Consider the following 72,089-nt stretch of genomic DNA (forward strand, 5'->3'; position numbering starts at 1 on the left):
TAATTTGATGTAAGATATGATATTTAATATATGCCTCATGAGAGAATTAGACTTATGTAATGGTAGATTGAAATAATATTATGATTAAACTTAAGGCTAGTATCAATTGTGTATTTTTCTCTTTTGGGGGTTTTGATTGAGAATATTGTGTATAATAGATTAGAAACCAATATTAGATTATAAATAAAAAAGAAATGCTTATATGTTAAAGAATAGAGATATTTTTATAGTAGATTCCTACTTAAAATTATGATCCTTAGTGAATCATGATAATGTCATTGTGTTTTCTCAATGTTTGAGATGAAATTGTGTTATGCCAATCACTTTGAATATTTGTGATTAGGGTGAAACTCAAATCTTTGGAATGATATCCAATAGATAAGTAAAGATTATTACTCATGATTTCCTATATATGCAAAGTGTATCTTGTGTATTCATTGATTATTCTATGTGTGATATGGAAAATGCTACATATGGAGGGACATAGAGGGATATATTATCACCCTATGTCTGTATGCCAACAAATGACTTAAAAGATGCTTTGGCCAAAGCTTGTTTGATCATTTATATTTTTAGTCAATGCTACTAATTTTGATTGTTGTCTCATATTCTCTATCATATCATGATATTGTTGCATTAGCAAATTAGACAGTAGATATATCATGCTACATAGATTTCATTACTCATACTAGTTTCAAATTTCAAGGCATCCTCGTATAGGGTTGGGTATTCCTCATTTTAAGAATAATTTAAATGAAGTGTTGTTGGGTGAAAAATCACTCCAACAATATTCTCACTCGTGGTGTGCTTGAGAAAGATAAATGTTGGGAGTTCCTGTCAAGGTTGTCTTTACAATTTCTACTTTATGTATTCGATCTTGTGGTCTAATGTAAAGGAATTTGTTATCTCATTTTTTTCTTATTGTTTTCTTATGTACTCAAACCTTATGTCAAAACATAATTTAATGTCTCTATTGATTTTTGTATATTTGAGTAAGTTTCTTTAATTAATAATTAATTATGTGTATTTTATGGATTATGTAATTTAATAGTATGAAGGTCAGGACTTACATATGGTATCAAAGCTTTGGGTTACATAGTAGGGCCTTGATTTCACTATGCTATGTTGTGACACTTTATTGCATTACCCTCTAGTAAAATGGTTGTTAGCTCATGTCTGCATAAGTATATATACATTGAATCAAAATTTGAATTAATGTGGATCAACTTGAGTAATGAGGAAGAGATTCTCCTATGTATTTTTACACTTGATAGGAAAAGAATGATGTCCCTTTAGAATTTTTAGAAGCTAAAGTAATTGCTCTTAGGGAAACTCCTCTAGTTTATAAGTCCTTATTTGGACTTTCATGCATTTATGTATGTATAATGTGTTTTCTTGGTTGCCCTCATTTGAGTTTATTTGTAAAATATAGTTACTATAACTTTGAAGTGTTTGGTTATTCTTGTGCACTCTATTGACTTGTGTGATTTTACAACGTTTTCTTAAAAGTAAATATCCATAAATTCTAGTTGAAAAATGTGAACTATATTGTTAGTAATGCAATTGAAGTAAAGGTTGACGATTGTTATTTCTATAAATGGAAATTCATAGCTCTATCAAGTTTTATGTTGCATGATCAATTGTGGATTTAATCTTGAATGACAATATTATCGTAATGCACTAAAGTTATAAGTAGTTGGAAATTTAACTTTAGATTGTTGGTTAAGGATGATTGATGTTTATCTTTGCATAGTATTGAAGTATTCAAGATTAGTGTTATGATATGTTTGGGCATGTTCTCTTGAACACTTTAGATGCAAGGTGTCGTATAGATTTTACTCTCTAAATCTGACTAGTGTTAGTCACTCGGCTTATGTGAAACTACTTTTCAAGTTTGATGATTCTTTTCATTTATTGATAAAGCTTTGAAATCTTATAAGGGCTTTCTTTGAAATTTTAAATTCTTATGATAAACTAGTCACTTGATCTTTTTTAGTTATATATCTTATGATTCTTGGACATGCTTTATTTATTGTTTACATTGTGCACATTTTGTGACTTCGAGTTAAAATTCATGATTTTCCATTAAGTCTTCCTTTTAAGTTATGTGGTGGCTAGAGTGTGTGATTTATGTTGCTAGTCATGTGATTTATTATTATGTCCTCTATCATGCTTATGATGAACACTGGTAAAATGTTTAAGGCAATATATTGTGGAGAATGTACCAATCCTAGGATTGTAGTAATATCATAATTGAACTATGTCTTAAAATATTGAAATGAACGATGTAGAGTAGCGTGAATGTTGCTACAAATGTTTGATGTTATGATATGCATTGCATGGATAATCATGAGATGATGTAAATTATCTATGTGATTGATATTTAATGAACTATATATTTTGACTCTAGTATGTTGGTGTTTCTAGATTGCATTTGATTATCTACATGAATATAATAATACTAATACTTATATGCTATAACAATGATGTGGTGATATGGGAATAACGCCTAGGTCACATGAATAAATAGTGATGGCATAGGCATGATGCCTAGGTCACATGAGTTAGCTGGGCGGATCTAGTAACTTTTCAAGTTAATGAGAGTATGCAAGGATGGTCTATGAAAATCTATAGTACCACACATGAAGAGGAAAATGGATGAGAACTACCATACAACTTGCCAATTCAATCAAATATGAGAGTATGGTAAGCATAGGTATGCATGACATGTATAATTTAATATTTATGTGATGTTATGTAGGGTAGTTGGATTATTATTTAATAAATATTATGTAGACAAATGAAAAGATAAAATTATAAATAATAAATCAAAAGGATGAGTCTTTACTCATAGATGATAGGCTAGAGATATGTATCAAGAAATGATGTGATCATATAATGATTTTGTCATAGGAGTCAATTTGATTATTATTGGACTAGGAGATATGTTTTGAGCAATCTAGGATTTTGATTTCGATTATAGGTGTAGTCACATAAATTTGTCCATTTTAATTAAATGAATATTTACTATTTATTTGATTAATAAACCCACTAGCCAACAGTTAATTAAATTAACATTTAATTAATTCATCCTCAACTATTCTCCTATTAATTAAATAAATTATTCAATTTATTTAAATTAATTCATTAAACCAAATTCACAATCATTTAAATGAATAAATCCTATTTATTTTATTTAATCCCCTTTCCTCTTTTAAATAAATAAATAAAACATTTATTTCAATCATTAAATCCCCTCCCCTCCCCCCCCCCCACTTGCATTCTCCTACAAATGCAAGTTGCAACCACAAGTTGAAATAATTAATTTTATTTTTAAAATATAAATCTCATTTTCCCTCACCCATCAAATCCACTTGCAATCCTAAATCCCCTTCTAGACTCTTCTAACCACTTTCTAACCATTCCTAATTAGCCTAATCCATCCCCTAAATATTGTCACATTCCTAAGCAACTTGGAGTCACTTCTCAAATACTCCAAAGTCTTTGAAAAGCATTTAATGCTTTATGTGTTCAACAAGCTAACCTCTAAAATCTTTCAAACCACTAATGGCTCTTACATGACCATTAATGGCTCTTACATAACCATTTATGGTTAAATCCACTTGCTCCCATGGTTAGAGACTTTACCTCTAAACTCAACCCTCATTTGACCCATGTGTCTTCTCAAGCATTTATTGCTTTGGCCATGGTTATCCTCACTAGCTATTGCACAAGAGTTTATCCATTGAATAAAAACATTATTTATTGGATAATGGCGTTATTCACTCAACTCAACATTACCCTACCTCCCAAGTTAACCCTCAAGTCATGTCAAGCATTTAATGCTTATTCCCTCTCCTCTCAACCCATCTCATGTTGACATTTGTCATCCTGGGATTGGATTGAAAGTCCTCACATGGATCTTAAGCCCTTCAATCCTGACCCTTGTTGAGATTACTCAATCTTAGCTATCCTAATAAGTTTCCACCATTAACTCCACATAATTATGCATCATGGAAAATTAAAGTATGGAGTAAACTAATGGAAAAGGGTCTCACACACTACATAGATGGAACAATAACAGCACCACCTGATCCTAAGGCTGATCCAAATGCTCAATTAGAATGGCTCACAAAGAATTGCATGGCTCTTGGAACCTTACGCAAGTATGTATCAGATGACCTCATTTTCCACATTGAGAAGTGTAAAACAATTAAAGAGGCTTGGGATATGTTTCAAAAATTGTATGGACAAGTTGATGAAATCAGAGGCTATCAAATTGAATGAGCTCACCAACTTAGATCCCAAGAGTTTTGATACAATCCAAGATTATGTAACCAAAGCAAATGAGCTAAGAGCAAAGCTAAAGGATTGTGGAATTGACAAAAAGGATGCTCAGTTGATCTTCAACTTGTTGGATAAGCTTGCACCAGAATATGCAGCATTTGTGTCTAGCTTCCAAACTCATCGTTTGACAGTGGGGAGTTCTTATGTTATGCCTTCATTTGATGCTTTCACAGAAATGTTAATATTGGAACAATCTAAGTTGTTGAACATGGGGTTTCTCAAGTCTTCAAAGTCCAAGGCTTTGGTAGCAAATCAAGGAAATCAAGGAAGTCAAGGCAAAAATTCCAACAAGAAGAAGAAGCAATCCAAGTCTAAACCACACCAGGAAAAAGGACAATCATCCTCTCCATCACAAGGCTATTTTTCATCCTCTTCCAAGAAGGGGACACCACCTAAGAAGGATAAACCAACTTGTGCATATTGCAAAAAGTATGGTCATGATGAGCATCGATGCCACGCAAAGCAAGTTGATGAGTTAACCAATCTTCTCAAGAAAAACAACATCAACTTGCCATCCGCCTACATAAAGAAGGATTCAACTCCTTCCTCTTCCTCACAGTCTAAGGGAAAAGGGCAAGCATTTGTGGCTACAACAGGTTCTTCACAGCAATGGATACTTGACTCAGGTGCCTCATATCACATGGGTTCTACAAAGGAGTAGTTTTCTTCATTGGAGCCATCTAAGGTACCTCACATTTACATAGGTGATGACACACAAGTAGAGGTTGAAGGGAAAGGTTCAGTTGACATGGATGATGGAACATTTGAGAATGTTCTCTATGTTCCTAACTTGTCTACCAACCTTCTCTCCATCTACTGAATCACTCACTATGGAAATGGGAAAAAGGTTGAGTTTACCCCAGATTCAGTTGTGGTAAAGGAACTTGATGATGATGCCTTGGTAGCAGTGGGACAAGTCAATGACAACTCTAGACTTTATTCATTCTCCCACTTTGAGCCAAGTTCACCTTCTAGGGCCTTGCTTACTCATTCAAATTCAGAAAGTAAGATATGGCATGAGCGGTTTGGTCACCTCAACTACCGCTATCTTCAGCAGCTAAGCACTAAAGACATGGTCACAGGTCTTCCTCGAATCAGTTTTTCAAAGGGTGTATGTTTAGGTTGTTCCATGGGCAAGCATCCCGAAGAGAAGTTTGATAAAGAGAAAACTTGGAGAGCTTTGGAAGTTCTTCAACTTGTTCACAGTGATGTAGCAGGTCCATTTCCAGCACCTTCATTCAGTAAGGCCCGCTATGTTCTTACCTTCATTGATGACTACTCCCACTTCACTTGGGTCTACTTTCTCATTCATAAGAGTGAAGTATTTGACAGATTTCAGGACTTCAAGACTCGTGTGGAGAAGCAATCAGGGAAAGTGGTCAAGATTCTTCGCACAGATAATGGAAGGGAATATGTGAACAAAAGACTTGAGGATTTTTGTACATTTGAGGGGATTGATCTTCAGCATTCTGTTGCATACACTCCATAGCAGAACGGAGTTGCAGAACGCAAGAATAGAACTCTCAAAGAAATGGCTAGCTGTATGATACATGCACGTTCTCTTGATCCTACCTTTTGGGCAAAGGCTATTAGTTGTGCCACACACATCCAGAATCGGGTTCCTCACAAAGCTTTGCAAGGTATTACTCCTTTTGAAGTTTGGGCTGGTAGGAAACCGATTGTGAGACATTTCAGAGTCTTTGGGTGTCCAGCATGGGCTCACATACCTCCACAGAAATGCAAGGCATTGGAACCTCAGAGTCGACCTTGCATATTTGTTGGATATCCTGAGGGTGTTAAGGCATACAGATTGATGGATCCAGAGACACATGAGGTATTCATTGAGAGGAGTGTTCACTTTGAGGAAAGCTCTCCTAGCTTAGCCTCTCTACCTCCTCCACCTTCCTCCATTGTGGATAGTGATGTTAGTGATTCAGATGATGAGACTCCCTCAACTCCGACTCGCAGGGTTACACCTCTGCAGGGTCCACTTGCAGTTGAGGAGCCTCATTCTCCACTTCCACCTAGACCTCGTTGGGCTCGATAGACACTTGAGTCCACGGGTTCTCTTGTTGGGGATCCTTCGGATACACGGAGAACTCGATCACAACATCAGGATCTTCCACATGCATTCATTGCTACCGCTTCCGATCCACAGACATTTAGGGAAGCATCAGGGGTTCCTGAGTGGGACCAAGCTATGGAGGAAGAGTATAGTTCCTTGATGAGGAACAACACATGGGATCTAGTCTATCTCCCTAAGGGGAGAAAGATGGTTCGATGTAAGTGGATCTATCGGACCAAGTTTGCAGCGGATGGTAGTGTGGATAAGTATAAGGCTCGGCTTGTTGTAAAAGGTTTCTCGCAGGTTGCAGGTGTTGACTATACTGAGACCTTTGCACCCGTAGCCAAGATGAACTCCATTCGTTTGACACTTGCTATTGCTGCAGCTCATGGTTGGGTTGTACATCAGATGGATGTGAAGAGTGCTTTTCTTCATGGTGATCTTGATGAGGAGATTTATATGGAGCAGCCACAGGGTTTCATCCAGGATACTTCCTTGGTTTGCAGACTAAGGAAATCTCTCTATGGCCTTAAGCAGGCCCCCAGGGCTTGGTATGCCAAGATGGATTCCTTTCTTCTCTCCGCAGGGTTCACCAGGTGTCATTCTGATCCGAATGTCTACATTTTGCGACAGGATGACTCTCACTTGATACTTGTGCTCTATGTTGATGACTTGATCATTACAGGGAGTACTTCATCCATCATTAGCAGGGTCAAATCTGCTTTGCATGACAGATTTGCTATGACTGACTTGGGTCTTTTGCACTACTTTCTCGGGATAGAGATTTCACAGTCACCTTCTGGGATCACACTATCGCAGCCCAAGTATGCTCTTGATCTACTTGCACGCTTTCATATGGCTGATTGTAAGCCTGCCCTGACTCCCTTTCTTTCAGGAGTCAAGCTTGAGGCTCAGTGTTCTTCTCCACCAGTTGATGCCACTTTGTATCGTCAGCTTGTGGGTAGTCTCATCTACTTGACTCATACACGCCCTGATATTTCATTTGCAGTTGGCATGGTTTCCCGCTTCATGCAGGAACCACATGAGCTTCATTGGAAAGCCGCCAAACGCATTCTACATTACATCCAGGGTACACATCACTATGGGATTCACTATGCAGCAGGCACAGGACTTCGCTTGGTTGGTTACACAGACTTCGATTGGGCTGGCGATCTAGTTGATCGTAAGTCTACTTCTGGTTACAGTTTTCACCTTGGTTCGGGCCCCATTTGTTGGCAGAGCAAGAAGCAACATGCTATTGCTCTCTCTTCGACTGAGGCTGAGTATCGAGGCGTTGTTAACGCAGCGACTGAGACCATTTGGCTCCAGCAGATTCTCACAGAGTTTGGTTTCACCACTCCACGGCCGACAGTTCTACATTGTGACAATCAGAGTGCCATTGCGATCTCGAAGAACCCGGTCTAGCACCAACGGACCAAACACATCGAGATTCATATGCACTATATCCGAGAGCTCATCCAGGAGCAGGTCATTGATTTGCAGTATTGTCCTATAGCAGAGCAGGTTGCTGACATATTCACCAAACCTCTCACCGAGAGTAAGTTCCAGCAGTTGCGAGCTCTCTTGGGGGTGCGGGATGTGTCATTAGGGGGGGTCAGCTGACTTCTCCTTCCTCTCTTATGGGGGGGACTTTTTCCTCTTTGAGGTTTTGTCCTTCTTCTTTGAGAGTCTTTTGTACATTCATCTCTCTTTTGGGGGGGAGTTTTTTTCCCACTGGGTTTTCTCCCTTTCTCCGTTTGTGAGAGATTGCATTGCATTGTTTTGCTTGCATTTGCATGTTGTACATGGGTACCTATCATGGCCTAGTAGCCGAGACCCATCTTGCATTGTTGACTTGAATCTTCATTCCCCTAAGTTGCACTTAAGGGGGGGTGTTGGTGTAAATAAATATTCATTTTGGATATTATTACACTTACTTAAGTTAACTTAGGATAATGCATCTCATTGTAATTTGGAATTGAGATACTTAGGGAAGTGTGCACTTAGGGATAGAGCTTGTAGGAAAAATTCCACCTTTTGTGGTCTTATTTTGCTGTTACACTCCACATTCGATGGGTCATCCACCTCTTGTGGAATATTATATTATTTCTCCTACCTACCCTTAGTATTTCTTACCTACCCTTGTTTCTTATTGAGCCACATGTCATATTTGTGTGCTCATACATTCATATGGCCTTGCCTATATAAGCAGGCCTCTATTCATTTTATTGGTTAATCCAGTTGATCATTTTTATATTAATGAGAATACAGTTTGTTCTTGTCATTCTATTGTCTCTTTTATGCTTTTCATTGTGCCCTTGATCTTGGCAAAATCCAACAATCTTGTTAACCTTGTTTTGGGTATGATGATAAACTCTAATTGATGTATTCGGACAATGCATGTTTTGAAAGGGGAAGCATGTCATAAACCAAATACTCCTCCTTATTTATTTTAAACTACTAATTTCTTTTAAAATAAAATTAGTAAATAACCATTATTTCTTGATTTAGTTATAATTTAGAGAAAAAGTGGCAATTGAAAGGTTGATAGAATTGATGCAAGTGCATTGGACCCTTATTCCGAATTGGTAAAATTTGGCTTGGAACTAGTTTTGGGGACAGTTATGGAAACGATGCCCAATGGTTGGAAAAAAGGGAGAGGAAGCCAACTGAATAAAGATAATAAAAGATGCAAGGACATCAATTGAAATGAGAGGAAGAGAGTGTGGTGATGGGATTGAAAGAAGAAAACAAAATGCAAGGTGGAGAGACTGGATGTGGAGAGACTGGATGGGAGAAAATGTGAGAAAATTTTGGTAAATATTGGAGAGGGCCCTTTGTCGCCATGTTGAAGCATAGGGGATAGATTGGTATAGTAATGACAATATTAAGCGAGGCGCTATGAAGGGCAAAAAATACCATACTCTCTATCTTGGATCCTACATGCAATGATTTTTTTGTCAAGGAAGACGCGATAATTCTTTCTCCTCAGCGAGTCATGTAGAATGCTAGCAATACCAGCCTTGATGTCAGGTCCTCTGTGATTAATGAAAACATCATATGGTTCCCAATCGCCAGCCATGATACAATCGCTTCTTCACACGGAGAGTAATGAAGATTTTGAAGTCTAACTACTTCATCTGTGCCTTGGTATAAAAAGCCTCGAATAGCAGGTGAGATGGTTTGTTTCCGCGTGGCACTGTAGATCTCTCCTAAGTGCGGACTGAGCTGGCTTTTGAAAACGAAAAATAATTGGGTATTTAAAAATACTTCTTTGTCGGCCACCTATTCTCATTAGACGAATTAATTACTAATCAGGGAACTTCATGTAAGACGACGAACAAGCCAGTGAAACGATTGGGCAGTCGTCTCAAATTAATATTTTTCTGGGTAGGGATCCATGACGCGAAGTTTCGAATGTTTGTGACTTCCTAAAATAGATATATTAGTATGAAACATGATTAAATTAATAGACGTGGGATGCGAAAAACCAGAGGGTAGAAGTATCCGCTAAAGGACAGTTGTGGGGATGCGCATATGTGAGAGCATGTTTTATTGTTTAGTACGGAACGCATATTTTCCATGAAAAATGGGCGGTGTTGTAGTGTGCTTTAAGTTTGTCCGCCATATTTGTTAGATATGTTGGGTTAGACGCGTAAGATGGACCCAATTGGGTGGCGATGTAGGCCACAAAGCAAATTCCAAGCGAAACCCACTTTATCCATGAGTTTTCTCTTCCCCCCCTACTAGAAAGAGGGGGTTTTAAGACAATTTTCAAGTAAATTGTTTTAATTTGAGATTAAAAAAAAAATTTGTTTATCGTCTTAAATATTATCTTTAAGCGAGTATCTCAAATTATTGTCTCAAAAAGTGGTCTCTATAAAGACAATATGAAACAAAAATATTTCTCTTTAAAGACATTTTCACTTTTCTTTAGAGAGAATAGTTGGGATTTAAAAACATGTCTCTCTAGAGACAATAGTTGAGATTAAAAACATATTGTCTCTCTATATTGTCTCTAGAGACAATATGTCTTTAAGTCCCAACTATTGTCTCTCTAGAGACAATATGAAAAAATGTATTAAAAAAATAATCAATTTATTTTAAATATTTTTTTAGTGTGGCTCTCCAACATTCATTGTTTCCAAATAACAATAATACAATATTCACTGTAATTATTTCCAATAATCTGTTTTTTACAAAACATTCAATGAAGTAGCATAACAAAATAATTTGACTAAAAATACAATATTAATTGTAATTATTTCCAATATTTTGTATCTTACAAAATAATCCACAACCAGAAAAACATACCATAGATACAACATAATCATTATTAAATATTGACACTAATTTCCCAAACACTACAACCTCATAGTCAAGTACTTAAATTGGCCCAAACTCCTCAATACTATACATGTTCACCAAGTATAATGGTGTAGCACAAAAGCTCCTTGATTTAACTACATATTTTTATGAGGACAACTAGAAGGAAATATTTAATTCTTAACATGTTGGAACTGTAGTGTTTTTAGCATGCCATATCTACAATGACCACTTGTAGATGCAATTTCCTAGCATTGTTTTTCAACCGAACAAGAAGCATCCCATATTCTTCATATTTTCTCCTGTAACCTGAAAGATAGAAAAGATCATCTCATATTCTTTATGTTTCTGCTTTAGCCTGAAAGATAGAAAAACAGTGTAAGGATATACTTGTTATTGGGGGAAAAATGAGAGCCAATGAACGCTTCTAAAAAAGAATTGAGTTTGCATCTTTCCAAATACTAAATAGAATCAATTCAATTGTTGATGTAATAGCATTGTGTTTCCATGTTTCCAAATACTAAATAGAATCAATTCAAAATGAGGTAGATTATTAGTAATAGCATGCTTGGTAAGTAAATAGCAGTCCTTGCTAGTGGGGCAAAAATAAGCCAATATAGCATGAGCTTTTCTCAAGATCACATTTCTTGATCAAGAGTTTTCAACAAAAGAAATATTTTTGCTATAGAAAGTTACAGTATATAAACAAGATCTGCCACAGATTAAGGATAGTGAGACGGCAGATTTAAAGTCATTAAAACAATCATAAAAGCCTGAGACAGAATACATGTGCCATCATAGCAGCAAACTTCATTATGAGACCACTGTTAATACATAAAGATTATGAGCACCCAAGAACAGTGAGATTACACTCGAACAGGGCAGAGAACAAGACTGAAATAGCATCTTCAAAGGTCCACAAAAGCTATTGGACAAAAGCTTACATTCAAGCATTAATTAGTGACAGATTTAAACAAAGGGTCGCTATATAATAGCAAAGGTCTGAAAGCATCCTGGAGCAGCAATAGGGCCATCTTCAAGGATAGAGAATAGTCCATATGAAGATAATAGTATGATCAAAAGGGCTTGCAACCAAAATATAATCAAGAGAAAGGACTGCCATAAAGGAAAATACAGTTCACAAAGCATGAATGGCAATGTCTAGCATCTATCAAGAGCAATCAGCAATGTGAATCAGACCTAAAACAGTCATAGCAGATCATCACAGTGTTAGAGAAAAGCATGAATATGAGATTTAAATCTCTTCCAAGCAATCCAAAGCATGAAAAGTCATAATAGAGTGCATAAAGGCATAAGAGTTTTCTCACTATTGCATAAAGGCATAATAGACAATCCACTCAGCTAGAAGGTAACACGTCAAACAGTTTTCTCACTATTGTGTTTAATGACATTTGCTTGTTTTGATTGCAAGATTTAGTTTGCAAGTTGATATTGACCACATAAAATTAAGGACATAACAGTGCACAAAAAGAATCCACAAGAAGATAAGCACCGTTAATCATAAAGTGCAGATTACAAATGGATTGATTGTCTGACCTTTATTGCAAGTTGAAAATGTATAAATGTGGTGCTCAAAATTACACAATCAGTCTGCAAATGAAAAGTGCAGCATACAGAAAAAAGAACAACAGCATGCTTCTTCATTCCTTCATAACTCCAATCATTGTCACTTGATTGCAGACAACAATCTTTTACATTTACTGTCAATAATAGTCTTCCAACCTTCCAAAAGATGATTAATAATCAACAATAATGTTCCTTAGAACTATATCTAGCACCCTCCAATACATAGCTAGAAGTGTGACAGTGAAAGAGGAGTATTCCCACATGGAAAAGAAGTGATTAAAACCTCAATCAACTGCACAGATCTACTTCAAACTAATATACTTCAGACTGAGTAAAGCTAATACGAATAAGACCCCTTCATAAATTACCATGCTGTAAGCTGCAACTGCAACCTACTATCAACAGCATGATACTGGGTGGCTCTAAAAGGATCCATTGACAGTAAGAAACTTCACCAAAGTTGCAATTTGCCATGTACTGTGAATAAGCCAGATACTTTCATATCATCTGCAAGATATTCTACTTGACTGAGTTAGAGTTTTCTCACCAATCACAGAGTTCTTTTCCAAAGCATCAAACAACAAGCTATACACAGCTACACAAAGTCCGCGATTTGTTAATATCTCTAAAGACCAGATGCATATGGGAATGTCACTAATTACTAGTTAAATTCCCATTGCCAAGCAGATACCCCATCATGTCCAGCATGTATATACGCCCAGTAACAACAATCTTCATACATAGAAGTAAGGGGAAACTCCCACGGTGGTGTATACAAGTGGTGCAACTCAATCACACCCATGAAATAGAATCACGCCATGACCAAGGGAAGTCAAAGACCAGGCCAAATATGAAGGAATCCATTCATGGCTAGGAGGAGATGGCCCACGATTTACACATCAAATATTAATGCGTTGACATTAGATCGCTAGATGACTTGATTACATATAATATCACCCAGCCTTTTTGTTTAACTCCCGACATATATAGAATGAATAGAATAATTCCCAAAGTGTATGTACACCTTCTCTTAATGAATTGGGAAGCCTGTGGGATCCACTAATTGCTCACACAACACTGAACTTCAGATGTTTGATTCCTTTATTTTACTCAATAATATTGATTTCATTTTCTAACAATAGAGTAGTCTCGAAACAATAGAGGCGAAGCCCTAGCTAGAGTTTGGAGACAAATCAACTCAATTCGCTATTGGTTTGACTGATGGGGGGGTATATTTGATTGAGCTTATGGAATCACAAGGGAAGGAGACCATGGCCTCACTGGAGAATGAAGTGTTTAGTTCAAATTCCTCGATGAGTAACCATGACTCAGAATTATCAAGCTAGCATGGAAAGGTCACATGACAAATACCAAACAACAAATGCCAAATTTTGTATTCTAATTTGTATATGAGATCAATAATTGTAGCACTTTTTCCACGGGTATGCATACTGTTAACCAATTTATTTTTTTAGAAGAGGTTCTTTTATTTTCTATGTATCATAAGTTATTGTAATGGTTGAAATAATTTTTTTGTTTTGACTGAATAGTTGAGGTTGGCCTAACCAACTGCGTGTGTAAATGGTTCTCTTACAATGCTCTGTTATTCATTTCAAAGATATATAATGCAAGGGAGAAAACTTTGAAGTGTCCCTATTAGAAGGGCTAGTTCAGTGGAGAGGGTTAGCAATTTGGTAACCTAACTTGAAATGGGATTATTCATAGCACCCCACCTAGCTTCAAACAAGAATGGTGCCCTCAAATCTATATCATGTCATACTATTAATGGCTTCTACCGGCAGTCACAAAGCAGAGGAGAAAAGAGATTATGGATAGTCCAACAGTTACAAGAAGAGCATAGCATAATACCGTTATTTAAAAGATATGTTAACAAAGCATAAAGTTTTAATAACAACAGATAAATAATTATTTTACTTATCAACTTGACATACCTTCTCTTGCACAAGTTGCCCATACTATTTTTCCTTCATGTAATCATCTCGTTCATGCCCATAATTTTCTACTAATAAAATCAGACAAATCCTCTTTTTTAACTAAAACAAACATCACTAGCAACACAATTCTTAAGCTTGCTAAAGAGATGCGATCTTTAGGAGATGATACATAAGTCGATAACAACATCTGTATTAATATTGAGAGAAATCCATTAAATATTATTGCTCTTGCCAAGGATAGTAATGTTATATCGATTGTTCTAAATATTAATAGAGATATTGTTATCCACTTAATCATATGTGGCATCTCTTAGCAAGCTTAATAACCGTATTGTTAGTGATGTTTGTTTTAGTTAAAAAAAAATACAATGCCTACTAGGGTGAGTGCAATTACAACATCTACTCGAGTTCCTTTTCCATTATGTATTACTGGATGTCCCAGCATTTACCCAATACTCTCATTTTGGCATAGAGCAGGGAAGGAAGTTGGCAAACGTTGTGTTCATAGCTACCAGTAAAGCCTTTTAAACTAATCCATATTGTGCATAATCTTTCTCTCGGCATTTAATGAGATGACATCTCATTGAGTCATTGTGTCAAATGGTTCAAGTACCTTGTCTATGCTTGTACATTTTCCATAAATGTTTGTAACTGCAACTTATGGCAAAAATCTTATACCCTTAATACTTTTAATACCTGCCCATACGTCTACTCAAAGGCTCCCATTTGCTGCGTAGGTAAGAGAGTGCTGGTAAAGGTTATTGAGTTAGGCTTTATAGCTGCAAACCACATTTGCTCAAAAGCTTCAAATCCTAGTCAACAAATCCATTTTGTGTCTATCCCACGTCAATCTATGCATTCCATGAGATGAAATCTCATTGAGGCATTATTTCAAACAGTTCACGTGTTGTGTCTATGCCTCTACATTCTGTATGCATTTGTCCATAACCCCATTCCAAAGCTCTCATTTTGGTCTAGGAAGGGGGGATGGTTGGAACAAGAAAAAAAAATTGGTGGTAGTGACAAGTTTGGTATGATATTATTGACATTGGAAGTGCCTGCAACATGTGTACGTGTTACATAAGATGTAGACGCTTGTGTTTGCTACTCTTTTCGGATCGTTGTATAAAAATGTAATGTCCCCAATTTAGGAACTAAAAGATATACAATTTAATGGCGAACATGAACACGAAAGCCAAAAGAAGCATATCAATGTAATCCAGGAAGCAGCAATTAAGGATAATAAACAGCGATATCAATGGTGAATAATGCTAACGGAGGAAGAACAATAATCAGGAGTTAAATAACCTTGTGCACATTAATGCCGAACATCATAGTGTCTCTGAAAAGGGACATTACATTATGATGCAAACAACAATTATACTCATCATTACAAGTAGTGAATTAGAATGGATAGCATTAATAAACAGCATTCAAGAAAGGATGTGATTAAGCAGTAATCACCCATCACAAGGAGATACAGTTAAGGGAAGATATGACCCTTCCTTTCCAAAAGATATGATTTATCCTAGAAACCGAACTGATTATGCTCACGAAGAGCCACGATTAAGGGGAAAGATATGTCTCTTAGTCATTCAAAAGATGCATCCCATCAACCTTGCAAGCAATATAATGGTAATTGATCTCACTTTCCAAGCATAGGGGAGTTCTTAGGATTGGAATTCCTTATCCCTTGGATCTTTAAGGCTGAGCAGATTGACCAAGTGTCAATAAAGTTGCATAGAGAACAAAATCGAAATCAAGAAGAGTACCATTAAGCTTGGTTGCAAGCACACAACTTCAGAGTGGAGCAGGGACATATCACTATAGGTGATCCCAGCAAATATAACTCCGCATTCATACAGATACATCAAACATCACAACATACTCCTCATTATATAATTATTTTGACTCACCAAACGTAATAGCAGAAATACAATTGCACAATAGACCGATACATCAAACACAGTATTATATAGTTTTATTGTTATCTTCAGAAAGAGATTCGTTGCATATTTTATTACAACATCAGGTAGAGAAGAGATCCTTAATTATCTGCAGATTGGAATATCTTACATATGACCCTTCCTTTCCAAAAGATATGATTTATCCTACAAACCGAACTGATTATGCTCACAAAGAGCCACGATTAAGGGGAAAGATATGTCTCTTAGTCATTCAAAAGATGCATCCCATCAACCTTGCAAGCAATATAATGGTAATCGATCTCACTTTCCAAGCATAGGGGAGTTCTTGGGATTGGAATTCCTTATCCCTTGGATCTTTAAGGCTGAGCAGATTGACCAAGTGTCAATAAAGTTGCATAGAGAACAAAATCGAAATCAAGAAGAGTACCATTAAGCTTGGTTGCAAGCACACAACTTCAGTGTGGAGCAGGGACATTTCACTATAGGTGATCCCAGCAAATATAACTCTGCATTCATACAGATACATCAAACATCACAACATACTCCTCATTATATAATTATTTTGACACACCAAACGTAACAGCAGAATTACAATTGCACAATAGACCGATACATCAAACACAGTATTATATAGTTTTATTGTTATCTTCAGAAAGAGATTCGTTGCATATCTTATTACAACATCAGGTAGAGAAGAGATCCTTAATTATCTGCAGATTGGAATATCTTACTTGGCATAATCCCTAAGACATATCAGATACAGCAGCACTCTGATATCTAGTCTTCGTATTAAATACAGACTGCTCATATCATCTATATGTGTATAGAGACTTATTTCCACTTTACTTATCAGAGGTAGCAGTAATCTAGTCATCAATTATATACACAAGCATTCATAAATAGTGTCATAGTCCATCATTCTCGCTGTAAAGAGAGACTTCAAGGGTAGAAGACCCTCAAAATTGATTGGTTGAGTAATTGTTCCCTAAATTCATAAAGAATAACACAAGGGGACTTTACAAAAAATCACAAGGTAACTTAGCTCCGTTTTGTGCGAGTAGCAGAAAGTATCTATTAGGATCTACTGTAAGTATCTGGTCAATGCTGCACATGTTTCCAAGACCTTGTTGGAATTCCTCTAGTGTAGGATCATGTAAATGATTATGGTTAGCATTGTTAAACAACTATGTGTATTTGAGAAAACCGCATCCCATAGTTGAATTCTGTTTGGTCAATGTCAAAACTTTTGTTACTTCCAGGTTTTTATCCATTAATTTTTGTGCTTGATATCTAGTAAAGACATGCAAATTATTTCATACCTCTGATATCATATGTTGTGAGGATGGTATTTTACTTTTAACTGATTCGTTTTGAAGATTTGTGTGATGTCCCCACTTTGAAATAGAATTTAATAATAAACGATAATAATAAAATTAAAACATTAAAAATTAAATTAAAATATAAAATAATAAAATTTTAAATGAGATTAATTAAGTTAATGAAAAGTCAAAAGGCATGAAAGGAAAAGTTGTGACTCCCTCAACAATGAGATATAAAAGGGAGAAGAGAACCTCATTTGAGAGGGGGGATAATTTGGAAATGAGAAGTGCAGATCTGATTTAACTAATAAGTGCAGATCTGATTATGAAAGGTTGTGTCCCTTTCAAAGGGTAGAAATAATGAAAAGTTGCACTCTTTCAAAGGGTGCTAATGGTGAAAGGGTATGTCTCTTGCCAAAGGGCAAACATGATGAAGAGGTGTGATCTCTCCCTCAAATTGAGAGATATAAAGGGAAGAAATCAAAAGCATCTAGTGACATCACCATGCATTGGATCAGATCAAAACTAGTATTAAGTTACAGGCAGTAGCATCTTTGTTCTTGGTGGTATGCATGGGGATGTGTTGAATATGTATGCTTAATATACGAAGCCTGATAATGTTGTTATGCCGAATTTAATAGAATACTAATATAGACTGCAATATGTATGACAGTCATACTTAATTTCATATATATTTATTATACATGAGAAGTTAGTATACTTATAGTTTCATTCATGTTATTACTATCAGTATTTAAGAAGACGGGAATGAGATGTTCCAAAGAGGAGCAGTCTAAATCCAAGCAATAGGTTAAGTCCCAAGATAGGGTGGGGATCAACGACCCATAAGCCTTGAGGGTATAGACCCAAGATAGGTAAGGACTTGGATCTGTGAACTTTGAGGGAACCTACTGTATTTGGTCTCTAAGCGCTTTGGTAACATACATAGACCCTTCTCCCTTAAAACTGAAGTAGTAGCAGGGTCCGATATCTATACTAAGAACCATGAATAATGAAATTAATCATTTAATGAGGAAAATAAATAAGAACTTGTTAATAACTAATTGAAGAATATCAATCAATTTTACTATATTGAAATAGATCAAGTAGGGGACATTACAATTTGGGACGTTTGTTTGATTGTTGAGTGTTTCAACAGATATGTGATGTGATCCAAAATGAACATTTGGTAATTCATAGCTCTCACAAGTGAGATCAAAGATAGATGATTATCTTGCTTGGTCAACAATAACGAGCACAAGACAAGACTAGATTTGCCTCATACGAGGTGTAAAATCTGAAAGCACTAATTGCAAAGTAAGTTGGATATTGAAAATGAGTAACCCATATTGCTGCACTCCAAGGAGGAGGAGGGTACTAAGTCCTATTAGGAGGACCAAACCCATATAGGCATCTGAAATAGAAAATTCAGTGCTAAAGATGTTTCAATAATTGAAGAAAACATAGAAATTAGTTACTAATAAAAATTTAAAAAAATTAAAACAACATCTATCTACAACATCCCATGTAAAAATAACTTTCAAAAATCCCCAAGGGGATATTTTATTTCAAGAGACTGATTCAGCTAATAAATCTAACAATTTCTGGTTTAAAATGAAAAGATATAAATGTGGTGCAGACAGCTATAATACTATTCTTAATACTTATTGACTCTATCAAAATAGATGTAGAATATGAACATGTAGAGTCAAACATTCAGGAATGTCGAATGCAATTACAACCACTTCTGCCAGCAGACACAATATGTAATTTACCTTATTAGGGTGCTTTGTTCATGCTCTTCAAGGTACTTTCCTACAAAATAAGTGAGGGAAATCAGCTCCTGACTTAATTGTTTACGAAAAGTAATAGGTATTAGCCTAAGTAGTATGTGCAACCAACCTGTAGCGACTCCCAAATTGGCTGCTCAAGACTGAAGAACCGAGGCAAAAGTGTAGCCAAGGAGAATGACCCAAAACAGTGATCCGAATTATGGATTCGGATGACAACACCTGAGTGAGAACCTGCAGTATTGTGGATTTGTTTACACGAACAAGGTAAACACAAAACTGAAGCAAGCCAAAAAGCAATCTATTCAATTCGAAAATCCAACATATATCAGTTCATAAGATTCCAAGGGTCACCAAAACCCCTTGAGAATCGAAACCCAACAGTCATATTTGTTTATTTACATAATAAATCCAAAACTACGAAATTTTCAAAAAAACTATATAAAATTTTGTCCTAACTTTAACTAGACATAACTTTCTACTCGGGACTCGAAATCGCGAGCCATTTAACTCGTTGGAAAGGTCTCCAAGAGTTGAAGGCGAAGTCCTAAAAAAAGTGCCTATGGCAACATTCTAAAGGGCAGGCCAAAGTTTCAAGGGCTAAAAATGCCCCGAAGGCCTTCAAAAACGTCAATTACTAACATATAGAAAAATATGAAAAAATAAGAAAAAAAAAATTCAATATTTCAAATTTGCTTCTGATCATTACTTCCCCCTTGAAAAGCAATGGGCCCCATTGCATCAACACTCTGAATAAGATGAGGAAAAGGGAGCTGAAGCTGCTCCTTGGAAAACCACTTTCCTTGTTGAGCAATCTGCCCTACTCGAACAACTTTGTACAGATAGATTTGTTGCCGTTTGAGTGTTTTCACCATGGTGTCCACAATCTGATCACATTGGAATGGAGAAGCTGCATCTGGATTCAATTCTGTAGTGGAAATTGTTTCTGCCACATCTGCAACATCTAATAGTGGAGGAAAATATGGCTTTAAGAGTTCCACATTGAAGACTGGATGAAGACCCAGAAATGGGGGTAAATTAAGCTCAAAAGCATTATCACCAACTTGCTTGATGATTGTGTATGGCCCATAATGCAGAGGATGAAGCTTCCTATTGGCACCCTCCAATCGTTCCTTCTGGATATGCAACCACACCTTGTCCCCGACTTGAAAATTATGAGGAATACGATGCTCATCATGTCTCTCCTTATATTTCTTATTGGTATGCTCCAAGATTTCATGAACTTGTTGCAGATGATAAATTCTATCAATAAACAGGGCTGCCTTATCTTCCTCCTTACCAATACATGGAACTAGATCGAGTTGAATAAGTGGTATGGCAACATCCATGGGTGCAAGTGGTTGATAACCAAGACAAACCTCAAATGGGTTGTGACTAGTCGAACTATGAATTGCCTTGTTGTAGCTATGCTGAACATATGGAAGACTTTCATCCCATGTGCGGGGATGTTTTGAGTGATACATGCGTAGGATGTGAATGATCATCCGATTCACTACCTCTGTTTGGCCATTTGTTTGAGGATGGAAAGCAGTAGTCTTTGTTAATTTTGTGTCCATCTTTTCCCATAATGTAGACCAGAACTTATTAAGAAACCTGTTGTCCCTATCTGAGATAATGGGATTCGACAGACCAAAATTAACCCAAATGTGTTCAAAGAAAAGCTTTGCAGTGTCCTCTGCAAAAATTGTTTTTTTACAAGCTACTATTACTGCCATTTTTGAGAACCTATCTACCACAACATACACACAATCATGGCCTCTTTTGGTGGCAGGAAGACCAGACATAAAGTCCATAGAAACCAAATGCCAAGGTTTTTTAGGAACAGGAAGTGGTGAATACAATCCAAGTTTACAATTGGCAGGCTTAGCAATAGCACATGCGATACAAGCTTGAATATATGAAATGACATCAATTCTCAACTTTGGCCAATAAAAATACCTCTGAAGTATAGCAGTAGTCTTACCTATGCCAAAATGACCAGCAACCTTACTATAGTGAGCTTCCCATATCAGCTTTTTGCATTTTGCATTGGGCACACAGATTTGGCCAAGGTGACAAAGCATTCCATCCTACAAATAGAAGTCATTCACTTGATTTCCCTTCACCAATTGATTATAAACATCTGCAAATTCAACATCATTCTCATACAAGCGAGCCCAGGCTTCAATTTGATGACCACATGAGTCCAAGACCATACTTATAGCTGCAATCGGAGGCTTGCTCAAACAGTCTGCTACTTTGTTAGTGCTTCCCTTCTTGTGGTGAATATTGAGATGAAATTGTTGAAGATAGGCTGACCATCGTTGATGTTGATCATTCTGCAACTTCCTTTGTGTTTGCAAAAATTGAAGAGGTTTGTGGTCTGTGTGGATGACAGTCTCCTTACCCAAAATATAATGTTTCCACTACTTACAGGCTTGAACAATAGCATACAGTTCGTTGTCATAAGTGGCATATCGACGTACTGTATCAGAAAAAGTCTCACTATGATATTCATCTGGGTGACCATGTTGCATGAGGACTACTCCTAGGGCATATTCTAATGCATCAATTTGTATTTCAAATGATTGTTGTAGGTCAGGAAGAGATAAAACTGGTGCAGAACATAACCTTAGTTTTAACTCCTCGAATGCTTCTTGTTGAGCACCTGTCCATTTGAACTTTGCTTGTGTCCCCCCCCGCAATGACTGATTTAGAGGCCAAGAAAAATGGGAAAACCCCAACACAAATCTGTGATAAAAGTTTGCCAACCCGAGGAAACTTCATAACTCTGTGAGATTTCTAGGAGATGGCCAGTTCTTAATCACTTGTATCTTCTCAGGATCAACATGGACACCCTCACTGTCAATAACATACCCTAAGTATCTAATACTCTGCATACCAAAGGAGCACTTTTCTTTGTTTGCATAAAGCCCATGATCTTGTAAAGTTGAGAGAATTTTTTCCACATGTTGCAAATGTTCCTCCCAAGTTTTGTTGAAGATGAGTATGTCATCCAGATATACCACCACAAAGGAATCAGTGAACGGTATGAGTAAATCATTCATCATTCTAATGAATGTCGATGGGGCATTTGTTAGACCAAAAGGCATCACTAGCCATTCAAACAATCCCTCTTTAGATTTGAAAGTTGTCTTCCACACATCAGCTGAGTCAATTGGTACTTGATGGTATCTCAATTTCAAATCAATTTTTGTGAAGAATCGGGCCCCTCTAAGCTGGTCCAAGAGGTCATCTATCTGGGGAAGTGGATACCTATTTTTGACTGAAATTTTGTTCAAGGCCCTATAGTCAATACAAAGTCTCCAAGTTCCATCCTTATTCTTTGCCAGAACAATGGGACTGCCACAGGGTGATGCACTTGGACGAATATGTCCCTTCTCAATCAATTCTTGTATTTGCCTTTTAATTTCATTATTTTCTAATACTGATCTACAGTAGACTGGTTCATTAAGAAATGGAGTTCTTGGTATCAAACCAATAGTGTGTCTCACTTGGCAGTGTGTAGGTACCCCTGTTGGTAACTTAAACAGATTCTCATATTTTATCAAAATTTGATCCATTGATCTTTTCTGCAGTGTTGTGGTGTTTGTGATGGCATGGGAATTATATACTGATTTATTTTCTTCTTTAGAATCATCAATAACATGTGATGCCATGAAAACGAGATTAGTGGACAATAAAGAAATCATGTTAGTAAACTTTCAACCATAAGCATAACATGAAAATGAATCCATTTCAAAGCATATCAAGAAAGATTAATAACAAAGCAAAGAGGAAAATAAAGAACTAAACAACTCTAATACTCCCTCCATGTGCTTGATGATGTTGGCTCTTCCTTGTTCCTCTCCTCTCCAAGCCCCAAATGAGTGTAGCTCTCAGCTTTTAGCACTATCCATGGATGCCATATGAAGATTCAAGATGGTTGTAAATGAAAACAAATGCTTATGCAAATGTAAAAGATTTGCTATGAGAAAGCTCCTAATTAATGTCTATGTGAATTTTACTATAATAACAATGCTCAAATGCTTTCCTCTTTTTTTTGTTTAGGGAATGAGGTCCTTTTATAAGGAAAAATGCTGATTGAATGGCCAAGATTGAGTAGACTTGTGAAGGGTCAAGATTGATGGGTTTGGGATCCATGTGATGGCTTTCAACCCAATCCCATGATGGCAAGTGTCAACATGAGATGGCTTGAGAGGAGAGGGAAGAAGCATTAAATGCTTGAGATGACATGAGGGTTACCTTAGGAGAGTTTGGTTAGGCTTGAGTTGGTGGATAAAGCTTTTATCCAATGAATAAACTCTTGTGCAAGAGTTAATGGAGATAACCATGGTCAAAGCAATAAATGCTTGAAGAGATTCATGAGTTAAATGAGGGTTGAGTTAGAGAGAAAGTCTCTAACCATGTGGGGAAGTTGAGTTAACCATTAATGGTTATGTAAGAGCCATAAAGGCTTTGAAAGACTTTGGGGGTTAACTTGTTGAAAAATAAAAGCCTTTAATGCATTTCAAAGACTTTTGAGGCATTTTTGAAAAGTGACCTTTGTTTGGGAACGTGCAAATGATTAGAAAGGGGGATTAGGCTAATTAGAAAGGGTTAGAAGAGTCTAGAAGAAAGTTAGTGAGCAAGTGGGTGAGGATAAAAGAGGATTTTAATTAAAATAAAATTCATTTATTTCAACTAAAATTGTGCAACTTGCATTTGTAGGAGAATGCAAGTGGGAGGGTTTTAGAGATTTAAATAAATATTTATTTATTTAAATGTGGAGAGGGGTTAATTAAACAAATATGTTTTATTCATTTAATTAATTGTTAGAATATGGTTTAATGAATTAAATTAAATAAATTGAATAATTTATTTGATTAATAGGAGAAGAGGTTTAAGATGAGTTAATTAAATATCAATTTAATTAACTGTTGATCGATGGTTAAATAATCAAATAAATACTAAATATTCATTCAATTAAGTGGACAAATTTGGGTGTCTACAATATGAATGTACCTGTTTTGGCAACCAACCTCCTACATTGCTTAGCACTAATCAAAGAGGTAGAGTATGCAGGGCTTACCTCTGGTATTCGGTATTTCTACTCACCTAATTTGATTGTCACACTGCGAAGTCTAGACTCATAAACACCATGGCGCTAGTACATATATGGTTGTCCCAACAGAACATCACAAACATCTAAAAGAGCTACATCACAAATTACCTCATCTTTGAAAGGCTTTAGAGTATGAAAGGCGACACTGCTGGTGCACTTGAATATCTCTCCCTTGACTTACCCATCCCATTGAATAGGGTTGTGGGTGTGTTGTTGTTTTCAGATTCACTCTCTTCACAGACTCTGCTGATATTAGGTTCTTTTGACTTCCACTATCAACAATAAAGTGTGGGGCTTTTCCTCCGACCCATATCTGTGAGTGCAACAATCTTTCCTCATCGTCCCGGGGCAATATCTTTGTAGTAGCTACCGTTGCATATGGATCAGCCTCAATGATCTGTTCATGACTTTCTTTTGTGCAAGATTCTGCCACCTTAGGTTCTGCCTTGTCCTCATGCGTCTCCATCATTAAACTTTTTATGGTTCTGCAATCTTTTGTGTTATGAGAGGGACTCTTACGATATTCACACCACATATCGTTCTCTTGTGCCTTCTTCATACCCCATGCCTTTTTCGTTGTTGAATAGAGAGAAGATTCCTTGGAGTTTTGTTTCCATGCAGTTTTGCCACCTTCACCCTTCCATTTGTTGTTTGCGAAGTTATCCCTCCTTCCTTTCTGTTTGAATTTCTCCTCAATTTTTGTAGCAAATTTATATGCACTAGGTAAAGTCTCTATGTTCAGGAATTCCATTTCGGTTTGGATATACCTATGGAGTCCACTCTAATATTTCAAAACTCGGTACTTCTCACAATCTTTGATGCCAAGCTTTGCTGCTAAAGAATGAAACATATTAGTATATTCCTGAACAATTTGGTCCTTTTTCTGTCGAAGCAATTGCCACTGCATATATTTTTGTTCAAATGTATCTATAGGAAAATATTTTTCCTTTATGTGCTCCATGAATTCTCCCCATGTGGGTTTTTGATCAAAATTAAAATAATTGCCAATTTCCGCTGCCTTGGATGCTAACTTTACTTCCCATGAATCTTTCACATGATTTTCAACTTTGAGAAGAACAAAAGTTATTTTCTCTTCATCTGAGAACTGGTTGATAGAGAAATACCTTTCTAGTTTTGAAACCCAATCATCAACAGCATCCGCATCCGCATCAATCTTTCCTTGAAACGTGGGTATATCGAAATTCACTTGCACCTTGAATGGTGTATACCCTGTGAATGGTGGGTTTGCTTGTGACCCATGACTTTCCAGCATTTGCTTGAACTGCTCCATCATTTCTTCGCATTGTTTTGTTAATGCATCTGCAACCAACGCTTTAATGTCATCGTCGGTTTGCAACTTAGCCATCTATGATCGTGTCCGTCTCAAAGGTAGTCTGAAGGATTTCTTCTTTCCAACCCCAATCTTTGATATGTTGATCGCGTGTGATATGACATACAGGAGCGAACTTGCTCTGATACCACTGATCTGAATTATGGATTCGGATGACAACACCTGAGTGAGAACCTGCAGTATTGTGGATTTGTTTACATGAACAAGGTAAACACAAAATTGAAGCAAGCCAAAAAGTAATCTATTCAATTCGAAAATCCAACATATATTAGTTCATGAGATTCCAAGGGTCACCAAAACCCCTTGAGAATCGAAACCCAAGAATCATATTTGTTTATTTACATAATAAAATCCAAAACTACGAAATTTTCAATAAAACTATATGAAATTTTGTCCTAACTTTAGCTAGACATAACTTTCTACTCAAGACTAGAAATCGCGAGCCGTTTAACTCGTTGGAAAGGTCTCCAAGAGTTGAAGGCAAAGTCCTAAAAGAACGTGCCTACGACAACTTTCTAAAGGACAGGCCAAAGTTTCAAGGGCTGAAAATGCCTCGAAGGCCTTCAAAAACGCCAATTACTAACATATAGAAAAACTAGAAAAAATATTTTCCAAATTTGCTTCTAATCAAGCAGCTACAAAAAAATACACAATTTACTTAATTACAAGAATGTACTTAATTGGGTTTTAACTTATATATCAAATCTCAATGGGCCTTTACATCTGAGAATTTAACATTAAGATGATTGCATACCTCGTACTTGTACTTTGCACCTCCCACTAAGTCCAATTCCACTAAGAGCTATAATTGAGAGACACAAGGCAAGCAATTGAACAACCTCTCAACATAGTCATTTGTAAACATTAAAGGAGGAAAAGAAAACTTACAGTTACCAAGATCCAATTAGGCTATGGACAAAAGAAAACTAGGCCGAATATATGACATGAACTTCTTTCATTTGTTTTCTGTAATTATTTCAAACAATGTTAGATGACAAAACAATAAACACTAGAAAAGGAAAATTTATGTTGTTGAATGGCTCTACTAAAACATTAAAGTAAATTGTTAATCATAATCTTAAAATAAGTAAAATGATATTTGATTATGGAATGTCTTGTTGGAAAAAAATACCTTTTAACCATTAAACTATTTGATGTTTGAAAAACACTTCAAAGCACAAAGCCAAATCTATCAATCATATTCTAAATATTTAATTTCTATAATCAATTCAAGAGAACCATTTGGAGTGTATAAAGTTTTACATGTGAGAGCAATTAGCCAGAGACTTATGTTCTCTCAGTTTAATCGTTCTAAACTTTTCAATCAGCAAAGATATGGCTGTGTCTTATACTCCAACATAAGTTTGATGAGAAATGGAGGTAGGGTATTAACCTCATCTAGAGGTTTCTACCCTTTCATAGAACCATTCGCTGTGATGCACATTAGTCTACAAAGAATGCATTTTCAGATATTGCAGACTCAAAGACATGTGCCTCAAGTCCGTATACCATTTCATGGTGTCCCTAGATACAGTGCAAGATTTTGAAATTGGGTACAAGTAGATTCCAATCAAAGAGATCACCAGCAAAGACAGTGTGAAGTTTGTTATGATTTTTAAAGAAGAAACATTAAGCCCACTCCTTTTCATTGATGTGTTGAAGATAAGGTTACTTTGGGTTTTAGAGGGCCATCTCCTATAGGACCGATAGAAAAGCCAAGGAAGAGTAGTGTTCAAGTTACATGTTAATGAATGCCATGAATGTACGGGTAGTTGTGTGTTGTCCCCGATATAATTAAATAATAAATCTAGTTATTTTGTTGTAAGGCCCCAAATTTAATAACAAATCTTTCGGGCCCTTTTATTTAATTAGATTAGACAAGTTTTGGTTGGTCGTGTCAGCCTGTTTGTAACCCTTCGGGAAGTTTCCCGAAGCCCATATATATGGCCGTGTTAGTCATTGTTGTAGGTATGCGAATTTTTGGTATCTTTTCTCTATTGTGCGAATTCCTGTTGGAGTTTTGCTATCCGCCATTTCGGAGGTGAAAGACCCTCCCTATTTGGTATTTACAGTTTCGGTGAGGTTCACCTCTCACCCTATTCTGTCATTGTACTCGTTCTGGATTTGGCAAATCTTGAATTTTATCATTGTTTACTTTCTTTGCGTCTCTGTTAATCTGGTTTACATGCATAAGGAGGACTCCTAATAATCAGAATCCATTACTCCGGAAGGTCACCACACAACCGTTGAAGCTCATTGTACCTCTGCATCTTCACAGCCACACACCGTACTACCACCCCTCTCCTTCTCACCACCGTACAGCAGCCAGCCTTCTTTGGCCCCACCGTACACCTCCCTCACCACCGTACGGCCTCCTGTGGCCACACCGTACACCCTCCTCACCACCGTACAACCCTTTGGGCTCCACCGTATGGCCGCTTGACATCACCGTACGCCTCCCCTCACTCCATTGTACGGCATTTACACCGTACGGTTGATCTGCACCATACAGGTCCGAAACATTACAGTGGTATCAGAGCTTGTGATCTTGCCACTTGTCGTGTCGTGGATGCAAGTGTACACCAGGAGGAGGCACCTTTCAGCCGATCGAATGGGGGAACCATAGGATCCTACAAGAGAAGTCATGGCACTATTAAGGGAGCTAACCAAAAGCCAAGCTCAACTCAACGACACCCTAACCAGAGGAGAGCAGCGACAACAAATCATGGAGGAAACCTTACGATAATTGGCTTTGGGAAAAACGAATGGAGAACAAAATGGACAGGGCGATGATTCGGTCACAAGAAGGTCAAACATCCAACACTCACATTCACGGCCACTGATGCCGACTTTTCCTCAAAAATCAGAAGCACCACGGGGGGAGCAAGAACCCACCTTTCAGGAGATGCCAGCATCGTTGAGTCGAGATTGGAGGGATGCAAATCTCGAGGGGGACATATCCTTCAAGGATTATGTGGAGCTCCGAATGAAATACTCAGGCGGCAGAAGTCGGGGCCATTATGGACACTATAATAATGACATCAAGCGAAAGGTCGATAAGATCAACCTGTCATCCTTTGATGGGGCCGGAGCGACCTCGACAAGTGCCTGGGTTCAAAAAGCAGATACTTACTTCCAACTTAACCCGATGCCTGAAGATGAAGCTATCAAGTTTGCAGCACTCCACCTGGAAGGGGTCGCGCATGAATGGTGGCATCATGGAATGATCACTCTTGGCCATGACCAGATAACTTCCTATGTCGAATTCACAGAGAAGCTAATAGATCGATTTGACGGGAAGGATCCAGAACTCAATTTCAAGGAGTTGGCACAACTAAAGCAGTCGAGATCTGTGGACAGTTACATCACAGAATTCCAGAGTATCTGTGTTGGTGACTGACATCTCAAAGCGAAGATTGGTGGTCTTGTTCATAGACGGATTGATGGAGCCACTAAAAGGTTGGGTGAAAGGGTTCAACCCCAGCACGCTCATGGAAGCAATAAAAAAGGCCCGTAACATGGCAACATCTTCCTTTTCCAGAAGTTTTGCACATACCAAACCACCTTTCGTTCCAAGGGAAAAGGATAATAAACCCTATCCGAAGGGGTCATCGCTAGATGAAGCCACAAGACAGGAACTCAGAAGGAAGAAGTTGTGTTTCACCTGCAAGGAACCATGGGAACCAAGACACCGATGTTTGAGCAAAGGAAAGATTCACTATATTGAAGTGATGTCCGATGGAGAAGAGGAGCATTAAGAAAGCGAAACCCCAAGGGAAGAATCGGCTGAAGAAACCAATCTGGCAAAGAGAATCTCCACATTGGTACGGAGGGGGGCGTCATTGCCACACTGGCGGGTACCCCAAGGTGCAGTGTATTTAGAGTACGTGGTACACTCCAAGGGCAACGAGTTCTTGTTATACTTGACAGTGAAGCCTCGCTCAACTTCATAAACTTGTCACTCGTCAACCGTAGGGGCTTGTGTACAAAGGAACATGAAGGGTTCGATGTCAAGGTGGCAGGAGGCAATCTCCTATCATGCACTCACCTGGTTCCACAACTGAGTATCGCCATGGGAAATTACATGGTGACCCATGATTTCTTTGTTGTGGATCTGGATGACATGGATGTCATATTGGGCATTCAATGGATGGAGACCCTCGACCAATACACACAGAGCTTCAAAAGGATGGAGATCTCATTCGAGGTGGATGGCAGGAAGGTAGTTCTCAGGGGAATGTCGAATGGCGGCTCGAGGAGATTTCCGCCAAAAGGATGGAAGCCATCTTCAGACATGATGAAGTAGTTTGGGCAACACATTGCTTGATCTCAACAAAACCTGTGAAAGGGCAACCAATGTACTATCAGGATGGGGAACTTCAGTCGGTTCTAGATGAGCATAGTTTGGTCTTCGCTGATATTCCACCTGGTATACCCCCACACCAAGGGTTTGAGCACACCATTGAGTTGAAGGAGGGAGCAAAACTGGTTATCACCACACCCTATTGCCACCCGAAGAAGTTCAAAGATGAGATAGAGAAAACGATCCAGGAACTCCTCGATAAGGGATGGATCCGACCCAGTTCTAGCCCCTTTGCGTCCTCGGTGGTTCTGGTGAAGAAGGACGGGACTCTCAGAATGTGTGTCGATTGTTGTGCACTAAACAAGAAGACTATCAAAAATAGATACCCCATTCCCAAGATTGATGAGCTATTGGACGAACTACATGGCGCAATCTATTTCTCCAAGATTGATCTCCGTTCCGGCTACCATCAGATCCGAATGAGGGAGCAAGATGTGGAAAAGACGGCCTTTCATTGCCATTACGGACACTATGAGTTCTTGGTCATGCCGTTTGGATTAACCAATGCTCCGGCCACTTTTCAGTCCTGCATGAACCACATCTTCAACAAGCAACTGTGTAAGTTCCTATTGGTATTCTTCGAGGACATACTCATCTACAACAAGACCTGGAAGGAACATATGGGGCGTTTGGATGAAGTATTGGGGATTCTGGAATCACAATCATTGCATGCCAAAAGGTCCAAATGTGAATTTGGAATAACTGAGGTCTTGTACTTGGGTCACGTCATCAGCACCCAGGGGGTACAAGTTCACCAAGAGAAGATTCAGGCCATTTTGGATTGGCCTCCACCCAAGACTCTCTCGGAGCTACGCATATTTTTTGGTTTGTGCAGTTATTATAGAAGGTTTGTGAAAGGATTTTCACAGCTTGGGGCACCACTGACAGATCTGACAAAGAAAAGATCCTTCCATTGGAATGCACAGGCACAACAAACCTTCAACAAATTAAAGAAGTTATGAGTACGTGTCCGGTTCTGGCACTACCAGACTTCACTCGCCCTTAACTACCAGACTTCACTCGCCCTTTCATCCTCGACTGTGATGCCTCGAGTGAAGGCATTCGAGCGGTGTTGATGCAAGACCGTCACCCCATTGCGTTCGAGAGTCGAAAGCTCTCGAGAGTTGAGCGGTTATATTCCATCTAAGACAAGGAGATGCTTGCCATCATACACGCACTGACGAAGTTTCGGCAATACCTCGTCGGAGCAAAGTTTGTTGTGCGAACAGACCACAACAGCTTGCGATACTTCTTGGAGTAGAGGGATTTGAATGAACGACAACAAAAATGGGTGAGCAAAGTCCAGGCATTTGATTTCGACATTGAATATGTGAAGGGAAAGAATAACATGGTCGTTGATGTTAATTTTAGTACTTTCAAATTGAATAAAACTCAGAAAATTAGATTTAGATTAATTAATTTATTGTTTTCAAACTTTAAGCATAATAAAGGAAATGAAATGCTAAAGACAATGCACAGTTACCCTGGGAAAACCTCCTAGGAGGAAAAACCCAACCAAAGGATCCTCAGATCTGATTTATGATTTAGAATTCAACAGGAAATTACACACTTATCTGGTTTTACAGCCACCATGAGGGAGGAATAATTAGGTTACAGTCCTCCTTATCTGATTACAGCCCTTTAATGGAGTCTTCAATATTGGATGATGATCTGCTGTCTCTAAGGGAGTTCGCTGCCTTTAATGTAAGGTCTACTGCTGGTTGATCAAGTTCGCACCCTCCTATTTTGGGTCTACTACAACATGTGAGGTTCGCTGTTTGCTGGTTGAAGTCTAATGCAACCCTTATGAAGTTCGCTGCCACTATATGGAGGTTCATTGTTTGCTGGTTGAAGTCGCTGCCACTATATGGAAGACTTTGATCTTGCATAAGTATAAATTTTGCTTTTCACCGAAGATTATTTTGTCAACATAAAACTTGATTGTGTTAATGAGAGGAAAGTGTTGCATTTATAGGTGACATATAGTTTCCTAATCATGTCGGCCTCCTTTATACTTTAAACCATTTTATTGCTTTCCTTTTAATTTACCTTGATGGGGTCGGCCCTATCAAGGAGGCATGTTTATCTGAGTGTGTGGCAAGCAAACCTTAGTGCCGTGTGGTGATGAGCCTAGCCCTATATGAAGGGGGTGGATTCCAATGTTGCCTAAGGCAATAGGAATCCGTTGGCCCTAATTACAACCAACACTCCCTCTTAATTAGGGAATAGAATCATAATCATAATCTTCCAGCTTGCACACAAGGATAGACTGGATCCACCTTGCATTGCTCACAGAGGGTGGAGAGGATCCTTTGCTTACCATCTTACATTGCCCGCAGAGGATGGTCATAGGTTACAATACCATCTTACATTGCCCGCAGAGGATGGTTTAATAATTTCAATACCATCTTACATTGCCCGCAGAGGATGGTTAAAGTTTATACTTCTCCCTGAGAAGTTTACAATACCACCTTGCATTGCCCGCAGAGGGTGGTTAACATTTACAATACCATCTTACATTGCCCGCAGAGGATGGTTAATAATCACACTTCTCCCTGAGAAGTTTACAATACCACCTTACATTGCCCGCAGAGGGTGGTTAACATTTACAACACCATCTTACATTGCCCGCAGAGGATGGTTTAAGAATTATGCTTCTCCCTGAGAAGTTTACATTACCACCTTACATTGCCCGCAGAGGATGGATTTATACAATACAAAGTATCACTGCACTAGAGACTCCCTCTCAATTGGAGATTCATTTTCCACAATACCAAGTCTATCCCTGAAGTACACAAACTTCACTTTTGCTAGAGGCTTGGTAAGAATATCTGCAACCTGCTCATCAGTGCTGACATACTTCAGTTGAATAGCACCTCTTTGCACCATATCCCGAACATAATGAAAATGAGTTTCCACATGTTTTGACCTGTCATGAAACACTGGATTGTTAGACATTTTAATACAACTCTGGTTATCACAGTGAATGACTATAGGATCCCATGGCTGACCAAACAGTCCAGCAAGAAGCTTACGAAGCCATACTGCTTCTCTGGAAGCTACACTTGCAGCAATATACTCAGCTTCAACAGTGCTCAATGCCACTGAGGATTGTTTTCTGCAAGCCCAAGAGATCACTGCAGAACCCAAGCTAAAGCAAATACCAGAGGTACTTTTCCTGTCTTTGACGCTTCCAACCCAGTCTACATCAGAATAACCTTCCAAGGTTATTGGAGTGTTAAGTGGATACTTCAGCCCAAAACCAATAGTGCCTCACAAATATCTTAGGATATGCTTGGCAGCAACCAGGTGAACATGCTTGAGTAGGCTCATGAACTGGCTGAGAGCATTCACAGCAAAACATATGTCTGGTCTAATATTGACTAGATACATCAGAGATCCAATCAATTGTCGGTACTCGGATGGATCTGCAAAATCAGAGTTAGCTGCAGAAATACTCAACTTCTTTAAGTTAGATTCCATAGGAGTAGACATTGGCTTACAATCCATCATCCTAAATCTTTTCAGAATGTCAATAGTATACTTTCCTTGACTTAGAAAGATTTCGTTAGATCTTTGCCATACTTCTAAACCTAGAAAATAATGCATTAGACCTAAATCTTTCATTTCAAATTCAAAAGCTAGATCTTTCTTGCATCCAATAATAAGGTCAATTTTACCAATAAGAAATAAGTCATCCACATAAAAAACTAAAATCAACATTTCATCATTTCCAATTTTAAGATAAATGTTAGGGTCAGCATCATTTTTACGAAAGCCTAGACTTAACAAATATTTATCAATTCTTTCATACCAAGCACGAGGGGCTTGTTTAAGACCATAAAGAGCTTTCTTTAACCTGCACACGTGAGTTAATCTATCCTGGATCTCATATCCCTCAGGTTGCTCAATATAGACTTCTTCCTCAATGACACCATTGAGAAAAGCAGTCTTAACATCCATCTAATGTAGTTTCCAACCCTTAGCAGCAGCAATAGCAATGATCGTTCTAATGGAGGTATATCTAGCAACAAGGGCAAATGTTTCTTCATAATCTATGCCTTCCTTTTGGGAAAAACCACGTGCTACAAATCTAGCCTTATATTTTTCAATACTACCATCAGCATTATGTTTAATTTTAAACAACCATTTAGAGGAAACAACGGATTTACCTTTGGGTCGGGGCACAAGGTCCCATACATCATTCTTGATGATTGACTGATATTCTTCATCCATAGCAAGCTTCCAGGCATGATGACTTAGGGCTTCTTCAACATTGCAAGGTTCAGTTTCAATGAGATTACACATTAAGGAAACATAGTTGAAAAATACCTGAGGTCTCTTAGATTCACGGAAGGTGCCACTTGGAGCAACAAATCTTTCTGCTTTTTGAATGGTGTTTCTTACCCAAAGTGGCCTCTTTTTGGAGACGATAATGTCACTGGGAATGTCAGTGGGATTCATGGGCTCAGGGGGATCATCATGATCCTCTTGGGATGGAGGTTCAACTTGCTCCCTCTGAATCTCAGGGTTAGTATCAACATTTGTATTTTGATTAACATTAGATTCATCAATAAAACAAGAGCATTTCGATTTCTTAAAAGCAATGTCTTCTTCAAATGTAACATCCCTACTTACCTCAATGTACCTTTGACCTGGGATGTAAATCCTGAATGCCTTGGAGGATTCACTGTATCCGACAAGCATGTCTTTCTTTCCGGAGGGTTCCAACTTTGATCGCTTTTCTTTAGGTATATGAACATAGACTGGACTTCCAAAGATTATGAGATGACTGATGTCTGGTTTGGAACCTGTGAAGGCTTCTTCTGGGGTCATGTTCTTTAGAGCACGATGAGGACATCTATTCTGTATATATACTGCAGTTCTAGAAGCCTCAGCCCATAGAAAAGTCTGAAGGTCTTGATCGTGGATCATAGCCTTTGCAGCCTCCACAATGATCCTATTCTTTCTTTCAGTGACACCATTTTGTTGAGGATTGTATGGAACACAAAACTCCCTCTTAATTCCTGATTCAACGCAAAAATCATGAAAGCTTCCGAAGGTGTACTCACCTCCATTGTAAGATCTTAAACATTTAATTCTTTTACCAGAGGAGTTTTCAGATTATGCTTTAAATTCTTTAAATTTACTTAACACTTTATCAGATTCTTTAGATTTCAAGAAGTAGATCCAAGTTTTCCTAGAGAAGTCATCTATGAAGATTACGTAATAAAGAAATCCACTAGGAGATGCCATAGACATAGGACCACATAAATCAGAGTGAACAAGTTCTAGTTTGTCTTTAGCTCTATTTTCGCTTTTATGAAATGGACTTTTAACATTCTTACCAATAGCACAACCTTTACAAATGTTATCATGAACTTGACTGAGTTTAGGCATACCTTTGACTAACCTTTCAAGTGATGGAAGAGCTTGGTAATGTAGATGTCCAAGTCTTCTATGCCATAGCTCGCAGGATTCCGGGACCTCATTAATGAGGGCTTGAATAGGGTTAGTAGAGAGCTTATAAAGACTATCATATCTATGACCAATTATACGAGCAGATTTGAAACTAGCTTTCTTAGACCAAGCAAGAACTTTTCCTTCAGAAAATGCAATTTGATAACCTTTATCTTCTAGGGCAGAAATGGAAATTAGATTTCTTTTAATTCTAGGAACAAACAGTATATCACTGAGATGTAATGAAATACCAGAATCTAAATTTAGAGAAGTAGAACCAGAACCTCTTACCGAATAACGAGCGTCATCACCAATTACCACGTGAAGACTGGTATCCTTTTCTAGAAGACCTGAAAGGTGGTCACAGTAACCTGTGATGTGTCTGGAGGCACCACTGTCAATCAACCATGTATTGCTATCTGAGGGAATACTACTAGATAGGGCAGATATGAATAGGAAGTCATCATTGTGTTCTGAAACTTCATTTAGATTAGCTTCACTTTGGTTAGGGTTAAACTGGCATTCCTTAGCATAGTGACCGAATTTGTCACATCTAAAGCATCGCACACGCGAAGTATCTCTTGGTTTCTTCCAAGGGTGTTGGGAACTAAAAGGTCTTGATTCCCTATTTCTTTTAGGATAAGGTTGCTTCCAATTACCCTTTTTCTTGCATTGGGCAGCAAGCATGTGATGCTCATCTACATGAGGGCTCTTGGATTGACCTCTTGTGAAGAGGCGAGACTCTTCTTGGATGCAATCATTTTTAAGACGATCAAGGGAAGGTAGCTCAGACCGGCCACTTATGGTTTGGATAAATGATTCCCAAGAGAAGGGTAGGCCATTAAGGGCAATCATGACAAGGTCTTTGTCTTCCATGTTATGACCAATTAAACCTAGCTGATTCTTTAGTTTAGAAATTCTCATGAAATAAGAAATAACAGAATCTTCTTTAGCCATTTTGATATTAAGTAGTTGTTGTCTTAACGTAATTGCCCTACTAAGATTGTTAACTTCATATGTACCTTGAAGATGGCTGAACATTTCCCTTGCAGTGGTGAATGAGGCAATAGAGGTGACGAGGTGATCTTTGACTGAATCAATGAGGATCTTCCTGGCCTTGACAGCATCCTTTTTGAATTGTTTTAACTCAGCAGCATCTGATGGCACAATTAGCTCTTTTTCTTCTATGAATTGGAGGAGGTCTTCTTCTTCGAGAGCCAACTTGATTCGAACTTTCCATGCAGTAAAATTTAGATTCCCATCAAGCCTATCTTCAACTTTCAGCCCCATTGACCTGATTTGCAAAAACTACAGCAAACTGAAAATAAAGGTGAACTGAATTTTAAATCTGAAGATTAATCTAACCAATTAGCTCTGATACCATGTTAATTTTAGTACTTTTAGATTGAATAAAACTCAAAAAATTAGATTTAGATTAATTAATTTATTGTTTTCAGACTTTAAGCATAATAAAGGAAATGAAATGCTAAAGACAATGCACAGTTACCCTGGGAAAACCTCCTAGGAGGAAAAACCCAGCCAAAGGATCCTCATATCTGATTTATGATTTAGAATTCAACAGGAAATTACACACTTATCTGGTTTTACAGCCACCATGAGGGAGGAATAATTAGGTTAGAGTCCTCCTTATCTGATTACAGCCCTTTAATGGAGTCTTCAATATTGGATGATGATCTGCTGTCTCTAAGGGAGTTCGATGCCTTCAATGTAAGGTCTGTTGTTGTTTGATCAAGTTCGCACCCTCCTATTTTGGGTCTGCTACAACATGTGAGGTTTGCTGTTTGCTGGTTGAAGTCTAATGCAACCCTTATGAAGTTCGTTGCCACTATATGGAGGTTCGTTATTTGCTGGTTGAAGTCATTGCCACTATATGGAAGACTTTGATCTTGCATAAGTATAAATTTCGCTCTTCACTGAAGATTATTTTGTCAACATAAAACTTGATTGTGTTAATGAGAGGAAAGTGTTGCATTTATAGGTGACATATAGTTTCCTAATCATGTCGGCCTCCTTTATACTTTAAACCATTTTATTGCTTTCCTTTTAATTTACCTTGATGGGGTCGGCCCTATCAAGGAGGCGTGTTTATCTGAGTGTGTGGCGAGCAAACCTTAGTGCCGTGTGGTGATGAGCCTAGCCCTATATGAAGGGGGCGGATTCCAATGTTGCCTAAGACAATAGGAATCCGCTGGCCCTAATTACAACCAACAGTTGATGCCCTGTCAAGAAGGCCTACCATATGTTCTTTATCTCAGATTTTGGCAGACTGGAAGGAATACCTGTTGGTTGAATAGTCTACGAACACTTTTGCCTACGAACTGATGGATGGTCAAGTGCAGGATGACCGTTACAAGGTGGTTGACGACATCATTTATTACAAGGACAGAATTTATCTAGTACCCGAATCCAAGATGAAGGAAAAGGTTCTGAAGGAATTGCACGACTCTCCCTTGGCTAGACACCCGGGATACTTGAAAACCTACAAATAGATCCGTGAAAAGTTTTCCTGGAAGGGGCTTAAGGACGACGTCCTGCAGTATGTACGGAAATGCTCCACCTGTCAACAGAACAAATCTGAGCATAACCTACCTGCCGGACTGCTGCAACCTCTGCCAATTCACGACCAGAAATGGGATAGCATCTCGATGGATTTCATTACAGGACTCCCCAGAGTGCAAGGAAAGGATTGCATTTTTGTCATAGTTGACCGATTGACCAAGTATGCACATTTTTTTGCCATCCCCACAGGATATCGAGCAGTCCAAGTAGCCGAGTTGTTCTTCCGTGAGGTGTTCCGCCTACATGGTTTACCGCGAAACATAGTCAGTGACAGGGATAGCCGTTTTCTGAGTACCTTCTGGATGGAGTTATTTCGGTTGGCCGGAACCGAGCTGTCGCCCAGCACGAGCTACCATTCGCAGACAGATGGACAGACTGAGATTGTGAACAAATGGCTGGAGGGTTATCTCAGGAACTAAGTCTCAGCACAACAGAAGGCTTGGGTTCGCTGGTTACATTTGGGTGAACACTGTTACAACACCACTTATCACATGTCAATAGGCATGCCACCTTTCAAAGCACTGTACGGTTATGAACCGTCTTCATTTGTTGACCTAGCATTGGGAGACAGTCGTGCACCGATGGCCAAAGATTGGCTTCAGGAGAGTTTAGACATCCTGACATCTCTCAAAGACAACCTACAGAGGGCTCAGAACCAGCAAAAGATGTATGCGGACCAACACCGGATTGAGCGGAATTTTGAGGTTGGTGATCTGGTTTACCTCCGACTTCAACCATACAGACAATCCTCCTTGAAGACAAGTGGTAAGGAGAAGCTGAAGCCGCGTTTCTATGGGCCCTACAGGGTGGTTCGGAGAGTGGGTGAAGTTGCCTACGAATTGGAGCTTCTGGAGGGGAGTCGGATTCACAATGTTTTTCACGTATCGTGTTTGAAGAAGGTCATCAGGCAGCGCGTCACAGTGTCCAAGGATCTGCCACCCATCGACAAAGAAGGGAAACTAATTCTGGAGCCGGCGGAGATCATCGATGTCAAAGAAAAGAGGTTGAGAACACACACAACCAAAGAGTTCCTTATACGCTGGAAGAATCTACCCATCGAGGATGCCACCTGGGAAGGCGAGTAAATTCTTGAACATCCAAGTCTGCAATTGCTTGAGGGCAAGCAATTTTTGGCCCGAGAGAACTATGATGTCCCCGATATAATTAAATAATAAATCTAGTTATTTTGTTGTAAGGCCCCAAATTTAATAACAAATCTTTCGAGCCATTTATTTAATTAGATTAGACAAGTTTTGGTTGGTCGTGTCGGCCCGTTTGTAACCCTTCGAGAAGTTTCTCGGAGCCCATAGATATGGCCGTGTTAGTCATTGTTGTAGGTATGCGAATTTTTGGTATCTTTTCTCTATTGTGCGAATTCTTGTTGGAGTTCTGTTATCCGCCATTTCGGAGGTGAAAGACCCTCCCTATTTGGTATTTACAGTTTCGGTGAGGTTCACCTCTCACCCTATTTTGTCATTGTACTCATTCCGGATCTGGCAAATCTTGAATTTTATCATTGTTTACTTTCTCTATGTCTCTGTTAATCTGGTTTACATGCATAAGGACTCCTGATATTCAGAATCCATTACTCCGGAAGGTCACCACACAACCGCTGAAACTCACCATACTTCTGCATCTTCACAACCACACACCATACTACCACCCCTCCCCTTCTCACCACCGTACAGCCTTCTTTGGCCCCACCGTACACCTCCCTCACCACTGTACGGCCTCCTGTGGCCACACCATACACCCTCCTCACCATCGTACGACCCTTTGGGCTCCACCGTACGGCCGCTTGACATCACCGTACGGCTATTATACCGTACGCCTCCCATCACTCCACCATACGGCATTTACACCATATGCTATGCTCTCCATCCCCTACCGTACAGTCTTCATCTCCCACCGTACGTCCACCCAGTCACCGCACGGGTGTCCCCTTCCACCGTACGGTTGATCTGCGCCGTACAGGTCCGAAACATTACAAGTTGTAGGTTTTCAAAGTGCAAATTGTTCTTTGGTTTCTGTATAGTTTTCAAATAGGTATGGTTCTAATCCTTTTAGATAGTTTGTAGAGAAAAATCTCTCACTACTAGCTGAACCTCCTACTATAATGTCACTTTTTTGTTCATAATTGATTCTGCCAAAAAATAGTCCTCTAGAATTGATATCTGGATCTGAGCATCTCTGCCATGATGAAAAGGAAGGTGAAGCTGATGACTCTGAAACCAGATAGACTGTTTGTGGGGCAAATGAGAAAGCTGTTGATGTACGCAGATCACAAACGCTGGGTTTTGCAGCATGCTTTGAGAAGTCCATTCTGGCAGATGAGATGGAAGTCAAACCGGATGAAAGTGTAATATCGAGTCATGGTGGTCCAAGCATGGTGGAGAAGAATTCTAGAACACTGGAAGAGCATATTCAGTACCAGGGTCTGGATCCTGTACCGGACAAAGTTGGAGCAGATGCCAAAAGCAGGGGAAGTTGTCCATGTTTCAGATAATATTGTTGATCAAATTCATTCAAAAGCAAGCAGTGAATATCAATCTGAGGAGCAGGAAGAAAAAGAAATCAGCTTGGCAACTAACAAAGATGAAAATCTGAGGAAGACTGGGATTGGATCAGATTATATTCATGTGATAAAATCTCAAGTAGTGACTGCCAGTCAAGACATACATCAATCTGTAGGTACAAATCCTCCTCATGATTTTAAATCTAAAGTTGGACATAATTATCAGGATTCAGAAACAACGATTCTTGAAGAGGATATGGTTGAGAGTGAGCCTCCTAGGGAAACAGACAAATTGGAAATCACAGAGCAGGGAAACAATGGTGGGAAGGTACCTCTGTTGAGTGAGACTGATGTAAATTTAAAAGACTTGCATAGGTCTGAATCAAATCCTGTTGGTCTGGAGAAAAGCGAGTCTAATGTAATATTTCATCAGTATTTGTCACAGAAATAAAATTCTGTAAAAGTTGAAACTGTTTAAAGTTAAAATATAGATGATACTAAGCTTTCGTTAGGTGAAAATACCCTAAAACGCCCACTGAACTCTTCCCATGATTCATGACTCATTAAACTTTCTGGCCACAATCTTTTCCAGTCTGTTGACATTAACGACTTGCCTGCTTTGCCACAAAAACCATTTGAAAGTTACATCTAGCCATAATAACCCACTCAGGCAACATCATTGATGAAAATGCTTGCTTCAAAGATCTCGTGAATCATCCTGAATTAGTCGATAAAAAAAATCTACATGAAGCTACTTACACCACAACTCGTGCACTAGCTGGGCCATTAAACCAGCTCTGAATTTCTGAAAAGCTATGAAGACGTCTACACTGCCAGTGAGTTGATCCGTATTCCACACATTACTAGTTCAAAAGAGGACGCATGCTAACTGTTTGTTAAATGTCCTAATCTAGCCCAAAGAAATTTAGGTTCCATTTGAGTCATTTTCAATAACATCTTTTCGAAAAATCAATTCTACTCTCTCACATTAAAGAATGTAACTCTATATACGTAGGCATCAAGAAAAGCATTGCGAATAAACAGTAGAAGTTGGTTGCTATAAATGGTTAGTTTGCAAATGATCATTCTCACATCGAATCCAACCTTATCAAGTTTGTTGGTTTTGGTGTGCATATCAACTCTATTTTCTAAGTCTTTCAGTCACTTCATTTTGTGTGCATAGAAAGTTGAGAGAGGAATTTTTGGTTCTAACATGGCATTTCTTGAAGAATCTGTTGTAGGAAAAATTTGTGAGAGCCTTTCAGAAATTAAACGAAGAGGAGCTAGTACTGGATTTCAGCAATGGCTTCTTGTAGTTAAAGAATAAACTCACATATGTAAGTGGTTTTCTACAAGATGTTGATCAACAGTCTCCACATAAGGAGGGTGTAAAGCAATGGCTGGAGAAAATTCGTGTTATTTCCTTGCTAGCAGAAGACATCTATGAAGAATGCATTGTAGAATCTATGCATGGAAATGATGCTATATCTAGTAGGTTGAGTTGTGATTAATGGATTTTTCGCTGTAGGATAGGGCGGAAAATTAGGGAACTCAAGGAGCACATGAGATATATTAATTCAAATGCAGTACCTGAACAAGTTTAGAAAGCCTTTTCACACAATTTCATATCAGCAGAAGACTGTTATCGACTTTCATATTACACTCTGCACTCTCTGTAGCCCTTTCTGCCTTGAAAGCAACATCTTAAGTTTTCCTCACGGAAGGCTTCGAAGGGCCTAGGTTATTCTAACTAATCAAGCTCTTGTTGTCTCTGTAATTCATGTTCTAAATCTTTTGCAACACAAATACATAAACACGATAAATCCTTTTTATTCTTGCCATATGTTACTTGCATGGCTCCCACTAAATCAAATTGGAAAATATTCCATTTGAAACAAGCGTAAGCAGGTCCAATAAGAAGAATAAACAAAAAAGAGACATTCAATCGAATGGGAAATAGGAATTAGTACCTGCACAAGTCCTGCAGCATGACTGCCCCTTCCTTCATAAACCAGCCTCTCTTATGTTGACTCTTGTTGCTCTGATCTGAAGGAGCCCTCAAATGAAGTACTAGGAGACCTTGAATGAAGTACCATAATCCTTCCCGCTATCGAAAACTACATGCCGAATACGATGCCGCCGCGGGAGCAAAAGCGGGAACTAGATGAGTTGAGCGGGAGGGAGGACCAAAAAAATTATTTAAAAAAAATGATTTTCCTTAATTTAAGACAATTAAATAATTAAACATAAAAGATATGTTTGTCTTAAATTAACGTCTTAAACACTTCTATTGTGTAGGGCGCGCGCGCTCAAGATACAAGGGAAGGAGTGAGGGAGGACTTCCATGCTTTTGTAGTCACTGTTCAATGGTTTATTTTATCATTAAATTTTTCTTTGAAATGGAGTTTTGTGTTGTGAATTGGATTTTGCCACAATCTTTGGGTCTAGTGGCACACCTAGAAGGCTCCCAAGGGATCCCTTAACCATTTTATTTATGTTTGGGTAGATGAGGCCATAACTTCTACTTATTGAAATGTTGTCCAGTTTATCATGTACGTTGCACATGAAAAAGGAGGATTGACCTATTTTAGCCATCGATCAATAGTTTATTTTGGATGATATGCTTTGTTTGATAATTGAGGCCTTATTCGACAATCAAGCTAGATTTTTTATAATATCTTTGTACATGTGGGAATTGATCATGTAGAGGAGCTCCATTTAAGATTCTGGTCTAGATCTACCATCTTCATAATATTAAAAAAAAATATGGGGATGACCCTTTGGTGAAATGGTTGGGCTTCATCTCTACCGTGTCAACAATGGAACATGTTTTACCTTAGGGAGAACCTTGGAGAAATAGTGGGGCTTCTTGCCTGTAGTGCTTACATCCTTGGTTCAAACCATTAATTTAATTAGTGCATCGGATCCCATCAGAACTCCACAGTTAAGTGCGCTTGGGTCGGAGTAGTACTAGTATGGGTGACCTCCCGGGAAGTCCCAGTGTTGCACCCTTTTTTAAGAAGCCTGTTAATGGGCTTTTGAGGGTTAATCCTCATAGGAAGGGCGGCAAAAGTCAGGAGTGGGTTCCGCCAAATAAGGGTTGGATCAAGGTCAACTTTGATGGGGCTTCTAGGGGGAATCTCGAGATCTCCAAGGTAGGGGTCATAGCTCGTGATAAGTGTGGAAGAATTCTAGCTTTTGGAGCTAAGAGGTTAGTGGATGGTACAAACAATGAAGTCGAGTGTCAAGCGGCTATAGAAGCCATTCTTTTGGCTAAGAAATTGGAGGTGAAGAAACTCCATCTTGAGGGGGATTCCCAGATTGTGATGAATGGGATTGCTAAGGGTCGGATGGAGGCCTAACAACTGGATAAACACATCAGAAGGATGAATCACCTTCTAAGCAAGTTTGATGATTTTAAGGTTTCGCATGTTCTTAGGGAAGCAAACGTTGAGGCTGACAAGCTCTCAGATGTTGGTGCTAATGGTTCTTTGGTTAACAATTTTCATTTATTTGAGGACCTACGGAATGTGTGCCCTCTTGAGTTTGGTTGATAGTTTTTAAGAAGTGGAAAGCGAACCCGAGTTGTGGTGTAGAGTTTGGTGTGATTTGTTCTTGATACACTAGTTTAGAGGGAAGAGATGTTTCATGTGGCTAGTGACCTTCGATCTGGTTGTAACGGAGGCATAGGAGTGATGATGTTAGCAATTGGCGGATTGATCAGATGATGATGTATGATTTGAGGTGATACGTGTGGAGTAATTATTTATTGGTGTGGCTCTGGCTATTTTAGGGCCCAGTCTTTGAGTTTTTTGGCATTTCGTAGTGGCTGGTTTTGGTTTTGTTTGTGAGTACAGGTTTCAGACGCGAGAGTGGGGTAGGATGGAAGCCATTTTCTCCCTTTCTACAGACAGACAAATGCCTTCATTTCGTGGTTCAATTTCTTGTAGTCGACTGTTGAATGTATTCAAGGTTGATGGGGAAGTGTTTTGGAGGGTTGTGCACTTGATGGTTGGGGAAGAATTTCTAGTTTCTGACTGTCGACTGCGTACAAATCTGGACATCTTGTCCTTGTTTGTGGCGTTGGCCCTGATGGTGGGTGGTTTGACAGATGAGGTGTTGCAGGTGACGTCCTTGGTGCTGAGACCTAAATGGTCGGGTGGGCTGGAGGAGGTGGTGGCTTATGCAGAGATTGGCAAAGGTCTAAGACTGGTGCAAGGGCCGTGGCGGTGGCTCGATGTGGAAATGGGAGAGGTGTAGTCGTTGGTGGTTTGGTCGGCTTCCCGAACTATGGATGCTCAAATGGAGGATGCAAGAAAGGGGTAGAGGTACATCGTGAAGTTTGTGCGGGGGATGGGACCGACGAAAAGAGCAAAATTGTGGGGCAAGTTGACCCGAATTAAGTCGGCAGCTCCATTGGATGAAGGTGGGCGGTTGTTGGTCCGTCATCAAATACCTCGGAAGAGCGCGAAGGTGGTGGAGCATAGTTTGCTTCGAGATGGCAGGTCGGGAACCTTGCCAAGTGGCGGGCAGGAGATACCTGTGGCAGGTCCCAGTCAGGGCATTCCAAATTTCTCAAGGGAAGAGGCCCTTAGTTGGTTTCGATAGGCTAGCCCCATGGGGGCTGTCAGGTTTTGGGTGGGGAATCATTTTGTATGGTTTGTTTTGGGGGTGGTAGGCCATGTAGGTTCAGTGTTTATCTCGGGTTCGGTTGGTTTTGTAGGGGCGAGACCCCATTTTGTGGCATGCTGGTGAACAACTTTAAGCATGTAATCTTTCCTTTTTAAGCAATATAAATCTATCCTGGTTATCGATCAAAAAAATATATTAAAAAAATTACACAAATAAATATAAATTGAAGCAATTTGTTCAAAAAGATATATATTAATAGAGACCCCAAAAATTATATATTATGATAGAAATGTTTGAGTACAAAATTCCAAAGACTAACAATACATTAGGAAACTATTTTCTTTACAAGGTGAGCCAAAGGTCAAATTAATTCATCAAATATCCCACATAAAAAGTAAGACATGTAGTCTCTAGATGAGAACACATCCACAAACAAGAATAGCATTGGAGAGCTTACCCACTCAACCACGAATCATTTGTTTCCTTTGAATCCTTCAATTAATGAATAATTGGCCCTACATGAGGACGTTAACAATCTGGAACTAGTCTTGTTGGCATGTTTCCTCTTTGGCTGAGTTTTGGGTCCATTGCACCAAGCCTCCAGTTAAAACCTCTTTTCTTCAAGTGGCTTGGATTCTTGGGCCAACCTTCATTCTTTGGCATATTTGGTTGAAGAGGAATCGTAGGATTTTTCAAGATATTAGGATGGTTGTTCAACATGTTTGGGGGAAAAAATTTCATTCTATCCAAGACACAGTTTTGGCTAAATGTGACTTTGTTGGAGGTGTGGTTTTGGGTGATGTTGATATATGCAATCATTTCAATTTTCCTCTTCAAGGAGATGATCCTTCTCATGGTGCGAGAAGTTATCAGATCACAAGGAACAAATGTCGACATCCTTTGTGGAAGATAAGTCGAGAGGTTTAGTGGTCCCTTGCTCCTCAAGGAATCTTGAAAATTAATAGTGTGGGTTCATCCTAGGGGGATCTTGGTCATACTGGTATTGGCGGGGTTGAGAGGGTTAGCTCGAGGGTTGTCCAGTTTATTTTTTTCATTTATGAGGGTCTTCACATGAATAATTATATGGAGGCTCTTGTCATTGTGTATGTTGTGGAGAATAGTTGTGTTCTTGGTTAGAAATAGATTATTTGGGAATTTTATTCTCGGGTGGTGGTTACATTGTTGAAGGATCAATGTTTAGATGATGTTAGTTGGCATCTAGCTTTGGTTATTCAACTAACTCTTCAGTTGTGTGATTCTCTAGAATTTGTTACTTTCATACACATTCCTAGGGAATGGAGTGGAGTGGCAGATTGTCTAGCCAAATGGACCTCAAGGGTTCGAATATTTGGGATTAACATCAATTACCTTTGGAATTGTCTCATATGTTACAACAATTAGTGGATTTGGAAAAGGTCATGTAGTCTTGTTTCTTTGTTGGGTGGTTGGCCTTCTTGCTTTGTATTTCTCTTTGTTTTGAATAATTTTTTACCCCCTTTTTAGTGAAAAAAAATAATCTAGAACCGATAGGATCGACCGAATATGACGCAATATGATAAATTTTAACATTCTACTTGTCAAATGAAATGCTAATGTATCTATATCATGATATGGAAGAGAGAAAGAAAAAGAATCAAATAGTAAATATTTAATAATGATTAGCTAGCTTTGGCTAAAGCATCCTTTTCAATTCACTATCGACAAGTAAATTAATAGTAGAAACCTACTATTCTCTATTTCTCCATATTCAACATCTATCCAAGCTTCGACTTAATAATAAAGAAAATCTAACTTGAATACACACATCCTTCCAAAAAACATGATGTTGTTTAGTATTTTCTAATGAGAAAAAGTTTCAACATAGATCAAGACATTATCACCATGATACATAAACCTATTGACAATATATATCAAGAGATGATAAACGATCTAGTTCTACTAGAGAGTAACAAGGATCAATGTAATTCGAATTTAGAAGATAGTAGAAACTATATCTGTTATGGGACTTTTTCCCGTGAAAGAATTGTAATAAAGGAATATATAAATTTCAAAGTAATTAAGAAGCATTAAATTATAATGAAAGGGTGTGACTTTTGTAACCACCCTTAGGGTATTATTAAAAACCTGTAAATTAATAGAGAATGAGATAGGAGGCAGAGGAGAGGAATACAAAGAAGGATAAATTGAAAGGAGCACAAGAGAGGGGATAGTTAAGGTTTGGTGGTTGGGCATTGGGCATTGGAGAAGGAGCATACAGTGTGTGTCCAACTCGAGGTACAACAACACTCGGGAGTCTCCTGGCTAGGGTTGTGTTTATTTCATGTCGTGAAGGCATGTGGGGTTCTTTGTAAGAACCGTGTCCTCCTGGAGTGCTTCCTTGCCTGAAAACCCTAGGCCTGTAACTAATCCTTTGCGTGCCAGAAAGCAGCCTCTCCTTGATTTATAGATATGTATTTATCAATTTTTTTTTATAGTCATTGCCCTAACGTTTCACTGTTGCATATTATTATTAATGTTTTACTATTTGATTATTGATGTACATTAATGTTTATAAAAGTTCCTTCTTGAATATATTTTCTGCATAAATATATTGTTATGTTTTTAATGTTTATTTAATATAATTTGTGAGTAACTTATCTATTATTACATTAAATAAAATACTTTTTTTAAATGTATTAAATAATTGCACAAAAAACCTTATAATAAATTACCTTACTTTTAAAACTATTTACATTGGGTGAAAATTTGAATTACATTTGGTATCAAAGCCAAATCAATCTCAAACAATAAAAACAAATAAATCCTAATATTTAACTTGAAAGATTTTTTTTTTTCTCTTCTACGTATAACAATCAAATCAAATAAATATTGAAAATCACAATTGAAATTTGCAACTTATTGGCATAGTAAATTGATTTATGGACTGTTGCAATCGAAAACCAAGAACAATGCCAACCAAATTTACCTCCATGTAAATATGTTTCCATTTACGAACCATATTACATTAGCCAAATTAGAATTAAATCAAATGGTAGTTGTCATTGTTGCATATTATTAATTTGGAGTTTTGAATACATTCCCCTACAAGATTTAAGGATAGAAACACACAACACAGATTTTTAAATTTTCTCAATAAATACTAAAGGCGATCTGGAACTTCAAAACATGTTTTAAATACTTGAAACCAAATCAAAATTATTATAAAACCAACAAACAATAATCGTAAAATGTTGATTTACTTTTTTGAATGAGAATATTTACTGTGAACTTTAATTCAAATACCTTCAATAAAAACCATCTATAAAAGTATAAATTTCAAATTTTGCATCTACATTGAAACATGACTCCAGTTTTCTACATCAGCCACACGATTCAGTGGGATTCAATTACACCATTCCTGTCATCGGAATCAGCCTAGGGATATAATCACTGGCAAACAAATTCTTAAGAAAATTTTAAAAGAGCAATATAACACGGGAATATGTTGAAACATTTATTGCCTCATGTCTGAAAATAATATTCTCATTTAAAATGTTGCAAGTTTTTATTTATTTATTCCATCTCAAAAAAATTTACAACTCTAAACCCCATTTTTTTGGGAGATTATTAACAACAACCATTATTCTTGTAATTGCAAAGTGCGATAGGCTAGTTTATGATCTATGTGAGGTAAATGCTAAATGATATCCAGCTGCACCAACTCCATAACAAAATTGCCAGCATCACCGACTCCATAACAAAATTACCAGCAACACTTCAACTTTGCCAACAACAAAGAAGTTTGTTGGTGTGTTGTGCAATGCAAGTGGATAGAGTAAACACTAATATATCTATGCCAAAAACAATAAGAAGAGACCTGCAACACTAGTCTCATTGTCCCGAAAATACCAAAGAACTAGAAATTGTATCTTCTTAATAGATTGCTCCACATCTTGGAAACCCACTTATTTTATATAATGTATAAATAATGTCTATGAAGTCGTAGGTTACATCATGGGTCATAACCCTTAGGTCCTAGGATTACTTTTCTCTCAAAATTAGTAATATATTATGATATTAGAGTAAATTGGTTAAAATAATATAATATTTTACTAGATTTGGAACTAAAATGTTTCTCTTATTCTTAGACACGAGGACGTGCACAATTTTTACAGGGGGAGAAACTACCTCTAAAAATTTTAAATACCCATTACTCTTTCATAGTGGGAAAATGGTTATGTTTAGTTATGCCATATATGTGGGCTAGATTGTTCAAATACATTTAAAACTTCATTTAATGAAATGTAATCAAAGCTTTGACTTATCTTCACAATTTGCGATTCATCTCAAGGCTAATCATAATTTGGTACATAATTGTGGTATAGTCAAATTGAAAAATATTGTACTACACTATGAAAGAAATGGGAAAACCAACAAATAAAGTGTATATGGTCTCTTTAATTCACAAATCTATCTAGGGATTACTACTATATAGTTTTCTTGTAAATTTATCATGATTTTCCTATAAAACAACAATCTCTAACTATCATTAAAAGGTACCAATATCCTTGTCAAGTCTCATCTCATCAAACGTGGGTATACGTAAATCATCAAACATGGGTATAAGTAAATCATCATTATTCTAGACAAATCAACTTTTTAAACCAACCTTCATGCTTGGATTAAAATAAAGGAAGGATTAAACCTAATGTTTCTCTATGAAAAGGTTAATATGTTTTAATAATTTGATATTGTTTTAATATTGTTAAGATGCTTGGCAAGATCACCATATTTTCATTTATTTTGTACTTTGTTATTGGACTTGATCAACCCGATAACTTTTTACATGTTTTCCATTTGATATATGAAGGATATTCATGTAGACTAGAATGCATGAATATTGTCATATCATATTAGAATGTATGTTGAGTATATAGATTGTATTTTTATAAATTACGGGTGACCATATATATAAGACATGCATGGTAAGCGTCGTGTGCTCACAAAAGGAGCTACATGAACGATTAAAATGATTAAACACATAAACTATAATAAGTTCTTCAAATGCATGATATATTTTGAAAATGTCTATATAATTCTTATAAAAAAATTCATTAGAAAAATGATTATTGAACTTGTGTATTTAAAGACGAAACAAAAAGAATATTTAAAAGAGCTATGTGAATTAAATGATGAAAATAAAAATAGAAATAGAAAAATAATCAAGTATGCAAATATCTAGTTAATGACTACATGTTTCTCTTTGAGTTGTGATGCAGATGCATCTCTTTCTATTGAGGACAATAGCTAAATTATAAGGGGAGAAATGTTATGGGACTTTTTCCCGTGAAAGAATTTGTAATAAAGGAATATATAAATTTCAAAGTAATTAAGAAACATTAAATTATAATGAAAGGGTGTGACTTTTGTAACCACCCTAAGGATATTATTAAAAACCCGTGAATTAATAGAGAATGGGGGAGGAGGCAAAGGAGAAGAATACAAAGAAGGATAAATTGAAAGGAGCATAAGAGAGGGGATAGTTAAGGTCTGGTGGTTGGGCATTGGGCATTGGAGAAGGGGCATATAGTGTGTGTCCAACTCGGGGTACAACGTACGCTCGAGAGTGTCCTGCCTAGGGCTATGTTTATTTCATGTCGTGAAGGCATGTGGGGTTCTTTGTAAGAACCATGTCCTCTTGGAGTGCTTCCTTGCCTGAAAACCCTAGGCCTGTAACTAATCCTTTGCATGCCAGAAAGCAGCCTCTCCTTGATTTACATATATGTATTTATCATTTTTATTTATAGTCATTGCCCTCATGTTTCACAGTTGAATATTATTATTATTAATGTTTTACTATTTGATTATTGATGTACATTAATGTTTATAAAAGTTCCTTCTTGAATATATTTTCTGCATAAATATATTGTTATGTTTTTAATGTTTATTTAATATAACTTGTGAGTAACTTATCTATTATTACATTAAGCACATTACTTTTTCTAAATTCATTTTTCTAAATGTATTAAATAATTGAACAAAAAACCTTATAATAAATGATTAATAAATTACCTTAACTTTTAATACTATTTACATTGGGTGAAAATGTGAATTACAATATCTATAACTCCAATATTCTTTAACACATACAAATATTTTTAAGTAATAAATTACACTTGTATTTAAACTATTGTGTTCACAATATGATAACATTTCAATTCTTTCAATAATTCAATCAATACAATTCTACAAAATATGATTGGCTTAATACCTACCCAAGTCGTCAAAATATTATCAATCTAACAAAAGAAAAGAATATCTTTACCCAAATGATAACCATTTTTTTAAACATGTATTAAATATACATAATTGATAAATTGACAACCTAATTTTGATGATATCCTAAGATTATCTCAATGATATCAACATTACTCTTTGTTAACTATTACGTACTGAGCCCTAAAATAATAAATTAATAGTTATTATGCCGAAAGGCATCTACAATGATATCAAAATGTTTGTAAACAAAAATTCAATTTTGAAACAATTTGACATGCAAATGATGGGTAAATGCATGAAATATGACATCTTTTGGTTTTTGTGGAGGAGTTATTTTATTACGCCAAATAAAATAGAACCCTCGCCACTTGTCTCCAACTATATGAAATCGTTACATTCAAATGATAGTGGAAAAGTATCATAATATTTATCTTCTATTATAAGATATCTCTCGACATAATTTACCTATATTTTTTAAATATAGATATACTAGTACAAAATGAACTAAAACTAACAAAATGTTAATTTTGTTAGGATTTCCACAGATACGGAGAGGGGGGGGGGGGGGGGGTGAATCAGTATCTGACCAGTAATTAGAATTTCTTAACTTAAAACATGTAGAGCATATTATAACAGTGTACCGATATGCAAGAAATAATGCAATAAATAGAAATGAAAGTAACCACATAAGAAACACACCATAACACAATATTTTAGCGAGGAAACTCAGTGTGGGAAAAACCTCGGTGGGATTTGTGACCCACAATATTCACTTACTGGCCAATAAGGGAATATTACTTACAAGAGGGGCCTGCACATGTAGGAAGGCCAAGTGCCTAGAGCTCACTGCTCAATGGGAAGTCTCACTGACTTACAATGTGGATTATACAAATCCAATGTCTTGTACTACTTTACAATAGCATCTATAATGCCAGATTCAGTACCGGTTTCTGCTCTACTTCTTACATAAACCCTTAACCTATATTTCGCATAATAGGCCTGCCTAATTATATTTCCTCACTTCTACAAAATGTCTATAATGATCTCTCTTATATATAAGAGTCATTTTACAACTTGCCAAGTTGGCTTACAAAGTTTTTACAATAATAAACAAAATATAATATATCAAAAATTCTGTTGGCCTCTATGTCGGTATGCTTCCTTTCTCTACTGGTGTCGGTGGTCTGAGTGTCGGTGTAGAGTGTGATATGTTGATGCCGGTGTAATGCCTTGTCGGTGCCATAGGATTGTAAGGTTGTCATCAATGACAAAACCTTCAATCACCTTCAATGTCTCATTGGAGTGTGCATATGCCAACAATCTCCCCCTTTGGCATTGATGGCAACACTCATGAGAAAATTCAAAAGTGTATCCAAAATTGTAATCCAAAAATGTGTTACCAAAAAAAATGGTTGCTCCCCCTAAGCATATGATTCCTGTGATATTGGATTTTCTCATACCACTACTCCCCCTTTGGCATCAATGACAAAGGTTGTCAAGATGTCAATAGAGTCGTAGTCTCAACCTTGTACCTGTGTGGTCACCATCTGGAATATATACACCAAAATTAAGTTTATACTCTCCATTAATTTCTTAGTGTCCTTTATAGTTGTATCTGTTCTTTGAACTGTACCGGTGAGGAGCTGCATATGCTCTGCCGGTGTTCTCTGTCCCTGTATCAGTGCCTCAGATATTTCCTTCCATAATGATGCTAGATAGTCCAATCTTGGACTCAGTTTTAGTCTCAAATTATTTGTCTTATCCACTATTCTCTCCTTTTCTCTTCCTAGCTTAAGTAGCTCTTCCTCAAAAGTTGTTATATTCTGTTCAAAAACTGATAATGTATCAGGTGAGTTAACAAAACTGTCAGCAAGTTTATTGATTTCATCCTATACCTTGCTCATCTTCTTATCTATGTCTACTGTTAAAATTTTTGTCTTGCAGGTGTCTTTGTACAGAGTTTTGTATTCTTTCAATAAGTTACATAGTTCCGGTAAAAGTGTGTCAAATTCTCTAGTACACTTCTTTATCTGATTTTCAAAGAATTTTTGCTTTTCAATTTCTACCTTGTTCTTCAATGTCTCTTCCTTTATTTTCTCAATAGTCACTGTGTTCTCAGTGATGTATTTACACAAAGTATCAAGTTGTCCTAAAGAACCCTTATTGTCTATGTTACAGTTAGGAGCTATTACCTTCAAAATTGGGATTGTATCATCTATAGCTTTATAAACCTGTGAACTACAATCTGTTATCCTTTTGATAGAATCTAAAAGTACTTTTGTTACATTAGTTGATTTATAGCCTACTGATGAGGAACCAACACTCTGAATACCGTCGGTGGTAGAAGTAACCAAGCTTGTTGTGACCTCTGGTAGGTCAGTCTGTGTTTCCATTTCTTTAAGCAATGGTTTTTGATCTTCTCCTATTGCCGGTGGAGTTGTTTCCATGTGACTCTGTTCCTGTACCTGTTCTGGAGCTTATTGCTCTTCTTGTCTCTCTGTTTGTTGCTTTGTCTTAGTCTCAGTCTGAGTCTCTACCGGTTGCTCTTTGTTATCATCTATCGGTTTATCTTGAGTTTGATCAGTTTGCTCAGTTACCGGTGGCTTACTAGCCATGTCTATTTTACCAGTTGTATCTTTATCTACCACAATGTTAATCTTTTGTGTATCAACATCCACTGTGTATAAGACTTCAGGATTAGGATTTATATCACGTTCATTCATACTTTCAACTGTCGGTTGATCTTTTGTAATAGTTGTTGTTACCAGTGGAGTGATCAAAGGAGGTGGGGGTAAGTTGTCTTTTACTTTGATACTAGGAGGTCCAACAACTTTTCCTTTACCCTTGTCCTTGTTCTTCTGATATACCTTTATAGGTTTGTGGCTCATGTACTCTTCCTATTTTTCTTTTTCAACTAGGAATGTATCCCATGCATTTTATGTTTCTTTAGTCACCTCATTAACTCTTCCAACCATTAATGCAATATGCAAGTGTGCAGTAGAGAGTACTGACCAGTTGGCTTCTGCAGTTAAATCATCTATTTCTTTAGGTGAGTTCACCGAGTAAACAACAAGTAATTTTTCTATCTTTATTTTCTTGTCAAGCTCTACAACAACTTGTCTTCTTGCTTCCAATCTTTGAAATAATTCATTTGGTACTTCATCTGCCACTTCCATCAAAAATTTCTTATACATGTCCATGTGCAAAATAACACTGTTCTCAACTTGTTCTTTTTCATCTGTTGTCAGAGTATCATACAATTTCTCTATATTCTTTAGTTTCCCTTCCTCTGTAATTTCATTTAGCAATATGTCAAGAGGGGTTAGGTTTTGTAGAGTCCTCTTCTTCTTATTTGGTGTTAGCTTCTTCTTTGGCGTAGTTTTCTTAACCGGAGATCTCACTGCTTGTTGTTTCTGTCTTCTTCTCCTAGGTGAGGGTGTGGTTGTCGGTGAAGGATCTCTTTTCCTTACAATTCTCTTGAAAGTTGCAGGCATGCCATTCTCCGAAGAAGTGCCTACCGGTGATAGGTGAGTTTCAAGGTTGTAAAGTTCCTAACTCTTCCTCAGTGATACCGGTTTGTTTCATCACATCTTCTTTAATGGCCTTTGCCTGTCTAGAACCTCTTCTCACAACTGCTTCAACCTTTTTCACTCTCTCCTTAGATTGAATTTGTTTTTCTATGGTCTTAGCACTACCAAATACTTCTTCCTTTGGTTCATTTGGTGCTTCTAGAAGTGCTTTAGCATAAGTTTCAATGATAAGGTCATCAGTCTCATAACTCATTTCTGTTACCCAAATTGTCCTTGGGATGACTGCTTCTATCCATATCTCATCCTTTTTTATTACAAATCATATGTTATCTTTATACTTGTCAACAATTTTCTGTGACAATCTGATTCTCTTCTTCATGTTGGCCTTTAATGCTTGAAAGTGTTCATGGATATTCTTTTCTTTGTCTTCACCCATGTTGTTGAATAGTTCTGATAACTGTTTATCTACCGGTATATCAAATCCAAGTTCTTTATAGCCTATACCAGGAACCTGTTTGGTTATGTGTAGCATCAAGCATACAAGTAGATTTCCAAACCTAAAAGTTCCTTTCTTATCTCTCTTGATCTTGCCTAAGTTGTCATCAACTCATCTTTTAACCATTCACATATGTCAATTTTCACATTGTCGGTAATCATGTCATAAGCACTCTTAATGCATAAAATTGAAACCGAGTTAAGTTTATTTGCATGAGTGGCTTTATACCCTAAAATCATGCTGATAAATCTCACATTTATGTTGGTAACATCATTGACTCTCAAGGACCTTTTGTCAGATGTTGCACCAGTTAGATTAGTTACTAGGTCATTTGAGACCTTTTTAGTCTTGTCGGGCCTTTTATCGGTTGAGGGTAACCCTATCACTGCTTTGACAGCTTCCTTGGTAATTTTGTGAATTGCATCTACCCAGAAAAATTCACCATGTACCTTGCTTAAGACTATCCTAATCACATCCTTGGGAAATTCAGGAATGCAGAGGATTTCAGTAAATCCTAGGGTTTCAATGACTTTGTGTTCCGGTTTTACATTTCCGGATTCATCACATATGACAGATTTATACATTGTTTTGATTTCTTCATTTCCTAATTCCTCTATGTTGCAATGGATGTAAATTCTGGGGTCTTCAGCATAGACAACTCCTTTTGGAATTTGAGAAAAAGCACCCACAATATCATCTTTCTTTGCTACATCAGGAACTAATTGAAACACAGGCCTAGGGCATTTTATAACCTCGACTACAGTAGGGTTTGCTATATATTCAAGTGCAGAGGTGGATGCCATGATGATAAATACCTTTTTCTGCCTTTGGATGGATTGATTGCTTGAAGTGCTTCGCCTCTTTGCTTGAAATCCCTTAGCTTTGCAAATATCGCTCTCTTCGAATGTTTGAAATCTCGGTGAAGTGAAATGGAGCCAAAACCGCGAATTTATAATGTTTATTTGCCATCTACCACATTTAATGCATGTCGGTTAAGTAGTCACTTAACATTGTCCATCGGTAATGAAAAAATTTCCAACTTCTCATCTCTAACCGAGGGAATAATAGCATATGTCTCATTTATTGCCAAACCCTCAAAGAAGATTTTCTTCAGTTTGATGAAGAACTTCCTGTCGGTGGAGTACTTGTTTGTCTTGCCAGTGAAGCATTGATTGGTTCTACCGGTGGAGGAGTATTCCCAACATTTAGATCAACTTTTCTAATCCATTGTTTTGAGAATTCTTGCTTAACCTCTTCAACTTTTTCTTTCCCTTTCAAGCTAGAACTTTTGTTGTCTGTCGGTGATCCTTTACTTCTATAGAATTTCGCAATATGCCCAATCTTGTTACATGTATAACAAGTCACATTATTTTTCTGAATAGCTTTGCCATAACCTATGCCGGTTTGTGTTCTACATTGATTAGATAAGTGTCCAAATCTTCCACAAACATAACATCTTACATTCATTCTACAATTTTCAGAGTTGTGACCAACTTTGTTACATTTTGAACATTGACCGGTGGGTGTGTTGATGTTCTGATAATTTCTAGATCTACATTGATTTGCTCTATGCCCATACTTATTACAGTTAAAGCATTTTCCATTGAATTTATACACATTAGGTTGTCTTACCGGTTTGCTGTGATCCCGAGTGTTTGCAGTACCAGAGCTTTCTCCTGCTTCAAAGCCAATTCCACAAGTATCACCATTAGGTTTCTGAATCTTCAATAAGTCACCAAGTTCTTCTGAGCTTTTCTTGAGTTTGTCTTTGTGTTGATTTGCAATATCCAATTCTCTTTGTAAGATCTCTTTTTGTCTCATCAGTTCATTTGAGTCATTCTGTGTATGCATCAAATCTAGCTTCAATAGGTCATTTTCATAGCTAAGTCTTGTGGTCAATTCTTCTTCATTCTTTTTCCTATCTTCAGTTTCTTTGCAGTATCTCATGGTCATATCTTGTATCTCATTCTTCATTGTTATGTTCTCCAGTTTCAGCTTGCTTATCTCATCATTAAGTAATTCCTTTTCATCATTCTCATTTTGCAACTTTTCACATAATTCTCTTCTCTTGTTTCTTGCAATGGTAAAATTTTCTTGAAGTGCTTGAATGATATCCTGAGCTGCCTTTAGATCATCTTCAAGTTTGATATTCTTTAACTTTTCTGTATCAAAGTCTGAAAGAGCTGCTTCAAGTTGCTTCATCAGATTTTCCATGTCTACCAATGTCAAGATATTCCTCAAGCTGTTAGGCTTCTGAAAATAGAGGACTAGGCTATGATACCAATTGTTAGGATTCCCATAGATACTGAGAGGGGGGGGTGAATCAGTATCTGACCGGTAATTAGAATTTCTTATCTTAAAACATGTAGAGCATATTATAACAATGTACCGATATGCAAGAAATAATGCAATAAACAAAAATGAAAGTAACCACATAAAAAACACACCATAACACAATATTTTAGCGAGGAAACCCAGTGTGGGAAAAACCTCGGTGGGATTTGTGACCCACAATATTCACTTACTGGCCAATAAGGGAATATTACTTACAAGAGGGGCCTGCACATGCAGGAAGGCCAAGTGCCTAGAACTCACTGCTCAATGGGAAGTCTCACTGACTTACAATGTGGATTATACAAATCCAATGTCTTGTACTGCTTTACAATAGCATCTATAATGCTTGATTCAGTACCAGTTTCTGCTCTGCTTCTTACATAAACCCTTAACCTATATTTCGCATAATAGGTCTGCCTAATTATTTTTCCTCACTCCTACAAAATGTCTATAATGATCTCTCTTATATATGAGAGTCATTTTACAACTTGCCAAGTCGGCTTACAAAGTTTTAACAATAATAAACAAAATATAATATATCAAAAATCCTGTCGGCCTCTGTGCCGGTATGCTTCCTTTCTCTGCCAGTCCGGTGGTTTGAGTGCCGATGTAGAGTGTGATCTGTTGATTCCGATGTAATGCCTTGCCGGTGCCATAGGATTGTAAGGTTGCCATCAATGACAAAACTTTCAATCACCTTCAATGTCTCATTGGAGTGTGCATATGCCAACAAATTTAACTATAATTATCTTTGATAATCGAATAAATTAACAAGTATGTAATACAAATGAATAGTGTACCCAAGTCTCTCATATTTTCCACTATTACTAAAGACTATCGAATCATTCTCTAGGCAACTTTGACTCTTGATGATATTTAAAAGGAAATAGGAAATAAAGAAACACATTTATATAAACCAATATCCAAGCATAAAGCTATAGCTTTTCTAAGCTTCGACATCAATAAAATACGCATGCAAAAAAAATAAAAAAATTTGAATAATGGCTTTTGATTCCTAATCATTAGCTATTTCTACATGAATGAACAAAATATAAATTTCTATTACTAATAACAAAAATAATGACAAGGTGGAAAATTATCCTTTGGTTGAATCATTGAGATGCGAGGACAAGAAATTAAGGGATTTAGTTAAGATTTGGACTCATACTTTACGATACTAAAGATAATTAAAAGTTATGAATACATTCAAGGCTCGACTCAAAATCACAAGCTAAGAATATACAATCTGTCATTATAATTTCCCTATCAAATCTAATCTCAAGAAATGCCTTAAGGCAGGAGTTCATAATATGTTTTAATCAATATTCTAGACACATATTTAAATAATGCAGGGGCAATTTACTTAATCATAAATTCATAATGATTATGAACATATTCAACTTAACGTTTTGAGATTATCAAGATGATGTAACAAAATAATATTTAGGTTACCGAAAAATATACTTAAGGTTTCAAAATATTAACAATATAATATATTTATCATTTGAGTTGATATTTCTTACAAGATAAATTTAAATAACCATGAAATATTATTATGTTTGCAAAAAACTAATCCTTGAAATCTTATTTTATGTTTAGATGTAAAGAGGGTCGTGACATCCTCCCCCTTCTTAGTTTTTGCATCATCTCGATGAATTCAATAATGTTATAATATTAATCAATATCATCATTGCTCCAAATGCAAGGTTGTCAAAATTCATAAGTGCCTCTGATTTCATAATTGTATGGTTCATATGTTTTACAAATAAATTATCACTTGCATAAGGTTATAACTTTAATAAACATGACCTATAATCCTTCATTGGTGGTCCATGTCTAATTCCAACAAGAAAACATCACAAGGCAAAAAATATATTTTTTTATAGGCTATTAAAAAATTAATCACTATTCTTATAAAATATGGAGGATGCACTATTATGCACAAATAAATTAATTTTTAGAAACTTTCAAATATTTGAAATTTATTGGAAAAGTTTTTCCTTTCTAACTAAAATAAAATCTAAACTTCTTTTTCGCAACATTTAAAATAAAAAATTCACACTCAATCATTAATTTAATTATTTATTAGTGCCTAAGTGATTGTGTGTGCATTTTATGTTAGAGTTCATCAAATTAAATATTCTTCAAAATATTTATTCTTCACTACATAAGGTTCATTTGCATCAAGTTTTAAATCATCTCTCTCAAAACATTAATTTTTTACTTAAAGATATTTAGGTACACTCATGTTGAAATATGACTTATAGTGATAGGAGATAAAATAATGATTGTATGTTTGAAAATGAAACACTTCCAAGTCATTTCATAAGTAAGAATCACTACTTTCTTATCTCTTTAACTTGGTTTATATATCTAGATTATCTACATCCTTTCATTTATTAATATATTGAAAATAGGGTATATCTTTCATTAAATGAGAATCAAGCTATCTTTTTAAAAAAATTCATACAATCTCACATAAAGAACAAGTTATTCTTATCATTCATACCTTTCACATGTGACACTATATAAGTGCATGTGCATTTATCATACATGACTAATTGCAACTAGCCTAAAGAGTTCGTGTCATCTATAAAATATATCCATCTCATCGTAACATGCATTATAGCACAAAATATATACAATTGACCTTTACTTCATGAAGTGACCAATATATTATCAAGACAACATCAATGCATTGAAATCAAAACACACTGTTAGGATTGATGATAGTCCCAAAGATACTAAGAGAGGGGGGGGGGGGTGAATCAGTATCTAACCGGTTAACATAATATTTGACCTTATTAAGTATTTTGCATTCTAAAACAATGTACCGCTAAACAAGAATTAATGCAACGAGTATGAAAAATAAAGACAACATAGAAAGCATACCATAACACAAGATCGAGGAAACCTGGTGTGGGAAAAACCTCGGTGGGATTTGTGACCCACAATATTCACTCACTGGCCAATGAATGGATATTACTTACAAGAGGGGGCTGCACATGCAAGAAGGCCAACTACCTAGAGATGACTGCTCAATTACAAAAGGAAGTCTCACTAACTTACAAAATGGATTATGGAAATCCAATATAATGTACTACTACAAAACAACATTTGCTATGCCAGGTTCAGTAACGGTTTAAGCTCAAACAATAACCAAAAACCCTTATACAAAATCTGCCTTAATATTCGCTCATCATGTTCATCCCATCTCTTTCTATCCAAATGATTTACAAGATCTCATACTTATATATGAGTCTATTTACAATATGTCATGTCGGCTTACAAAAGATATTATAATATACAATAAACAAAACTTTATTCCTATCAACTGGGATGCTGGTGAACATTGTTGTCGGTGTCGGTGTCGGTGCCTGAAGATATCCACAATGTTGTCGTTAAGTTGCCATCAATGACAACACCTTCAATCACCTTCAATTCTCATTGGAGTGTGCAATGCCAACAATCTCCCCCTTTGGCATTGATGGCAACACTCATGAGAAAAATCCAAAAACTGTATCCAAAAAGATGAAGTCCAATTTTTTTTCCAAAATGTGTGCTCCCCCTCAGCAGATGATATCCTCTGATGACCATTTTTCTTTGTCCTACTACTCCCCCTTTGACATCAATGACAAAGGTTGTCAAAATTGCCAAATGAGTACAGTCTTCAATTTGAACCTTGTAACCGGTTGGTTACAATCTAGAATAAGTCTGCTAAAACCAAATTCAAGCTCTGAGTAAACCTATTACTATCCTTCAAAGTTGCCTCTGTTCTCTGAATAGTATCGATGAGATGATGCTTGCTCTTTCGGTGTCTTCTATCCTTGAATTAGTGCCTCAAATATCTCTTTCTCTAGAGAGATGAGGTTATCTAACTTTGGATTGAGTCTACATTTTAGCTCTTTGGCTTTTCCCTTTAACCTTTCCTTCTCTTTCTCTAACTTCTCCAGTTTTTCCTCAAATCCAATAATTTCTTATTCAATAACTGATATAGGTTCAGATGAACCAATGATATTATCAGCTATGTCATTAATCTCCTTTTGAACTTTGTTGATTTCCTTGTCAATATCCACTGTCAAAAGATTTGTCTTACAAGTGTCTTTGTATAGTTCCTTGAACTCCGTAATTGTTTTATTCAGTGTCAATGTGTTATGTGCACTTCTTTATTGTTTCCTCAAAGAATTTCTCTCTTTCCTTCTCCATTTTCTCCTTAAATGATTCTTCATTTATTTGATCTATAGTCAGTATATTGCCAGTAATGTATTTAGACAATGTGTCTAACTGACCTAAAGAATCCTTATTATCTACATTGCATTTGGGTGCAATTAACTTAAGAATAGGAACTGTATCTTCTATTTCCTTATAGGCCAATGCATTATAATCTGTAATTTTCTCTATTGAATCCAAGAGTACTTCAGTCACATTGGTGGGTCTAAATTTTGTCATTGAAGTACTGGATGTCTGGCCAATTACCTTCATAATCTTTGTGCTGCCGGTGGGAGTAACCACTTTGCTTGTCTCGACCTCTGGTGGGTCAGTCTATGTTTGCATTTCCACTAGAAAATGTTTTGACTTTTCAGTGGTTGTCGGTGGCACTGTCTTAGTGTGTACCTATGAATTAACCTGTTTCTCTGCTCGTGTCTCTGCCTGTTTTACAGTGTTATCTGCCGATATCTCTGTTTGTTTTTCTGCATTGTCCACTATCGGTATCTTAGATGTTGTCTTTGTTGGTTTCTCAATGCTTGCATTAGTGTTATCAGTAACCATGCCACTAACCAAGGGATCAACTGAATGTTCATTTTTCTCTGACCTCTATGTTTGAGTCTCAACCCCAATCTCGATGTTTTTAGTCGGTGATCAGTAGCAACATCATTTTTATTTTCCTCAGTGCTTTCCTTATCAAGTACAATGTTAACCTCCTGGGTGTCAATGTTCATCGTGTACAAAATTTCAGCCTCGGGGTTTGTGTCTTCATGTGGTGTTTCCACATTCTCAGTAGTCGGTGTACTGTCAGTCTGTACCGATGGAGTAACTGAAGATGGTGGTAGGTTATCAGTCACTTTTATATTGGGTAGTCCACCTACCTTGCCTTTTCCCTTGTCCTTTTGATATACCTTGAAAGTTTTAGGTTTGTTCAGTTCTTCTTGTTTTTCTTTCTCAACAAAGAAAATATCCCATTTGTTAGTTGTCTCTTCTAAAATTTCATTAACTCTGCCGACCATTAGGCTCACATGTCGGTGTCCGCTTGAAAAGACTGTTCTATTTGCTTCATTGATTAGTTCATCAATTTCTTCAACAGATTTTACTGGATGTACAGCTAGCAATTTCTCAATTTTAATTTTCTTGTCAAGCTCCTAATTGCTAACCTCTTAGCATCTAACCGCCTATACAATTCACTAGGCAAATCATCTACAACTTCTATTAAAACTTTCTTATATATGTCAATATGTAGGATGATGCTATTCTCTATACTTTTTTTTTCCTCATTTGTGAATGTATCATACAATTTTCTTACATAGGATAAATTATCATCATCTGTTATTTCATTCAGCAAGTTGTCCAGTGGTGGTATGACCTATTTTTGCTTTCTCTTTTTAGGTGTCAGCTTCTTTGTCGGTGGTCTCATTGCATGTTGCTTTTGCCTTGGTGTTCTAGTTTTCTTGGGAGGAGGAGAGGGTACCGGTGAGGGTTTTCTCTTCCTATCCACTCTTTTGAATTCAACAAGAATTTCACTTTCTGATGATGTACCAACCGGTGAGAGATGAGCCTCCGGTTGTAATCCTTCTAAGTCACTTTCCTTTATACCAGTGATATTCATGACATTTTCCTTAATTTCCTATACTTGTTTAGATGCACTCCTTATGTATTTTTGTCTTCTCTTTCTTTGTTTCAATGTTTGTACATCACTTTCTATTGATTGTGCATTCCCAAAAACCTTTTCTTTCGGTTCTCTAGGGACTGCTAATAGGGCTTTGGCATATGTTTCAATTATGTTTACATCAGCCTTGTATCCCATCTTTGATACCCATACAGTTCTAGAAAGAACTGCCTCCATCCATATTTCATCCTTCTTAATTAAAAAACAAATTTCCTTTTCATATTTATCTACAATGCTTTGTGGTAATCTTTCTCTTGTTTTCATTTTTTCTTTGAATGCTTGGAAATACTCAGTGATATTGTTGTCCTTATCTGTCCCCATACCAGAGAAGATAACTAACAGTTGTTTGCCTACCGATATATCAAAACCAAAGTCTTTCTTGCCAATACCGGGAACCTCCTTTGTAAGATACAACATTAAATATACAAGAAGATTGCCAAAACGGAAAGTACCTTTCTTGTCTCCTTTTATCTTCTTTAGATTATCAATCAACTCATCTTTTAACCACTCACATATATCTATCTTTGCATCACTGTTAACCATATCATATGCACTTTTAATACAAAGACTGGAAACACAGTTGAGACGATTTGCATGGGTGGCCTTATAACCTAAAATCATACTTATGAATCTAACATTCACATCTTTTACATCATTCACTCTCATGGATCTGTTGTCATAGGTTGCTCCTGTTAATGTCATCACTATGTTATTAGGAACCTTTTTAGTTTTATCTGGCCTGCTACAGGTGGAGGGTAAGCCAGTCACTGCCCTAACTAGTTCCTTAGTGATTTTACAAACAGAGTCTAGCCAAAAGAATTCACCATGAACTCTACTAAGCACAATCCTTACTACCTCCTTAGGAAATTCCAGGATGTCAAGGATTTCCACAAAACCTAAAGTTTCAATAATCTTATGTTCAGGTTTCACAATTCCACTTTCATCACATATAACATTTTATACATTTTCAATATTTCTTCTGAACCTAATTCCTCAATGTAGCAATGAATATATATTCTAGGGTCTTTTGCATATGCAACTCCTTTAGGGATTTTTGAAAAAGCTCCTAGGGTATCATCCTGTTTTGCTATCTCAGGGATAATCTTGAAAACGGGCCTAGGGCGTTTAACTACTTCCACAATAGTAGGGTTTGCAATAAATTTCAGAGCAGAGGAGGAGGCCATTGATAAATACCTTAATCTATCTGATAGGTTTGGATGCTTGAATTAACTTGCTTCACTTCTCGCTTTGGATGCCTTCGCTCGGATTTTTGCGCTCTTAGGAAGTTTGAATGCTCAGTGAATGAAAAAGAGGGAAAATCACTTATTTATAATGTCTTTTCCTCCAACAATCGCAATAAATGCTCGCTAGTTAAGTGAAACTTAACACATCTGCCAGTAGAGAAGAAGTCCATCTTATCACCATCAACTGAGGGTAAACTTGCATGATTTTCAATTTGTTGCAATACCCCCAAGGGTTACTTTTAGTTGGATGAAGAGTCTCTTGCCGGTGGAGTAATACTCTGTTCTACCAACGAAAGAATAGTCTCATCAACATTCTGATCTATCTTTCTAATCCATTATCTTGGAAATTCTTTCTTTACCTCATCAACCTTCTCTTTGCCTTTCAAACTGGATCCTTTATTATTTTTCGATGAAGTCTTGCTTCTACAAAATTTTGCAATATGTCCAATCTTGTTACAAACATAACAAGTCACATTGTTTTTATGAATAGCCTTTCCATATCCTATGTCGGTTTGTGTTCTACATTGATTAGATAAGTGCCCAAATCTTCCACAAACATAACATCTTACGTTCATTCTACAGTTTTCTGAATTGTGACCAATTTTGTTGCATTTGGAACATTGACCAGTGGGTGCATTAATGTTCTGATTGTTTCTAGATCTACACTGATTTGCTCTATGACCATACTTGTTATAGTTAAAGCATTTGCCATTAAATTTGTAGGCATTAGGTTGTCTTACTGGTTTACTGTGATCATGATTGTTTACAGTACCGGAACTTTCACCAACTTCAAATCCAAGTCCATTAGTGTCTCCATTAGGTTTCTGACTTTTCAGCATACCATCAAGTTCTTCTGAACTTTTCTTGAATTTCTCTTTATGTTGATTATCAGTAGCCAACTCATTTTCCAAAATTTCCTTCTTCCTCATAAGTTTAGTTTTATCACGTTCCATGTGAATCAGATCTGTCTTTAACATATCATTTTCATGACTGAGTCTTAGATTTTCATTTCCAGCATCATTGAGTCTTCTAGTCAAGTCATCTTCATTCTTCTTTCTGTCTTCAATGTCTTTACAAAATCTCATAGTCATGTCTTGCATTTCATTCCTCAAGGTCATGTTTTCTTGCCTCATCTTGCTTACAAGATCATTAAGAGTTTCCTTTTCATCATCATTACTCTGCATCTTCTCATGAAGTTCTTTTCTCTTATTTCTAGCAACAGTGAGATTCTCCTAAAGTCCTTGAATGAATTCTTGTGCAGTCCTCAGATCATCTTCAAGTTTGATATTCTTCAACTTCTCTGCATCATAGTCCACAAGAGATCCTTCTAATTGCTTTCTTAAATTCTCCATCTATACCGGTGTCAGAATCTTCCTCAAGCTGTTAGACTTTTGAAAATATAGGACCAGGCTCTGATACCAATTGTTAGGATTGATGATAGTCCCAAAGATACTGAGAGGGGGGGTGAATCAGTATCTAACCGGTTAACATAATATTTAACCTTATTAAGTATTTTGCATTCCAAAATAGTGTACCGATAATTAAGAATTAATGTAGTAAATATGATCAATAAAGACAACATAGAAAGCACACCATAACATAAGATGTTTAATGAGGAAACCCAGTGTGGGAAAAACCTCAGTGGGATTTGTGACCCACAATATTCACTCACTGGCCAATGAATGGATATTACTTATAAGAGGGGCCTGCACATGTAGGAAGGCCAACTGCCTAGAGATCACTACTCAATTACAAAAGTAAGTCTCACTGACTTACAAAATGGATTATGGAAATACAATATAATGTACTGCTACAAAACAACATCTACTATGCCAGGTTCAGTAACGGTTTAAGCTCATACAATAACCAAAAACCCTTATAAAAAATCTGCCTTAATATTCGCTCATCATGTTCATCCTATCTCTTTCTATCCAAATGATTTACAAGATCTCATACTTATATATGAGTCTATTACAATATGCCATGTCGGCTTACAAAAGATATTACAATATACAATAAACAAAACTTTATTCTTGTCGACTGGGATGTCGGTGAACATTGTTGTCGTTGTCGGTGAAGTGCCTGTCGGTGCCGTTGCCGGTGCCAATGCCTGAAGATATCCACAATGTTGTCGGTAAGTTGTCATCAATGACAACACCTTCAATCACCTTCAATTCTCATTGGAGTGTGCAATGCCAACACACACTTCATTAAACATTAACCACATGGGGCATTCACACAATCTCACAACTAAATAATTCACATTCATGTAATGCATCTCACAAATTTTATCATTCACACCAATATGCATGTTACTTCACATCACACTTCGTATAATGTACAACATCTTCTAACACTTCACAAGAGTAAGAGATGTAGTTTAATCTTAATAGTAATATAAATCTAGGATTGGCTCATTCTCTGCATTTTATTCCCTTGTACATTCTATTAGTGTTCATCATAGTCATGATAGAGGACAATACATCATGAGACTATTAGCATACAACACATAGACTAACCACCATAAAGATTAAAAAAATGTCCAAAAAAAAAATTATAAATTTTAACTTTGAATCACAATTTGCACATAAATTCAACAATAAATAAAGTTTGACCAAAGGTCAAAAAATAGATAGATGAAAATTTTTGGTGACTAGAATAATATAAGAAATTTTAAAATTTCAATGAACTTTATTATAGTTAGAAATTCAACAATAACAAAAATAAATTTTTAAAATTGAAAAATATTTTCATATGAACTCAGTGACTAACATTAGTCATGTTGAGGGAGTAAAGAGTTACATGACACCTTTAAGAGTAGAAGTATAAAAATTCAATCACACTTTTATAAAGAAAATGGTCAACACTAATCCAACTTTTTAACTTGAATCAATAAAAATTGACATATATCTATTGAATTATAAAAGGATGTAAACTAATAAAATGTATTTTTTAAATTATATTTTATGTTTTACTATTTTAAAAAATACTTTTTTATTATAATATAATTTTTAATGAAATTGACACTATCATTTAGTTGATGATAAAATGCTGAAAAATAAATTTACATGGAATGACACTCTTTATATGGTAAATTTTATTTTTACCTTTCAATTACTTAGTAGAAACTTGACCTTAATTTTTCTTACTATTATATTCACCAAGTGCTTGTATATCTGTCATTTCTCATTCTCTTAGCTTGTGCCTCCTCCCACCAAAGTGTTGAATGAATTTTTTATTTTGTTTGGCCAATCTTCACCATTTTTTTGTCCTCCACATCATCAAATTAAAATTATTCCTCCACTTGTATTATCGAAACTATTAATTCATATGGTTCCAAACTTCCCGAGAATCTTGATAAATCCATCCTTTCTCTTTTTTTTAATATCGAGGATAGCTATTTTTAACCTTCTTTCTCCAACATCCATTTCTAAATTTTTCTTTCCCAACTTAATGTCTTTCCATATCTACTCCTTCATCTTCATTGTCAATATCTTTGGGTGCTTTTCCCCTTATTATTCCACCTTCTAGTGCATATATCCTTGATTACACACCTTTGAGTTTCTGCAGTACCTTATCTATCCTTCCTACTTCTACTACCTATGCTAATATTCTCCTTGGTGGCATCTTGTTCCCCAAATCTCTCTTCCTTCTTCTTATTGTAGTCCTCTTGGCTATAGATATTGTTTTTTTGTAGGAACACACCCATAGTCATAACTCCTAGGGCTTCATTAATCCCAATACAAACTCACAATTTTCATTCCCAAATTTTTAGTTATGCTTTGATACTACGATGATGACACCCACACTATTGTAGGTGCCCCAAAACTTTCCAACGTTACATGGGCTTAAACACTTCTTATAGAGATAATTGGTTACCTATAGAGGTCAAAAATAGCTACAAGAGCTAGAACTATGCTTTATAAATAGTAAATGTGCTATAGGGATAGGAAAATTAATGTTGTAGGGTTTTTAATCATTCAATGACAACTAATGAAATACCCTGGTGTTCATACACATAGAAAATAACCTATCAATTGGACAATATAATAATAAATTCTTATCATTCATAAAACACAGTTCAATAGATAAATAAATTTAAAAGAGAAATATTTTGCTACATTCAAATATAAAATAGTCTTTTATGGTTATTTGTAGAATAATGACATTTCTTTGAATTGCTAGATAAAAACATGTGAATCCTTTATTCTTCCATTTTGTTGTTTTCCCTCAAATTCTTCATTGTTCTCTTTGTCTTATTCTCTATCATCTATATTTCCTCTTGTTGCTCCTTCTTGTTGTCCTTCCCTTTTCTTACCTTTCTTATCTTCTTTTTCCTCCAAAAATCACTCCAAGAACTTGATTCTTCTAGTACAAATCCCACCTAAACTACTCCAAAACTCAAAACCCCTTCATAAATATTCAACCACTCCTTTCCAAGCTTCAAAAATCTATCCTATACCTCCACCCTACTAGTCATAAATGCATAAATGAGACTTTACATAGGTAGTTATTGTCCCAAATAGCCATAAAATTTTAAAATTACAAAAAATTCAACATGCACATGGCAATGGGTGAAAGATTTTTTATTTTATTTTATTTTTAAATATAGTGCTTTAATTTATGATGTCCCTACATTAAACTTGGGCATTATTTTTCTACTAGCTAGTTGTCCATAGCCTTGATAGAAATTACACTAGTCACCAAAATAATGGAGTTATTGTGATGTATCATATACAAGTATTATATGCCTTTTTGTTCTCTCTCTTTTTAGTTCATATGTTTTTCTTTCTTACTTGACCCTCTTTTTTAATCACTCTCAAATCTTAGGCTTATTAAAATTATTTATAGTCAGTGAGTCACAATGGTAATTGTTTTTTTTTTAAATGTGACATATAGGGTTTTTACTTGATAGTAGACTCATCACATTCTTCTCTTAAAAGCCTCTAAATGTTTTTTATTACTTTAGTAGGGAAGAGGCCCTGAACCTTCATAAAACAATAGAACTAGAGAGCAACAATACAATCACTAGCATCAAATAGCCAGAAACCCATAAGCACAAAAATGACTCACAAAAGTAATAAAAAACTAGCATATCCAGATTTAACTAAACATAATAACCCTCTCTAGTCTCCTTTTATCCATAATATAACTACTAGCATATAATTGAAAAGATTCCATAATAGTATCAAATTACTTAAACCAAATAGAAACACCCAACATAAGGCACACAAGCCTGGGTATGTGCAAGATCATGGTGTGCCAAAACAGGCCCTTAAGTAGCAATGAAATTTCAGAAAATCAGAGTTATGCAACTTGACATGAAAATTTGAATAAGTTGTGAACATTATTTTTAAAATATGTAAGAAGAGAATATATAGAAAATTGAATGTAGTTTCTAAGCTACTAGTTGATTTTTGGAAAAAAAAAAATCCTATTTGATGAAAATTTCAAATTTAAGTGCAATGGTACTAAAATTTCAGGAAAAAAAAAAGAAGTAGACGTATGTCTGACCACCCTAATCATAATCAAATCTTAATATTTTTTTATAATATTTATAATATAAGTATTAGACTCATGTTTGGATGTGACACATATTTTTTTATAAATTTAATAATTATTTATGAATTTTTACTACAGCTTTTTCAGAAATTCAGAAACTCTTACGTCTGACCACCTTAACTTGGTCAAAACCTTATGAAATTTACTTTATTTAAATTTTTCCCTTTAGTAGATGAAGCATAGGATGTGACGCATGTTTCGATTTTGAAAAAATGTTATACCGTTTGAAAGTTATGAGTGTTTTTCAATCAATATATCAATCAGGACTATTGTCCGAATTCAATTAGAAAATAAATAATAATAATTTATTAAAGTCGAAATAAGACAAGCCTTATATTGTTGGAAAACTAGGAACGTCCTTAAAAAACCCTTTTCGTTTTATCAATTTTGGTTACAAAAAAATGCGTCAGCCACTAGTGTAAAGTCTGGAAAATCAAGGAATACTGAAAACACGTTTTTTCAGTTGACTTTCTAGGCTTGTCACTTCCAAGCCAAATAACAAAGCATTCCCGAGCCGAAATTTGAAAATTTGACTACAAAAAACGGATATCGGATATGGGATTTTATCCGATATTCAATTTTAGTACAAAAATTTTGTGGTCCCCAAAAAAATTCCCATTGCTGCCATTTATTTGGTAAACTGCCACATGGCAAAAATCCGATATCCGATTAAATCGGATATCGGATTTTATTAGAGAGAGAGAGAGAGAGAGAGAGAGAGAGAGAGGAGAGAGAGAGAGAGAGAGAGAGAGAGAGAGAGAGAGAGGAGAGAGAGAGAGAGAGAGAGAGAGAGAGAGAGAGAGAATATGACCCCTAACGACACAATTTGGTGTCTTAAGGGGTCCTATGGTGTCATTAGGGGTCATATGGTGTCTTGGGACACAATAGGACCCCTTAAGACACCAAATGACCAAAATCATGTCGTTAGGGGTCATATGGTGTCTTAAGGGGTCATATGGTGTACCATGAACCCTTATGACCTCTCAAGACACCATATGACCCCTAATGACACCATATTGGGTCGCTTTGGGTCATATTGTGTCCTAAGGGGTCCTATGGTGTCCCAAGACACCATATGACCCCTATGGACACCATATGACCCCTATGGACACCATATGACCCCTTAAGACACCAAATCATGTCGTTAGGGGTCATATTGTGTTTTATGACCCCTTAGGACACAATATGACCCCTAACGACATAATTTGGTGTCTTAAGGGGTCCTATGGTGTCCCAAGACACCATATGATCCCTATGGACACCATATGACCCCTAGCAACACCATAGGACCCCTTAAGACACCAAATCATGTCATTAGGGGTCATATTGTGTCTAATGGGGTCGTAGGACACAATATGACCCCTAACGACATGATTTGGTGTCTTAAGGGGTCCTATGGTGTCGTTAGGGGTCATATGGTGTCCATAGGGGTCACATGGTG

General features: G+C 36.8%; 1 protein-coding gene across 8 annotated transcripts; it reads right to left on the reverse strand.

The window, feature by feature from the left end:
• Window positions 1–10,732: 10,732 nt before the first annotated feature.
• On the reverse strand, window positions 10,733–42,980 carry LOC131064379 (uncharacterized). Of its 8 annotated transcripts, none has more exons than XR_009111260.2 (5): window positions 42,682–42,964; window positions 26,682–26,759; window positions 19,430–19,551; window positions 19,303–19,342; window positions 10,733–11,096 (listed from the first exon to the last, which is right to left on the reverse strand). XR_009111260.2 is itself a non-coding variant. In XM_057998503.2 (5 exons), the coding sequence occupies exons 2-4, from the start codon at window positions 36,904–36,906 to the stop codon at window positions 19,307–19,309; spliced, it is 426 nt and encodes a 141-aa protein (XP_057854486.1). In that variant the 5' UTR covers window positions 36,907–36,934; window positions 42,682–42,979; the 3' UTR covers window positions 10,733–11,047; window positions 19,303–19,306. The 8 variants fall into 8 exon arrangements, 3 of the variants coding, with proteins under 3 accessions (XP_057854486.1, XP_057854485.1, XP_057854483.2); XM_057998503.2 differs by lacking the exon at window positions 26,682–26,759 and adding an exon at window positions 36,639–36,934 and having other exon boundaries at window positions 10,733–11,047; window positions 42,682–42,979; XM_057998502.2 differs by lacking the exon at window positions 26,682–26,759 and adding an exon at window positions 36,639–36,934 and having other exon boundaries at window positions 42,682–42,974.
• Between the last annotated feature and the right edge of the window lie 29,109 nt (window positions 42,981–72,089).

The sequence above is a fragment of the Cryptomeria japonica genome, chromosome 7 (genome assembly GCF_030272615.1).
Source record: "Cryptomeria japonica chromosome 7, Sugi_1.0, whole genome shotgun sequence".
NCBI lineage: Eukaryota > Viridiplantae > Streptophyta > Pinopsida > Cupressales > Cupressaceae > Cryptomeria > Cryptomeria japonica.

Excerpts from the sequence above, each read along its gene's own strand:
- LOC131064379 (XM_057998500.2), bottom strand. The coding sequence starts at position 36,906 with ATGGGGCTGAAAGTTGAAGATAGGCTTGATGGGAATCTAAATTTTACT. Across the intron at positions 19,552-36,638 it reads AATGTTCAGCCATCTTCAAG|GTTCTCACTCAGGTGTTGTC; the intron begins GTACATATGAAG and ends ACAATACTGCAG. Across the intron at positions 19,338-19,429 it reads CAATTTGGGAGTCGCTACAG|TACCTTGAAGAGCATGAACA; the intron begins GTTGGTTGCACA and ends TTTGTAGGAAAG.